General features: G+C 37.7%; 2 protein-coding genes and 2 long non-coding RNA genes across 5 annotated transcripts; 2 read left to right on the top strand and 2 right to left on the bottom strand.

The window, feature by feature from the left end:
* Positions 1–12,847: 12,847 nt before the first annotated feature.
* Positions 12,848–14,999, top strand: LOC149639889 (uncharacterized). Its single transcript, XR_016372310.1, has 3 exons — positions 12,848–13,463; positions 13,683–13,766; positions 14,906–14,999. It is a non-coding gene; the product is annotated as an uncharacterized LOC149639889 (long non-coding RNA).
* Positions 15,000–17,643: 2,644 nt separating this feature from the next.
* On the bottom strand, positions 17,644–18,566 carry LOC149639888 (uncharacterized). Of its 2 annotated transcripts, XR_016372309.1 has the most exons (6): positions 18,498–18,566; positions 18,351–18,434; positions 18,204–18,287; positions 18,057–18,140; positions 17,755–17,838; positions 17,644–17,691 (listed from the first exon to the last, which is right to left on the bottom strand). It is a non-coding gene; the product is annotated as an uncharacterized LOC149639888 (long non-coding RNA). The 2 variants fall into 2 exon arrangements; XR_016372308.1 differs by lacking the exon at positions 17,644–17,691 and having other exon boundaries at positions 17,747–17,838.
* A 29,517-nt stretch (positions 18,567–48,083) lies between these two features.
* LOC149639887 (uncharacterized) lies at positions 48,084–52,667 on the bottom strand. Its single transcript, XM_089850832.1, has 4 exons — positions 52,625–52,667; positions 49,222–49,668; positions 48,777–49,177; positions 48,084–48,698 (listed from the first exon to the last, which is right to left on the bottom strand). The coding sequence occupies exons 1-4, from the start codon at positions 52,665–52,667 to the stop codon at positions 48,084–48,086; spliced, it is 1,506 nt and encodes a 501-aa protein (XP_089706958.1).
* Positions 52,668–52,690: 23 nt separating this feature from the next.
* On the top strand, positions 52,691–55,540 carry LOC149639886 (proliferation marker protein Ki-67-like). Its single transcript, XM_089850831.1, has 5 exons — positions 52,691–52,701; positions 52,772–52,811; positions 54,935–55,032; positions 55,101–55,341; positions 55,404–55,540. Exons 1-5 carry the CDS (start codon positions 52,691–52,693, stop codon positions 55,503–55,505), a joined length of 492 nt encoding a protein of 163 aa, XP_089706957.1. The 3' UTR covers positions 55,506–55,540.
* Positions 55,541–72,089: the final 16,549 nt, after the last annotated feature.

Genomic DNA, 72,089 nt, shown 5'->3' with positions numbered 1-72,089 from the left:
CACTATAACTTTTGCCCAAATCATTTGAGGCTCCAAATTCTAGAAGAAGTCAAAATTGTGGTGCATGGTGCTGGTACCAACATTGAATGACCAAATTAGCTTCGGCAAAGGTTTTAAAGTCATTTATTATTCTTAACGCTTTGAAAAACTATTACCATCTTCAAATTTTTAAAATCATATTCTTCAGATCCAAATAAAAACTTAACAATCTGAGATCAGTTGAAATTTCCTATCACATTATGTTATCACAATTTTTTATGGCTAGCTCTTAAAGAATTTTAGCTTTGACGTTTTTTCTATTTTTTGGCGATTATTCTCTTTGGTGTTGTTATTCCCATCGAGTCCCTTCTTTCTTTTATTACCTCTCCGAGTGACGTTTGTCACGGAGAGGTTATAATTTTGACGTGTCTGTGTGTCTTTGTGTCTGTCTGTTGTTACACCCACGTCACCGTGTTCGCAGTTTGCAAATCCGAGCAAAGGTGTTTTCAATTTCCGGACCGCATTTACAGTTCCCGGAAATCGTATTTCACTTACAGGCTATTACCCCATTGCCTGTCTAACAACTCTGTTCATTTGTCCACCCCACGTGGACACCAGTCTGCACTTACTGGCTTCTAAACACCACCACCTTCTCGTCTTTGTCCATTCCACATGGACACCAGTCTGTACACCTGGCTTCTAACACCACCATCTTCTGGTCTTTTTTTTGACCATCCCACATGGACACCAGTCTGTACACCTGGCTTCTAACACCACCATCTTCTGGTCTTTAATTTTGTCCATCCCACATGGACACCAGTTTGTACACCTGGCTTCTAACACCACCATCATCCTTAAGGTACGCGGCGATCGGCTAGGGTTACGAGAAACTTCTAGCCTTCCAATGGAGGGGTCTTCCTCCAAGGTTCACGCAATTGCGATGTTCTTATCTACAGCTGCGATTCGAATTCTTTATATACTACCTATTTGAGTAAGGCGAAACAACAGTCATATCCTTCAATTCAAACGTCAATATTAGTCAAGTCTCTCAAGGTTGTTTAATTATTCTTTTTTTAAAACGATGTAACGCTCAATAAGGCGAACAACTAACGAAGAAAATATTAAATATTAATTATATTTATTTTAATATTTAAGATCTCTTTTCTCAATTCAAAATTAATACGGAAAGAGTTAAAAAGCAGTCTATTTTTTTCTCTGTGTGTGTCTGTCCGTTGCACACTAGTGCGCTTTGTTTTGATGTGTTAATAAATCCTACAGAACCTTAATATTCACTTTTTCCATAATATAAAGTGAATATGTGGAAGTGTTTTTCGTAATTATGATGCATTTAGTACTTTTGTAGCTTTAAAGCTCTGTTTCATTTTGATATTCCAAGGATGTTTTTTAATATTATTATTTGAAATGGCTGTTTATATATTACTTAAGCTATACTACATCTGTATATAGAATAAGCCTTGATTGAGTTATTTCAAGAAGAAAGCTAAGGCCTGGATTCTGTCGGGTAAATCAAGTTTGATCCGCAATAGGCTTAGTGAACCAAAGTGTAAATAATTGAAACCTGAGGTGGAGTAAACTTTGGGTTTTGATTATCGTGTCTGTAATGAAGGGACATTAACGGTTCAGAGTGAGCCGAAAGTTAAATTCACGTTTAAATAATCAGATTTAGGTTTTACAATAGAAGAAAGCATCATGGTAGCAATTAGATCAGTGAAAGGGCTAATCGTTATCGGGTTAGTGGTATGCATCAGAGAATAGAATTTAACATAGAACTTATATATTGTTTGTAAATAATGATTTCAAACCTAGGATTAGCGGATGATTATATATTTTGACAATGTAGAGAAAACTATTCAATGACTTAAGCCTCGTTAGACAAAACAAAGCGAAAAAATGTTGCTCTAGTATTTCGATATTGAGTCGTATACTAGTCTTTTCCCCGACTCGGAGAGGTAATATTTTGGTTTTCCCATCTTGTTAAAGCTTAGTCAGTTTCTTAATTTGTTTGTGTGCCAGTTTCCTGCAGTGTTGATACACTTTAGTACTGGTTCTGCTTGTTCTTTAAAAATTCCTGCTTTCTCACAAATGTTCTCCCATTTGTAGTTGATATTTTCATCCGAATTCATTGACTATAAAGCAAGCTCTTCTTTTTTTGTGACATACTTTTCATTGTAAAACCTCAATATATGAGAGTAGATTAGTTCAAGGAATTGGAAAGCTTCTTCTGTAGCATATTTTAACCCATTGCGATTTTGATGGTCAGTCCTCTCTCTTAATTTTCTTGGCACTTTATATTGATATTTTTCACGTAATGCATGCCCTATTATTCTAGTAGCTTCAGATTTCTTTGGCTTCAAGAGTTGGTTTATCAAGCTTCTTGGTCCGTTGATTGGGTTTAATTTCAGTATCTGCAGTTTCATCAGTTGCGACTTGATACTTCAAACTATGGAAAAATTGCCATAGAAATGTTTAATTCCCGTTTCTTTTTCAGAAGAATTTAATGCAACCTATTTCGAAAAAAATGAGAATGGATAAATTTTGAAATTCAAAACTAGCAATAGACAAGAAAACAAATCATACACTAGTGTCATCGTCAAGTGATGCCAACTGTTCCAAATTTGATAAAAAAACCGATTTGAAATTTTCCGCAATTTTGTCTTCTCTGGTGTTTATGAACCTATCTTCAAAAATGGTTTTTAGCTCAACATACAGAATGGAATCAATTTGTCACGCATAAGCCCAATTTAGTATGTCTGCTTTTTTGGCATCATCAATAAGAACTTGTATAGAGGCTAATCTAGACTTCGCCTCAATCCACCCTGATTTAAAAATCTCTTTGTATCTAACAATAAGATATATTACTAGTTTTTTTTAAATTTTAATGCAACTAAAAAATTACTTGTGACTAGCTGATTTTTTAGAACTTTCTTGGGTTCCCATTTTCTTTTCCTGTAAATGCATTGTAACGGGGAGCCCGTTACCAGGGTTCACCACCAGATGGAGCAAGTTACACCGATACCAGAGTTTCCCGCTAGACGGCCCAGAAAGCTGAAACTTGGACCTGTCGTCTGCTCGCCCTCGGATTGGCTGATCCCCGGAGGCCCGAGGGGATATAATTCAAAGGTAGCCCGGGAATCGGGGCAGTTGGAGGAGTACCGGGATCAGAAGCAGTTAATAATATTTGTTAGATTAATTGACGTTGTTATTTATTTATTTTTAATGTTTATTTACTAACGGACTGTATATATAAATTAACCCGAAATAATGTTATAATAACTATATTTATTTAATTAATTAAATTACGTAGTCGTGTGATTTCGAGTCTCAATGAGAAGCGCGCGATTTCAAATGGTGCCCCGAGTGAGGACTACCTTTTGAATTTCGCGCCTTTATCTTCCGGTTTTTTGGTGTTTAATACGGACTTTGCGTTTTATACGGACGTCTTTTCACCGAGTGAACCTTTTGGTATACTACTGGACTTGTTGGCTGATGTGCGTCTTTGTGTGTTCCTTCTGCACAACGTGGGATCTGAACATCCTACAGTGAGCCCCTGATCCGGCCTGGGGGGATATTTGAGGGTGTTCCGCAGACGACGGGAACACTCTACTACCACGGCCAACCAGGAATCTACCAACGATAAGTTGATTTTATAAATTTCTTTACTCAGTTTTCGTATACTCTGTATTTTGACCCGATGGGCGTGAGCAAAGGGGCTATGTAAGATTCAATAGTGGGCTCTATCCCGCTCTCGGAACCGCGTGATAAGGCGGGGCCTGAATTTTGGCTTCTTTTTGTCGGCAATTGCCTGCACCCAGTTTCTTTTGGAAGCCATTCTCCGCTGATTACCGCATTGTCTGTATCACAGAATCTTTGAGTTCGCCCAAACAAGAATAAACGTATTCTTGTTTTTTTTTCTGAGTGCCGTATTGAATTATCACCAATTAATTGGTAAGATTCTGTAGTTAACTCTTATTTAGGGGTAGTTTTTTGTTAAAAATTGACGGGGATTTCGTGAACCATTTACCCTAAGCCTCGGTCGCTAAACCGGGCCGAGTCGTTGCGTAGTAGATCAGCCTACTTCCAGGGGCCGCCAACTTGGGCCTTGGTATTTTTGTCACTTAGGCTTTATTAAATTAATCTAATTGGCCTTTATTTTATTTTGGTATTCAAAATGGGGCTTTATTTTATTTGGGACCAATTAATTCTCTCTTATTTTATCCCATTTGCGGTTACGGTGACTTTGGGATATGTGGGCTATTTGATATGCCGGGAAATCGGTGTGACCGTAGGATATGATCGGCACACCCCGTTACATGGATTTAATATACCTCCACCTCGTCAGTGTATTCATCCCCAGCTGCCCATTGGCAAGATTAATCATACCGGACCTCCCATACCCTTGACGTTAAATCCAAACCCTGGCCCAGCGTGTCAGTTGCCTCCTCGTACGGGCTCTTCCGAATTAATGGACCGGTTCCTTAAGGATTGTGAGTTGAAAAGTAATGGCTCTTAAGGCTCAGACCCTTTACATAAGACCAGTCCCAGTAAACCATGCAGTTCGTTTAGTATCTTACGACCTTCCGAGTTAGACGCCATGGATATTCAACGGCGAAAAAACTGGCAAGTCTCGGCTAGGGTTGAAGCCGAGAGAATTCGGGCCAACGTAGGTCATTTTCGTAAGGACCAAGGGAAGGGTGATTTACCTCGGGAGTCACCGAAGAGAGTTACCCCTTTATCACCTTTAAGGGTACCTCCCCCGCCAAATATCCCGGTAATGAGAACCTCGTCCACACTACATCAGAGACAGGTTCTGGCTTCTGCCCACCCTCATGTTTCCTTTGACCAGCCAGGAACTGTCAACCCGCACATCTCCTCAATCCCAAGGAATCAGGGTACCGTATCTAATAATCCAAGTCGACCGAAAAGACGTAATTCTCCCGGGGAATTTCCTCGCCTGGTAACATCTGACAATAGCTCGGGTAGGGGCCCTGTTCTTCTACCACAGCAGGTTCCAGTGGTTAATCCACCGCAAACACCACCTCGGGTGACTCATAGGGTTATGGGTACCAATACCTCATCCCCTGCTGTTCTAGCTCAGCATGTTCCAGTTGTTAATCCGCCGCAAACACCTCCCCGAGTGACTCATAGGGTTATTGGAACAAATACTTCGTTCCCGGCTACTCCAGCTCAGCATGTACCGGTAGTTAATCTTCCTCATACACCACCCCCAGTGACTCATAGGACTAGTGGCACCAGTATGACACCCCCTGCTGCCTCAGCTCAGCCGGTTCCGGTGGTTAATCCGCCACAAACACAACCTCGAGTTATTTATAGGACTATGGGGACCAATCCCTCACCCCCTGCTGCCCTAGCTCAGCATGTTCCGGTGGTTAATCCGCCGCAAACACCACTTCAGGTCACTCATAGGGCTATGGGGACCAGTCCCTCACCCCTTGCTACTCCAGCTCAGCATGTTCCGGTGGTTAACCCGCCACAAACACCACCTCGGGTTATTTATAGGACTATGGGGACCAATCCCTCACCCCCTGCTGCCCTAGCTCAGCATGTCCGGTGGTCAATCAGCCACTAACGCCACCCTAAGTAACCCATAGGGTTATGGGGACCAATCCCTCACCCCTTGCTACTCCAGCTCAGCATGTTCTGGTGGTCAACCCGCCACAAACACCACCTCGGGTTATTTATAGGACTATGGGGACCAATCCCTCACCCCCTGCTGCCCTAGCTCAGCATGTTCCGGTGGTCAATCAGCCACTAACGCCACCCCGAGTAACCCATAGGACTATGGGGACCAATCCCTCACCCCCTGCTGCCCTTGCTCAGCATGTTCCGGTGGTCAATCAGCCACTAACGCCACCCTGAGTAACCCATAGTGACTGGGACTACTATGTCCCCGCCAGGATACCCAATTAACCCGGTACAGATAGTCGCCACCCCCGCCGGCGGCTCACGTTATAACCCTGTTCTGGGACAGTCTATAATGTTGCCCAGCTTCTCGGGTCGGGAGGATCCCAAGCTATATCTACGCCAAATGGAAATGTTTATTCAGTATCATAAATTTGAGGTCCAAGACCTAGAGTTATTTATACCCCTGTCACTCAAAGAGGACGCCCTCAGCTGGTGGGAAACCCTTAGTCGCTATGCTAATCGTCCCGGGGATTGGGGATATTTTCTGCAACAATTCAAGCAAGAATATTTGACCCCCCGAAGGGACCGAGAGATTAGGGTCGCCCTTTATAGTATAAAACAGGTTGCAGGGGAAGATCTACAATCATACCGTAGACGGGTCGTCCAGTTGAATGAAACTTTAGTCAACCCTCTCGACGAACACGAGTTAGTCGAAATTTTAATTACCAATGTTTTACCCGAAATCACCTTGCTGTTACCGGAGGATTTATGTCGGACCATGGCTCAAGTGCAGCGAGAGTTTAAGCGCATCCAGAGCGGTTTACACCGAAAGTATGCCCTGGGTGGAACAGGGGATATACTTCGAGTCCTGGCCCAAGGGTGCGTTTTTCCGGTCCTTCTGGGACCGCGGACAGTAATACCGGACAGACGAGTGGCCCGAATAGACCACCGTTATCCCAGGCTTGCTACCGATGTGGTAGCTTTGGCCATCTTCGTCGGGATTGCCCCAGACCGGCGGGTACACCTCCTCGCCCGACTCACACGAGAAATTTACCAGCGCTTCCACCTGTGGCCCCACAAGGTCCGGCACCAGGTGCGGGAAACGCTTAGGACGCATCCTGGTAGGGTCTCAGGATGTGCGCCGGAACCCACAAGACCTTCTTCACATGAATTCAGTCAGGGGAGATAATATTAATGACAGTCGACTTAAGGGTATAGTTATTAAGATCGCTGGCAAACCATGTATTGCCTTTCTTGATATTGGGCCGGATCATAGTATTGTCGCCTTGGACTTTTTATGTAAACTGGGAGTCATTTCGTTGGTTGTTCCCCAGTCGAAGATGGTCAAAGGGGTACAAAAGGGGGTAATTACGACGTCCGTGGGTTATATTGATTTGGAAATCGATTTGGGGAGGCAAATGGGCACAATACCGGTACTCTTTCACGTTTTCAAAGATATAGAATTCCTGATTATCCTGGGAATGGACGTATTGGACGAGCTGCGAGCTAGCATCGACCATGAACGTAACGAATTCCGGTATTGTGGATATACTCTTCCCCTCATTTATTTGAAAGATCATGCGCCCGGGTTCACTCAGAACCAAGAACTTGACACACGGGCAGTGGATATGTCCCAGTTAAACATGGGTACGCTGACGGAACAAGAAGTGGCAGACATAATGAGAATCTGTCAAGAATTTTCTTCCCTTTTCTCAGGTCGTTCGGGTAGAACTCACCTATTACGACACCGTATCAAGTTAAAACCGGGGACTGTCCCTATCCACCGACAACCTTATAACCATAGCCGTATGGCTAATGAAGAAATAGATAATCAGGTCAGGGAATTGCTGCAACAAGGTCTAATCCGGCCTTCCGATAGTCCGTGGGCGTCACCTACTATAGTGGTGGTAAAGAAGAACACAACCAAGAAACGAATGTGTATAGACGTTACCCGACTGAATAGTGTTACGATAGATGATCCCTACCCGGTGCCACGCATCGAAGATATCATAGATTCTATGGGAAGGCCCAAATATATCACTAAGCTTGACCTAAAGTCCGGATACCGGCAAGTAGAGATGCACCCGGATGATATCGAAAAAACGGCCTTTGTCACAAGGGAGGGAAAATTTGAATGGCTCGTCATGCCGTTCGGGTTAAAGAATGCCCCATCCACATTTTCTCGGTTGATGCATAAAGTTTTGAAGTATGCAAGACGATTTCGGGTCGGTGTATACCTGGATGACATTGTCATCGCTAATGCAAGCTGGGAGGAACACCTGGAAACTCTCCGGTATGTGTTTTCACAGCTGAAACACGCCTGTTTAACGCTTAATTTAAGAAAATCTAGATTTGGAGTTTCTAAGGTTGCGGTACTCGGCTATGTAGTAAGCGCGCAGGGTGTACAGATTGACCCGGGGAAAGTAGACGCAATTAGGAACTTCCCCAGACCAGGAACCATAAAACAGGTTTCATCCTTCTTGGGAATGTGCGGGTTTCACTCCCGGTTTATCCCTCATTTCGCGGATTTGACGGCCTCTCTTAATCGCCTCAAACGTAAACATCAGCGATGGCGGTGGGGAGATGATGAGGAGAAGTCTTACCAGGATTTAATGCAGGCGATAGCTGAAGCAGCTATGCTACAGGCCCCAACCCCGGAGGGGAAATTTATAGTTACCACGGATGCCAGTGGCATCGGTATTGGGGGGATGTTAACCCAGATTCAAGAGGGGGTGAAAGTGCCGTTGGCATATACCAGTCGTCTCTTACGACCCTCAGAATTAAAATATAGTACAGACTGTTAAAAAAGTCTTTGCGCGTTGCGTTTTTCGCACATGTTTTACTATATTTCAAAAACTATTCAAGCTAGCGCTCTGGAATAAAGTGCGTTATAAAAGTTTTGCATTTCTCTTTCATATTTTACCCATTCCAAAGTTGACCTTTGCATACTTATACCGGAAACCGGAAATGTCAAATTTATCAACTTTGAAAATATTGGATTCTCGAGGATATAAATGCGATTTTCGGAATCCTTGGGGTCGATTCGTATTTGAAAAGTGTTCACCAAATTCAATTCGGATGAATAGGTCACGAGTAATCAGCCTTTATTCAAAATCTGGCAAACTTGGTTAGATTGGCGATAATTCATAATCGAGTATCGAATCTTTGTCGTAATAATGCTTGTTAGATGTTATGACACTTTATGCATATATATATGATTGGTCTTTTGGCGCAATACTTTGAAACAAATCAGACGTTCATTAAAGGGATGGTGAAGTGGAAAATAAAGCAATTTTTTTATTAATTCTTCTATAAGACCAATCTGCATCGTGAAACATCCAGGAAATAACACCGAACGATTTTTAAACGACAATTAGTTTGAAATTTCATGGATAATTTTAGATAGGGATCTGCGACCAATCGCGTAGCGCCCCGCCTTTTTATCAACAATTTTCTCTTGGCACGCTCCGTGTTGAATAAATTTATCGCGAGGCTTGAAAAAATTTGCACGATGTGACAATTGTGGCGCGAGACATGGAGTGTGCCACGAAAATTTTGTTAACGAAAAGGCACGGCGTTACGGGATTGGTCGGAGTTCCTTTTTTGAAAATATTCTTAAAATCTTAACCTAATTTGAATATTAAAATCAATGGGAGGTATTTCCTGAATTTTTCATTATGCATACTGGTAGAAGAATCAATAAAAAAATCACTTTATTTTCCACTTCCCACTCCCTTTAAAAGAAAACTCGCGTCTTTTGAAGAGGAGAAGCGGTTTGAAAATTTTGTTATTTGGGCCATGATATCATGATATTTAGAACTCATTTTAATTACGTCTAGGTCTTCAGCCCGATTCATTGCAGCCTAGAGAAAATCTCATTCGTGATGGCGTATGTGCTTCAGGAGATCCCTTCAAATAGACATATTCGACTATTCCAAATAAGAAACAACTTCAGAGGAGAGGGCTTCTATGCTAGGAATGTTCGCTACGCGATTGAGCTTCGCTAAACGGAGCCTGAGGTTGGCTACAGCCTCCCGCGTTTAGCGCAAATGTGAGGCCAGGGATAGATTTAATTTTAGAAGTGGGAATAGAGAATAGAGTAATCTAGGAACGCGTCAAATTCCCGGACCCCCTTCCACGGAAAGGAGGGGTATGAAAGAAGAGGCGTGTCAAAGCGACAAAGGTAAAAAAGAATAACGTATTTTTTGCCGATCCCGTCAGTAACGTCATAAAAACCTAGTTTAAGTGAGCTAATCTGAAATTTTAAACTTTTTATTACGGGTTAGAGGAAGGGGCTCTATACTGGGCTATGAGTCGGACTGAAATAAACGCTAACCGTTCTCGAATCCTGCTTCTAAAAATAAATCTATCTCTATTGAGGCTTAATAATAAAGCCGACCACAACCAAAGCATGGGCAAAGGCGAATTTCACAACTGACGTTCAAAGCTACCGATGGAAAAACCTAAAAATTAAATGAAAAAAATTAATGCCGGTAAGAATGATCAGAACTGAAAATAACAGCTAACAGCTTAAAACGAACCCGAACGGTAAACACTTGAAGTTGGCCTCTCTGCGCTGCTGGTCTGCTACTCCTTTCGTTTATTTTCTATGGCAAAAATACTAACTTTGGGAGGTATTGGGATATTAGGCCATTATGTGTTTTAAGACTTTTATTGTGTAGGAAAGATAACTAGCCTTTTTAAAGAAATTTTGGATAACTATTAATATCATTATTGATAAATAGTTAAAAGTTGAAAAATATTTATGAAATTTGGACGAACATTTAAAAATAACAAGACTTCCTTCGAGTTTCAAATTGAAGAATGCTCGTGTGCTTTATTGAACTATTTTATACAAACAAGACAGTCACTTTCAGCTTGAATTGTTGCGTGATATTTTATTGGACATCCCCTAGCCCTTGAAGGGAGGATGAAGAGGAAATAAAGTGATTTTTTTATTGATTTTACTTCTAATTATAAGACCATTTTGCATAGTGAAACATCCAGGAAATACCGTCTGCGTTCTTGAACTATCTATTACAAACAAGACTGTCACTTTCAGTTTCAATTGTAGCTTAATATTTTACTTAACCTCCCGTAGCCCATAAACACATTTTTAATCTTTTATTAAATGACAGACATAAACGCTAAATCGGGTTCAAGTCGGGCCAATCCAAAGCGTTAATTCCTTCGTTCTCCAAAAATATTGCAACGAGTCGGGACGTATGGGTTGGAAAATTGTCCTGCTGAGCCTGAAACCATACACTAAAACAATGTTTTAAGTTAGTCAAGAATAACTATCAGGTTATTAATATTAATACCGGTCACGACGTGGGCTGGTTACTCATACGGAGAAAAAAATACCAGCGAACAGGGCGCATCTCTATTTTTAATATTACAATGCTTTACCTCCTAATTTCATTAGAGTTTATGTCTGTCCTTTAGAATACGATTAAGAATGTGTTTAATGGGAGGGTGAAATGAGAAATCAAATAATTTTTATCGATTCTTCTACTAATTATAAGAGCATTCTGCATAGTGAAACATCCAGGAAATATATCCGAATGATTCAAATTAGGTTCAGATTTTACGGAATATTTGAAATAATGACCTCCGACCCATCGCGTAACGCCCTGCCTTCCTATTGACAAAATTCTCGTGGCACGCTCCACGCCGAATGAAATTTATCGCGAGATTTAATAAAAGTTGCTTGCGATGTGACTATCGTGGCGCGAGATATAGAGCGTGCAACGGAAATTTTGTTAACAGGAAGGCAGGGCGTTAAGCTATTAGTCAGTGGTGCTTACTTCAAATTATCTTTAAAATCTGAACCTAATTTGAATTTTAAAATCATTCGGAGACTGTATTTCCTGGAAGTTTCAGTGTGCATATAATGGTCTCATAATAAGAAAAATCGATCAAAAAATCACTTTATTTTTCCTCTTCATCCTTCCTTTAACGACTAGGGATAAAAGCAACAATTGAAACTGAAAGTGACTGTGTTTTTTGTAAAAAATAGTTCAATAAAGCACAGGAACATTCATCAATTTGAAACTCAAAGGAAGTCTTGTTATTTAAATATTTTCGTCCAAATTTTATAAAAAAATTTCAACTTTTAACTAAATATTAAAATTTATCCAAAGTTTCTTTAACCAGGGTCGTTTTTTCTTTCCTACACAATAAAAGTCTTAAAAAGTTTAAACACAAATGGCCTAATATCCCAATACCTCCCAAAGTTAGTATTTTTGCCATAGAAAATAAACGAAAGGAGTAGCAGACCAGCAGCGCAGAGAGGCCAACTTCAAGTGTTTACCGTTCGGGTTCGTTTTAAGGTGTTAGCTGTTATTTTCAGTTGTCATCATTCTTACCGGCATTCATTTTTTTCATTTAATTTTTAGGTTTTTCCATCGGTAGCTTTGAACGTCAGTTGTGAAATTCGCCTTTGCCCATGCTTTGGTTGTGGTCGCCTTTATTATTAAGCCTCAATAGAGATAGATTTATTTTTAGAAGCAGGATTCGAGAACGGTTTGCGTTTAATTCAGTCCGACTCATAGCCCAGTATAGAGCCCCTTCCTCCAACCCGTAATAAAAAGTTTAAAATTTCAGATTAGCTCACTTAAAGTAGGTTTTTATGACGTTACTGACGGGATCGGCAAAAATACGTTATTCCTTTTTACCTTTGTCGCTTTGACACGCCTCTTTTTTCATACCCCTCCTTTCCGTGGAAGGGGGTCCGGGAATTTGACGCGTTCCTAGATTACTCTATTCTCTATTCCCACTTCTAAAATTAAATCTATCCCTGGCCTCACATTTGCGCCAAACGCGGGAGGCTATAGCCAACCTCAGGCTCCGTTTAGCGAAGCTCAATCGCGTAGCGAACATTCCTAGCATAGAAGCCCTCTCCTCTGAAGTTGTTTTTTATTTGGAATAGTCGAATATGTCTATTTGAAGGGATCTCGTGAAGCGCATACGCCATCACGAATGAGATTTTCTCTAGGCTGCAATGAATCGGGCTGAAGACCTAGACGTAATTAAAATGAGTTCTAAATATCATGATATCATGGCCCAAATAACAAAATTTTCAAACCGCTTCTCCTCCTCAAAAGACGCGAGTTTTCTCTTAAAGGGAAAGGGAAGTGGAAAATAAAGTGATTTTTTTATTGATTCTTCTACCAGTATGCATAATGAAAAATTCAGGAAATACGGGAGGTCCTAATTTGCAGATAAAATTTTTACAAACTTTTTTTACAAACTTGCAGATACTTCCTGTAACGAACCCCTCGAAAAGTTTGCAAAACAGAAACCTAATTTGCAGATACTTTTTCACTATTTTTACAATATTGCAGATACTTTTTCTTACAAACCATATACTAATTTGCAGATACTTTTTTCACTATTTTTACAAAATTGCAGATACTTTTTTTTACAAACCATATACTAATTTGCAGATACATTTTCAATTTTTTTTTACAAACTTGCAGATACTTTTTTACAAACCAGATTTTCGTCTGCTTACACTTTAAACATGTGATAATGTAATCTCTCAGAGAAGTTAAAGAGCTACATGTTAATTGCCTAACTTTTTTAATACTGTAGAAAGACACTCTAAAGGAAATGATTTTAGGTACCAACTAATTAATTGCGTAACTTTTATTGGAAATAATGTAGAAAGACACAAAAAATTCTTACAATTATTAGTGATTTTCTTTTTTTTTGAAAGTTAAATTTTTTCCCTGACCATTATGAGTAGACTCTTTCGCAGGTATACTTTTAAATTTTCTAAGAACTTGTCCCGAAATGAGTTTTTCCGAGTGAAAACGGTAATAATTAGTGTCAAAAATTAATTAACATTTATTTGTATATATATATTACCATTTTCATAGGATTTAATGGGAAAAAAATCAAGAAATCCATTTTGCAGATACTTTTAAATTTTTACAAACTTCTCCATAAATCAGTTTTCCTCCATGGAAATGGTACTAATTAGTGTCTATAATTAATTAATAATTATTTATAGTTATTGTTTATCGTTTTCATAGGATTTAATGGGAAAAAAACCAAGAAATCGATTTTGCAGATACTTTTAAAACATCTTCAGAAATGAGTTTTCCTCCATGGAAATGGTACTAATTAGTGTCTAAAATTAATTAACAATTATTTATAATTATTGTTTACCATTTTCATAGGATTTAATGGGAAAAAAATCAAAAATCGATTTTGCAAATACTTTTAAATTTTTACAAACTTCTCCATAAATCAGTTTTCCTCCAAGGAAATGGTACTAGTTATTGTATAAAATTAATTAATAATTATATCTAATTATTATTTACCATTTTCATAGGATTTAATTGGAAAAAAATCAAGAAATCGATTTGGCAGATACTTTTAAAACATCTCCAGAAATGAGTTTTCCTCCATGGACATGGTACTAATTAGTGTCTAAAATTAGTTAACAATTATTTGTATATATATTACCATTTTCATAGGATTTAATGGGAAAAAAATCAAGAAATCAATTTTGCAGATACTTTTAAATTTTTACAAACTTCTCCATAAATCAGTTTTCCTCCATGGAAATGGTCCTTGTTAGTGTCTAAAATTAATTAATAATTATTTATAGTTATTGTTTATCGTTTTCATAGGATTTAATGGGAAAAAAATCAAGAAATCGATTTTGCAGATACTTTTAAATTTTTACAAACTTCTCCATAGATCAGTTTTCCTCCATGGACATGGTACTAATTAGTGTCTAAAATTAATTAACAATTATTCGTATATATATTACCATTTTCATAGGATTTAATGGGAAAAAAATCAAGAAATCAATTTTGCAGATACTTTTAAATTTTTACAAACTTCTCCATAAATCAGTTTTCCTCCATGGAAATGGTCCTTGTTAGTGTCTAAAATTAATTAATAATTATTTATAGTTATTGTTTATCGTTTTCATAGGATTTAATGGGAAAAAAATCAAGAAATCGATTTTGCAGATACTTTTAAATTTTTACAAACTTCTCCATAGATCAGTTTTCCTCCATGGACATGGTACTAATTAGTGTCTAAAATTAATTAACAATTATTCGTATATATATTACCATTTTCATAGGATTTAATGGGAAAAAAATCAAGAAATCAATTTTGCAGATACTTTTAAATTTTTACAAACTTCTCCATAAATCAGTTTTCCTCCATGGAAATGGTACTAATTAGTGTTTAAAATTAATTAATAATTATTTATAGTTATTGTTTATCGTTTTCATAGGATTTAATGGGAAAAAAACCGAGAAATCGATTTTGCAGATACTTTTGAAATTTTACAAACATCTCCAGAAATGAGTTTTCATCCAAGGAAATGGTACTAGTTATTGTATAAAATTAATTAATAATTATGTCTAATTATTATTTACCATTTTCATAGGATTTAATGGGAAAAAAATCAAGAAATATATCTACTTTGAGGGTAAAGTAGACACGCATATTAATGCTCGTGTCCCAATACATTTTGTCAAGTGGTAATATATAAGGCCTAGGCCAAATAACAAATTTATAAATTAGATACGAAATTTTACTACTTTTTGCCACTCAGCCACACATACGGAAAAACGTTTTTTTTTAATATTATTTGTTTTATGTTTTAATTTTTGGGTAAATGGTATCATGGTTTTTTAACTGTACTTTAATATTATAATCTTATGTATTTTTATTTATTTTTTGTTATTTTTTTCAAAAAGTTTAGGTTATAATATAAATTGTTACACTAATTCGTGGCTGTGGCTTGAAATTCTTAACTCATTAAGTTAGGTCAATGGCATCATTATGCTCATCAACTTTGTTGAAAAAGGTGTAAATGAGAAATGGCGTAAAACTAAGGAGTAAAATAGCTATAATTAAGAAATAATTATGTAACGGTTGACTATATAAAATATTTCTTATTGAGCTAGGTATTAACCGTATTAATTAGTAATTAACACTGTCATAGCAACCATTCACTTTTAAAACATTTTTCTGTTAGTTGTAAGATAAAATATTTTATAACCCAAAAAATTAAAGATATTAAAAACCACCGAGGAAACATTTACGCGGATGCTTCGAAGTTAATGAAAACAACACCTCGAGTAAAGACCAAGAAAATGTCTTGTGCCACGTTTGTAACACACGAAACGCGCTGCAATTAACTTTTAATAATGACAAGTTGAATGGCTTGCATCAAGACAGTGCACTGTGCAACTACATGAAGATAAAGTAATGTTAACGACATGTGCAGTAACAATTGTCTAGTGAATCGCAATTCCACAGAAATTATTAGATGAAATGTTTGAAAACACGAAAAACGCGCTACAATTAACTTTTAAAAATAAGAAGTTGAATAACTTGCATCTAAACAGTGCACTGTGCAACTACATGAAGACAGAGTAATGTGAACTATGACATGTGCAATAATAATTGTCTAGTGAATCGCAAATCGACAGAAATTATTAGATTAATTTTTTGTGATCAACAATGCACTTATTGATATAGTGCATCATTCGTAAACGCGACTCGCCTTTGTAAAACAGAGTAACATAAACCAGTGGAGTGTACAAAAACGACCACTGTACTTTCGGTTTTATTAGGAAACGCAATGACAGTTACTTAATGAAATCTTGTCTGTGCGTTTTAACATAGATTTGTATGAGATTCGTCGATTATCAAAAATTTTCAAGTTGTAATTGCGTGAAATATCTCACAAAATCCTGAACAGGTCTCAAACGGTACACTTTTTACATAAAGTTATTTAACTGTATTATCTAAAGCTGTTTGGATCACTTGAAGCCACAACAATAATACATTACTTTTTGGGTTTATTGTGAATTTAACTAAAATATTTTTCGGTTGTTATGGCGGTGTTTAATTCATTATGAAGTGCTACTTTTACAAATTGAAAATATTTCAAATTAACTTCATTCAGAGGTGGATTAGGGGAAGTTATGAACGAGCCATAGGGCTCACTGTGGGGGCATTTTATTTACGAGAGAGAGGAAGAGGAACGGCTGGGTGGGTTAAAATTCCTCCCCTCTATCAACGGAGTAAGATTAAGGTCTCTACCTGGTGGATGTTAAGAGAAGTAACACGGGAAATTGAGAAAATGGCCTCCGAAGTTAAGCTTGAAAACTCTTCGCGACCTATTATGAGTATTAACAGCTCTAAAAGTTATGAAGAAGTATCAACTCAATGTAATTTTTATTTAATGGTCAAACAAAATATGAGAAATAAGTCTGTAGGTTGTAACATAGATAAAAAACCGACAAAAAGTAGCGAAAAATCGGAAAAGATAGCTAAGCCTTTGCCGCGCTTTAAATCAGTTTCAACCCAGTGCTTGACTTTAATAAACCCCGTCACAATACCACCAAAGAAATCGGATGTTAAACCTAAACGGAAAGGTATTTACCCTGCTTTGGAACTTAAAATATGGGCCACCAACGCTACTCTAGTTTCAGAGGAAGTCACAAAATAGCTGAGATCATTTTTTAATTGTTCTATTAACTTCTTAAGGGAAAGCCCGCGCCTCCCGACGATTGTTCCAAAACGACTCTTGAACTGAGTAAGCCTTGTACATCATACACTAAAACTAAGCAGACGCTATTTTCAATCCGTTAGGTGGCGATATCGTTACCCTGCTATCCTCGCGAATTCTCTCTCATTTTTGGGGGGGCTAAAAAATAAAGAGTAGCTCTATGTTCCCCCATCGCTTTTATAAAGCATTTGCCCATCCAGAAATTCGGCCTCTTTCGTAACTTCCCCTAATCCACCTCTGCTTCATTGTATAACATTTCTTAAAAATTAAAGCAATTTATCATGTAATTTTTTAATCATTTCCGAAAACAAATAGGCATATGATCCGCAAAATCAATTTTTGGCATTTTTTCCCATTAAATCTTAAGAAAATGGTAAATAATAATTAGATATAATTATTAATTAATTAGTACCACTTCCATGGAGGAAAACTCATTTCTGGAAAAATTGAAAAGTATCTGCAAAATCGATTTCTTGATTTTTTCCCATTAAATCCTAAGAAAATGGTTAATAATAATTAGTAATAATTTTTAATTAATTTTAGACACTAATTAGTACCATTTCCATGGAGGAAAACTCATTTCTGGAGATGTTTTAAAAGTATCTGCAAAATCGATTTCTTGGTTTTTTTCCCATTAAATCCTATGAAAACGATAAACAATAACTATAAATAATTATTAATTAATTTTAGACACTAATTAGTACCATTTCCATGGAGGAAAACTGATTTATGGAGAAGTTTGTAAAAATTTAAAAGTATCTGCAAAATCGATTTCTGATTTTTTTCCCATTAAATATTCTGAAAATGGTAAATAATAATTAGATATAATTATTAATTAATTTTATACAATAACTAGTACCATTTCCTTGGAGGAAAACTCATTTCTGGAGATGTTTTAAAAGTATCTGCAAAATCGATTTCTCGATTTTTTTCCCATTAAATCCTATGAAAATGGTAAATAATAATTAGATATAATTATTAATTAATTTTAGACTCTAATTAGTACCATTTCCTTGGAGGAAAACTCATTTCTGGAGATGTTTTAAAAGTATCTGCAAAATCGATTTCTTGATTTTTTTCCCATTAAATCCTATGAAAATGGTAAATAATAATTATATATAATTATTAATTAATTTTAGACTCTAATTAGTACCATTTTCATGGAGGAAAACTCATTTCTGGAGATGTTTTAAAAGTATCTGCAAAATCGATTTCTTGATTTTTTTCCCATTAAATCCTATGAAAATGGTAAATAATAATTAGATATAATTGTTAATTAATTTTAGACTCTAATTAGTACCATTTTCATGGAGGAAAACTCATTTCTGGAGATGTTTTTAAAAGTATCTGCAAAATCGATTTCTTGATTTGTTTCCCATTAAATCCTATGAAAATGGTAAATAATAATTAGATATAATTATTAATTAAGCGTTCAATTGCCATTCCTGTAGTCGAAGTCCTTGGCGGACCCGCAGCCGCAATGCCCCGTGTGAGATCAGGGAGAAAAGTGCCGACAACATGACGGTCGAAGAAACTTGGTCCGTAGAGTATGGTGCGTCATTCGTTTGAATGATCACCACAAAGGTGCCCATCAGTCCCTGGAAGGCGTCTAAGAGTTATTAATTTTCGTTCCGAACACTTTCACACGGTTCTCGCGAGATTTTTTGACGCGAAAATTTAAAATCACTAGAAGTCACATCTGTGATGGCACGCATGCGAACATACTGTTCTACGTTTGCGCGAGACCGAAGAGTCTTTTGCGGATAAGTTGCTGGAGGGTGATAATTTATGTCTAGTTCAGGACCTCCAGGCTTTGGTTTCTTCCTCATGACTATCTCACGTTTCCATCCTTTACGAAAAGGATTGACAAATCGCATAGGATTTACGGGAATAGGGTTTGTAATCGCGCGCGGTTTTCTTTGAGACTCGAAATCACACGACTACGTAATTTAGTTCATTAAATATATTTTTTATAACATTATTTCGGGTTAATTTATATATACAGTCCGTTAGTAACTAAACATTCAAAATAAACAAATAACAACGTCAATTAATCTAACAAATATTATTAACTGCTTCTGATCCCGGAACTCCTCCAACTGCCCTGATTCCCGGGCTACCTTTGAATTATATCCCCTCGGGCCTCCGGGGATCAGCCAATCCGAGGGCGATCAGACGGCAGTTCCATGGTTCAGCTTTCTGGGCCGTCTAGCGGGGAACTCTGGTATCGGTGTAACTTGCTCCATCTGGTGGTGAACCCGGGTAACGGGCTCCCCGTTACATCCTCCACCTCTGCAAAAAAGAAGCAGCGGCCCCGGGTGAAAGGGGAAACAGCAGCGTAAGGCCGCTGGGAGTATCTGAAAAGAAATATTAGAGAGGGAAGCCCCACCCAACACCAGGGAACCAAATTCAAAAACTCAGATGGACCACAACTAAGGATTCAAGGGGAAAACATATTTATTAGGTCCCGATGGGGACAAGGGAACATGCCCACTTTGGTGAAGGAAACCAAAAAATAGCCAGTGTGGCATACAAATAATCAAAACAAACAAAGAATATTATGTGTGTTAATGTTGTTTTTTTTTGTTGGTCTTAAGTAATCCAAAATAATAATGGTTGCTGAAACCACGTTTTCGGGAAAATTAACTGTTTAAACGTAAAGAGGGAACTTCACTGGGTTCCACTCAAACAATAAAAAAAAGGGAATGTTACAAATATGGTCAATATGACCCAATTATCAAAGAAAACAAATAACTAATCGGAGAATTCGGGAAAACAACGCTTAATCCGAGTACCGGAATAACCTTTGAGAAGTGGACCATAAGGTAGCGGCCACCTCCGCGACCAGTAACGCCTTGGCCTGCGCAATCCGTTTAATTACGGTCAATGCCAGTCCAGGGGACGGTACAGCTGGGGAAGCTCGGGTCAGGGAAAACATCGGCGCCCCTGACTGCGCTAGCAGGCGTTCTACCGGGATACCCTGTAGAAATCTCTTCATAAACTGTGGATCCATGGCCGGGGATAGCGCAAGATATAGACGTGGGAACCGGGCAAGGAATTTGTCAGCCACGTCACGACCGCCGGAGAAATTCAATAATATGACGACGTGTCCGGGAGGGAGTTCCTCACCTAGCATGCGGTAGCATTTTCTAAAGACGTCTTTGTCCTGTCGCCCTTCTCGGCATTGTACGAAGACTGGGTAGTCATAGGTTGCGGCGAGGCGCAGTTGGCGCCGAAACGCCTGACATTGAATCTCCGGGGGACAAAGATCGATGACCCGGGATGCATCCAAGCCAATGGCGCCGATCGCGCGGACCTTGGAAAAGGCCAGGGCATTGATTAAATCTTGTTCCCACCGCACCGAGAACCCCGGAATTTGCTAAGACGGATTGAATGAACTCCTCATTGAGTTCATCCGAAATGGCACCGAAGTGAGATATACATCCTTTAAAACCCTCCGGGAAGCGTTCCGGGACGGCGCGGACGTGCCGGGAAAAATTTTTCAGCTCTGTTCCAGTCCGGGAAGCGTAACATGGGAGTGAACAAAAGATGTCAACGTAGCGTGGAGGTGGCACCACTTCATATTCATTGTTCGTCAAATTATCGTCTATAATCGGGAGGGCTAGGGCCTGCTCCTCCACTGATGGGGTAAGGGAGGCAGTCAAACCCGTTATTTCGGTTGATGTAGTACCTAAAGCTTGAGCGCCTGCCACATCCTCCGTTTCCTCGGTAATCTCAACTACCAATGTTGATATCGTAGCTGACGCTTGGGCGGCGTCCACGTTCTCAATCTCTCCGGTAATCCCTACTACCTCTGGTGGTATAGTCTCCCCGGTAATTTCAGCTACTAATGGTCGAGTTGGCGTGTAGCTCGGGATGTCATCTTCGTCGCTCGACGACGCCTCCATAAGGCCAAAACGTTGGGCCCAATAAGTCTTTGGGCGTGAACTGGCCATGGCCTGAAAAAGGTAAAAAGGTGGACTATAGACAGTTAGTCTCATCACGTTTTAATCGACAGGTCCATGCAAATGGAAATCAAATCTTAGTCCGACTGGTCGTGCTTCACCATAGAGCATGGCGAACAATCTCAAACGGGGGATACGCAAACGGTTGGGGCTTCATGCTGAAGTTGCGCATGCTTAATAGGCGGGCTTGGTCGCGATGGGTACCAAGAAAAGCCGCAATTTGTTTGTACGACCGCAATTTTTCTTTTATCGGTTCTGGTGTGTAATAATATACATCCCCAATTCGACCTCCGGTATCCTTTCTCAAAACTATTTCCCTTTTCCACCCATATCGAAAAGGAGCCATTAACAAATCATACTGATCCACTGTCCCCAACACCGGGTCCTTTTGAATGCCACGATTCCTCCTTCCCTCCCCGGAAGGACCTGCCACCGCTAGGTCTACCCCTTGCTCTTCCTGTTCCTCAACTCGACCCCGGCGTCGGAGATTATATTCCCGCCGTGGTATCGGGGTGGGAACCGAGTCGTTATCTACTGGAATGTTAAGATTCGGGACGGGTACATCCGGTTCTACATCCATCGAGATTGACGAGCTATCGACAACCCCTTCTGCCTGGTTTTGACGAGGCCGGAAGTCATACACTCGAACGGGCCCCGTATCCCAGACATTCTCCTGACCGTCCCGGGAATCTGCCTCGATAAACGATCTTTCGTTCTGTGTAGCAACCAGCTCATGCTCTGGCTCATCTCCTGGGTCTGCATCGTTCTCCAGTTCCTGTATTACCGGCGGGATTTCGAGTTCTGTGGTTTCCTGGGTCTGAAGGACCACAGAGTTCAACAGTAGTTTCAACTGATTGATATGCCAAGTACCGGCTAAAGCACCTGACTTCAAATCCATGATAACATAGGAAACTGGTGATATCTTTTCGACTACCCTATAGGGACCCTCCCAAGCTGGAGCTAACTTAGCTGAGAACTTAGCCGCAGCGTTGGATAAGCTATGTCCTGCTTTCCACACTAATTGCCCCACTTCTAGCTCTCCATCGGAATAGTTCCGGTCATAGAAGCGTTTTTGTTTAGCACTGGCTTGCTCATTCATTTCCTGCGCAAAGTCAATGGACAACTGCCATTCCCGGAGTGGCCCATCCTCATAACCCCTGATCTCTCCTTCGATGTCCTCGGGTATCCCGGCAAAGGTACGCTCATCCCAGGGTAATGTAGGCTCATAACCATGATGTAAATAAATGAGGGATGAACCAGTGGAAGTATGAATGGCACTGTTAATGGCCAACTGAATAAGTGGCAAGCTTTCATCCCACTTCGTATGGACATTCCCGGCATAAATACTCATGAGTTCCCCTATGAACCTATTTGCCCTTTCTGTCATATTTACCTGGGGATGGTATGGAGATGTGAATTTTAATTGGATTTTTAACATTCGGCATAAGCGCTTCCATAACACCGATATGAATTGGGGCCCATTATCCGATAATAAAGGCTGTCATCGTCCCATGACGTGAAACATACTGTAGTAAGATCTTACACAGTATAGGGGCGGTAACACTTCGCGTCGGGAATAGCTCTACATACTTGGTAAAATAATCTACCATTACCACTAAGAACCTATTCTGAGATTTCGATACTGGTAAAGGATCCATAATATCAATCCCAACTAAGTCCCCGGGATGAATTTTATGAGAAGGAATCATTAAACCTGGTTTCTTAGTGTTCCTACTCTTATACCTTTGACAAGTTTCACATCCCCGGACATAGTCTTTAACTAGGGAATACAACTTAGGATGGTAGTATTTAGCTTGCACCCGTTTATAAGTTGCGGTGCGACCTCTATGAACCGAGAGCGGATGGTCATGGTAGGCTTGACATACCCGTGGTACTATCGCAGTTGGAATAACTACCTTTTCCGGTTGAAAACCCTGGGCTATCCGGTATAACATATCCTCCTTTAGTCTATACAATTTTGACGCCTTACCATTTTCTAAGTCCTGTCTAATAGACTGCCAGTACGGATCACTAGCCTGAGCTAACTTAATGTCGGCCTTAGTTGCTACATCTAACGGGAGACCTAATGCTACTGGATTACAAGATACCATATTAACCCGGACTTCCTGGTCTTCAGGACCGGGCGACTGATCTGTGTCGTCCGTTTCTAAAACCTTTGGACTGACTGTGTCCAAATCTGATACCGGGCATCGAGACAAGGCATCGGCAACCACGTTTTCCCTACCGGATTTATGCAAGATTTCGAATGGCATAAATTCTTGTAGCTCTAAGGCCCGCCGCATGAGCCGACTTTTCTTATCCTTCAAGCGCAGTAACCAGCATAACGCCCTGTGATCCGATAAGACAGCAAATTCCCGGCCCTCTATATAGTGGCGAAATTTACGGACGGCGTCTACAACCGCTAATGCTTCCTGTTCTGGAGTACTATATTTTAATTCTCAGGGTCGTAAGAGACGACTGGTATATGCCAACGGCACTTCCACCCCCCCCTTGAATCTGGGTTAACATCCCCACAATACCGATGCCACTGGCATCCGTGGTAACTATAAATTTCCCCTCCGTGGTTGGGGCCTGTAGCATAGCTGCTTCAGCTATCGCCTGCTTTAAAGCCTGGTAAAACTTCTCCTCATCATCTCCCCACCGCCATCGCTGATGTTTACGTTTGAGGCGATTAAGAGGGGCCGTCAGATCCGCGAAATGAGGGATAAACCGGGAGTGAAACCCGCACATTCCCAAGAAGGATGAAATCAGTTTTATGGTTCGTGGTCTGGGGAAGTTCCTAATTGCGTCTACTTTCTCCGGGTCAATCTGTACACCCTGCGCGCTTACTACATAGCCGAGTACCGCAACCTTAGAAACTCCAAAACTCGATTTTCTTAAAACAGCGTTAAACCGGCGTGTTTCAGCTGTGAAAACACATACCGGAGAGCTTCCAGGTGTTCCTCGCAGCTTGCATTAGCGATGACAATGTCATCCAGGTATACACCGACCCCAAATCGTCTTGCATACTTCAAAACTTTCTGCATCAACCGAGAAAATGTGGATGGGGCATTCTTTAACCCGAACGGCATTACGAGCCATTCAAATTTTCCCTCCCTGGTGACAAAGGCCATTTTTTCGATATCATCCGGGTGCATCTCTACCTGCCAGTATCCGGACTTTAGGTCAAGCTTAGTGATATATCTGGGCCTTCCCATAGAATCTATGATATCTTCGATGCGTGGCACCGGGTAGGGATCATCTATCGTAACACTATTCAGTCGGGTAACGTCTATACACATTCGTTTCTTGGTTGTGTTCTTCTTTCCCACCACTATAGTAGGTGACGCCCACGGACTATCGGAAGGACGGATTAAACCCTGTTGCAGCAATTCCCTGACCTGATTTTCTATTTCTTCATTAGCCATACGGCTATGGTTATAAGGTTGTCGGTGGATAGGGACAGTCCCCGGTTTTAACTTGATACGGTGTCGTAATAGGTGAGTTCTACCCGAACGACCGGAGAAAAGGGAGGAAAATTCTTGACAGATTCTCATTAAGTCTTCCACTTCTTGTTCCGTCAGCGTACCCATGTTTAACTGGGACATATCCACTGTCCCTGTGTCAAGTTCGTGGTTCTGAGTGAACCCGGGCGCATGATCTTATAAATAAATGAGGGGAAGAGTATATCCACAATACCGGAATTCGTTACGTTCATGGTCGATGCTAGCTCGCAGCTCGTCCAATAGATCCATTCTCAGGATAATTGGGAATTCTATATCTTTCAAAACGTGAAAGCGTGCCGGTATTGTGCCCATTTGCCTCCCCAAATCGATTTCCAAATCAATATAACCAACGGACGTCGTAATTACCCCCTTTTGTACCCCCTTGACCATCTTCGACTGGGGAACAACCAACGAAATGACTCCCAGTTTATGTAAAAGGTCCCAGGCGACGATACTATGATCCGCCCCACTATCAAGAAAGGCAATACATGGTTTGCAAGCGATCTGAATAACTATACCCTTAAGTCGACTCTCATTAATATTATCCCCCCTGACTGAATTCATGTGAAGAAGGTCTTGTGGGTTCCGGCGCACATCCTGAGACCCTACCAGGATGAGTCCTAAGCGTTTCCCGCACCTGGTGGGGCCACAGGTGGAAGCGCTGGTAAATTTCTCGTGTGAGTCGGGCGACGAGGTGTACCCGCGGGTCTGGGGCAATCCCGACGAAGATGGCCAAAGCTACCACATCGATAGCAAGCCTGAGATAACGGTGGTCTATTCGGGCCACTCGTCTGTCCGGTATTACTGCCCGCGGTCTCAGAAGGACCGGAAAAACGTACCCTTGGGCCAGGACTCGAAGTATATCCCCCTGTTCCACCCTGGGCATACTTTCAAAAATTACCCTAGACTCACAAACGTTAATAGACCATATATATACGAACTATCCTGATAGAATAATAGAAGTCCTAGTCACGACGTGTGGCGTCTCCGATCATGATCTAACATGGGTCGTCACAAGGAAGGCCTGTCACAAAATACTAAAAATTGTGAGGTACACCAGAAACTACATGGCCATGAATATGGACCTGTTTACTAGACAATTGCAAAGTGCACTCAACTCGGCGATAGCGCACATAGGGGACCTTGAGCAAGGAGCAAAGAGAATTGACCAACCAATTAGATGTGCTTGCCCCACTGAGACGGAAATATGTCCCAAACAGAAAGGCCCCATGGATGAATCCATTTAATAAACACCAGATGCCTATATGAGATAAACATAAAACTAAAAGTCGGCAACGGGAACAAAGACAACAATACATGGATATGTATCGAACCCAAAGGAACCTGGTGACTAAATTCATACACGAGGCCAAAGCCAACTATTTTCACAATCAGCTATACCGAGACAGATCAGCAAAATCCATTTGGACTACGCTCAAGCCGTACCTAAAGCACAAACCTACCAATCTAATAAAGAACACAAATCTTAACAAAATTCGTATATACTTACCCTGAAGAGAAGCAGTCTTTATACAGACAACAATCAGAATTTAGATCCAAACATGCTACAACGACGAGTATCTTTAACCTATACGAAACCGTGCTTGAACACCTAAGCAGTGAGATGTACGTCATCCTAGTGTTTATAGATCTGTCGAATGCCTTTTATACCGTTCAAATTGACACTCTTATTAAAGATCAAGAAAAGAGGAATTGTAGGAACCGAATTGGCCTGGTTCAAGTCTTATCTAACAAACAGACAACAAACACTATATATCAATGTGACTTGCTCAGCAACTCGTAATATTAAACACGGGGTGCCCCAGGGCAGTGTCCTGGGTCCATAGCTGTTCAATACGTATACAGCCAAAGTGCATAAATGTTTTAGGAGCTCCTAATCCTAAGCTAATAAATATGGGGACGACACAGCTCTTATTGTAATAAAGTAAAGAATTGAAGTAAGCCCTCTCAGACACCGAAAAAGATCTAACTTATAACAACCCTCAGGGAGAGAGGTCTTATTCTAAAGGAGGGGAAGACAAACTACCTGACTTTGTCACCTAATCAAGAATTGAAAAATACGGCTCAAGAAATAAATACAATTTTTTCGGGTTCCATTAAGAGAGCGAAAGCATACAAATATCATGGATGGTGGATAGATGGAACGCTAAATGAACAGAAAGACTGGGACAGATACCTCAGCAATTCGCGATGGCAACAGCTGCACAGGAGACGACTGGCTTAACACCAGCGTCTCTTATGTTTGGCCGAGAAATTAGAACGGCTACAAGTTTGATTGACGAGAAAGACCCAGATCAATTCTTAGATACAGAAGTAGAGAAAATCTATGGGGTGAAGGTAGTTAAACAGGTAATCAAAGCCCTGGCACAAAACCGACTAAAAGACTATTATGACCAGCATCGTAGAAAATTCGAATTTAATTATGGTGATATCGTTTTACTGAAAACATATTACCAATCTAGTGCTGGCAATAATTATTCCGCAAAGTTTGATTAAAGATACGACGGTCCATACCGAATTGCGGAAAAGCTTCCGCCACACACGTATAGGTTAGAAACAATGGGTACGTTCAGTAACGAAAATCCCAACAGGGCTCCCACCAAAATCTTAAAAAAAGTAGGGAAATAGGAGATTTTGTAGGCTAGAAATAGGGTGAAATAGGCACCGAATTTTTTAAACTAGGGACCAAATAGGAACCAAAATGGGATCTTTATTTTAACTTAAATTTTCACAAAATGACAAAGTCAGATATTTGTAAAAATATTTTATCATAAAACTAACTTAGTTTTTGTTTATTACATTACAACGTTTTATCTATCACAATTCTATCACACTTAATAATCAGTCTTTTTTTTCGTTTTTCAACGAAATAAGAAATATAAATGTGTAAATTGGACTTTGGGTTGAATATTATAAGCTGATGGCACATTAAACTAGGAATATGGTGATTTAGGGACCAAATCACAATAGGGGCCTCAAAAAAAATAGGGGTTTTTAGGTATTTTATGGACATGGTGGGAGTCCTGTCTCAAGGAAATCGCTGTTTTTTTATGTTTGGTTGATGGGCTCTAGACGTCATAGTGACGTCAAATGTTGTTGAACGGGTAAAGAGAATATTGACGTCAGCGCTGTTTTGGAAATAAGTGCAAAATCATCTCTTCATTAATTACTGAGCTAGCAAATGACGAAATTATTGAAGAAAATATAGTCAATTTGAATAGTAAAAGTACTTTTGTAAACAAACAAGTCCAGTTATTGCAGAAATGGGATTATTTGAATTTAAGTTTAAGCCTTTGTCAAGGCCGGTTAGAATCAAGGGCCATATTGAGAGTATTGTTCCAAAATATAACTTGACTAACTTTAGGAGCCATTTTAGAATAAGTCAAGTCTCTCTTGAAGTATGGTGAATTACTCTTTCAATTATGGAATTATGAAAAACCATTATTTTATGTTAAATACATCTGTTTTTTTTTCAGATTTTAAGTCAGTTTTGGCAATAGGCCATTGACAGAAAAATCAATGGTTACAATATCAGCTAAAAAGAGGGTTATGTTATCATTCTTGATTTTAGCGACTCCTGAATCAATAGTGATCGCTTTGACTTATCAAAAGGAAACGCTTACTACGTTTTCCTTGAGTTTGTTCGATTGATAGCCAAGCAGAGGGGAGAGTGGCCTACACATCGGGCAATGACAGAAACTATGCACATCTGTGAAAAGACAAATGGATTTCAAAATGTAATAGGGGTAGTAGATGGTTGAAACATCGATATTACAGATCCAGTCGAAAATAAGCCTTCCTATTACAACCATAAGAAAAGGACATTTGTTACAAGGTAAGACATAATTTCGTATAGTATATTATACAGCCACAATAAATATATAAACCACATCTACAGGAACCCCTGTAACAAAATAGACGTTGGCACGACTGCGTCCGGGCGACGCAACCCCGACAAACGCAAAAGGGTCGGTGAACATGCAGTTTGACCGTCGAAATGTCCTAGCCATGAAACGGTTCGCCAGACTCTTGCCCGACAGTATTTTGCCAACTCCGAAAACGTAACATTACCGCCCCAAAAACATAGTTTTCCGACTGTATTCTGTACCACTTGCCAACAGATTAGAATTTTAATGGAGTCTAAACCGACGATTAATGGTATTCCTATCCGACAGCTAACGGTCGTCCGCCCGACTGTTAATGATCGTCTTGCCCGACTGTTAATGATCGTCTTGCCCGACTGTTAATGATCGTCTTGCTCGACTGTTAAGTGTAATCTCGCCCGAATGTTAATGGTCGTATCGTCGGTCTTATCGGTTGACTCGCCCGACGTTTAAAGGTCTTCTCGCCCGACTCTGACTATTCTTTTTGCCATACTGTAAATATCCTCTTTGCCCGCCTGAAAATGGTCCTCTTATCCTACTGAAAACTATTGCCTTACCTGTCTCGTTATCATCCTGCGGGCAGCGAAGTTAATTTTTCCTTAGGTCCCAAAAATTGTGAATTTTACACATATATAGATTTCAAGATCAGTAAAATATTTATTCCAAGGTCACTTTAGCATTTCACATATTGTCATATCACATCTTTTAACATTAAGGTATCACTAAATGACCGTTTTTTGATCATGTGGGAAAAAAATTGGAGGAAAATGAATTTTATGCAAATGCAATATTTTGTTAGGACCAATGAATTAGAATACTAAATCTCATGTAAAATATAGATTAGGAACATTATTTACATGAAATACAAATAGTTTTGAGGAGTAACAATGACTTAAATATTTTGTTTTCACCAAATAACTTGAAAACTTGTTTTACTATACAAACATTTAAGTTTGAAAACACTTCAACTTATAGTTAAGGGATAAATAAAAGACGAAAATACTTTCATATTATGCAGCTCAAAAGCTTTAAAGGGAGAGTTAATTCTGACATAAAGTGATATATAACAGAGTCCATGTTCCAAAAAACGCCAATTCCCAAAAACAGATATTTCACTAATGAATAAAGGAATTTATAAAAACCACTTTTTGCCAGATGGGTCTATAATCCCTTAAGATACTTGAAAAAATTGTATTAAAAATACTCGTCTGAAATGATAAAGTGAAGTCTCTATATACTTAATCAGTTATAGAATCTTCACTGTCGAAACGCCTGCTTTCACCATTGGACGTTTGGCACGTTTCATAGTTCAAACCCGCATCTATATTCCCTTTATCTTCAGGGTTTTCTTCTTCATTACTGTTTTCGTCGTCATCAATTCGTTCATCTGCGTCAACACTATCACCAACTTGGGAAATTATCTTATTTTCTTTCTTTCTTCGATCCAGCCGACCCCCATCGCGGTCAGACTTATGTTTAAGCCATTTTTTAATGACAAATTCAACATCATATTCCGTAGGTCTTCTTAACTTGGGGTTTGCCATTACTGCAGCTACAAGTATATAAATTATCTATCTCTCTGGATAAAAACAGGAATGTGATAAATACACTCCAACAATAAATAATTAATTTAAACTAAACTTACCGAAACCTTTCCGTTAATTTTATATTGTGTTTCAAAGTTTCAAAATTTGACTTAAAAAGTCAAATTTTAAAAGTTTGAAAAACTATATAAAATTAACAGACAGATTTTGGTAAGTTTTGTTATTGATTTGTTGTTATTTTAACAATCTTAATCGATTTAAAAATGGTTCTGATGTTATTTCTTTCTCCCTTTATGATGAATAGTTGTTGAAGATTTATGCACTGAACTAGCACATAATACTAACCATTGATTACATCCCTTAAAATTAATTTTGAATAGCCAATTTTTCCATTGGATCCCATCCAGTTCATTTTCAAATCTAAACCATGCTTGAACGTTTTCGCCAAGGCCCTCCTTATAATATCATCCGGATACTTTCCACCCCAAGTTCTCATCAAGGCAATCTTCAAATAATAATAATAATAATCTAAGCTTGGTCTAGGAAGGGATATCCACACTAAGTCAACTCGCGACTTATTTACAGGTGGGTCCTTTTACAATGCATAGAGGGGTGGTGGCTAGCCCCTATGCCACAGCTAACCTACAGCGCCCTATACTAACTATTAGTCCAGTGGCGGCGCTACATTAAGGCTAAGTAGGCTATAGCCTACCTGACAATTAGACAGGGGCCCCAAAATTGAGGAGAAGGGGCCCAAAAAACCTCAAAAAATGAAGAATGAAAGGGAAAAGTTGGGTATTAAAATATCTCCAAGGTTAATCTGCTGTGTAAAATAGTAAACATTGGTAAAATTCAGTTTCTAGAGGCGATCCATCGCCTCCCTCCCCCACACTGCAAAGGCAGCTCCATCCACAGTCAGTCGATGAGTCGACATTAGAGGGAAGTTTTTATTAGCATTGACCAGCCATAGGGTAAATCGAAGCCTCCGAGATATCTAGGCCCGTGCATGTCGATTTTTACGTGGGGAAACATCCAGTTTCATAGAGGAACTATTTTTACCCTTTGTGTGTACGAGGTGGCGCTTTAATGACCGTTGCGACCGGGGTCTTCCACAGGGTTGGCAAAAATTGAGTTTTTTTTAAAAAAAACAAAAGTTGTGTTTTTTATTGTTTAAAACACGATTTGTTGTTTTAAACTGTTTTTTAAACAAGTAGAAAAAAAACAGTAAAAAACACAAAAAAAACCTAGTTTTAAACATGTTTAAAATCACTCTTGCAGAACTAATAGCCTATATATTATACATCGCGGCTCTCCATTTAAGCCACTACTCCCGCTAGCGCAAGGCGCTTATTTTCACAGCCTGCTTGATTAAACAAAATGGTCTTGGTTCGGACCAAGACAGAGAAAACAAACGATGAGAGTGACGTTTATCAATTGACTGAAGATCCGATATTGCGATTTTTCTTTATTTATATTAATTTATTCCTTAATCACAATTTAATTCAATCAATTTATTTAATTGTTAATCGATTTATTCCCTCCAAATTAATTGAAAAATAACATATTTGATCTTTTTCAAGAACAAATTAGATTTTCCGAAATTATTTTATGATATTAATTATTTTGAAGGGAGTGCGTGTTAAGCGATCAATACAGAATATGTGAAATATTCTACTGACTGTTTAAAAAGAGCAAGAGCTCCTTAAATTTAGAATTTCATGGTGTAAGAAATTGTCCGTGTGGAATTAGAACCAGGGACCACTTGAACCCAAAGCGAGTATCATACAGCTTGACCAACGGACCACGAAAACGTATTGAGAAGAAAAACACGAAAAGACGAAATCAAGAGCTCCTAAAATTTAGAATTTGAAGGTGTAAGAAAGGGTCCTTGCCAGGGTTGCCAAAAATGTAGTAAAAAAAAGTTGTGTTTTTATTGTTTAAAACACGATTTAAAATTAGATTTTCCGAAAAATTTTATCATGAAATTAATTATTTAAAAGGGAGTACGTGTTGAGGGATCAAATTTGAATATTTGAAATGTTCTACTGACTGTTTAAAAAGAGCGCAAGAGATCTTTTTAAAACGAAAGTGTATTTTTTTAATAGCGCATACAAAATGAGGGTGATGGGTAAAATTGTTCATTTAACCCCAAATGTCCAAATGCTTGATTTCTTTTGTGGCCACTATTAAGGAATTTTCGCTTCCATACTGCAGAGTTTCTTGGTCAGAACTCATACATATGAAACTTCACCACCCCTTTCTACTTTGTAGGCGCTTCATGTTTTCCGTTTACGGATTAAGCGTATTATTTTAGCACTGTCAAGGGCCTGGCTTTAAATATTACGCGTAATCACTTTAGAACAGTAAAATGTACCAACAGTGTAGAAAAACGTTGTTCCTTTACCTTAGGTAGACGACAAAATAAGTTATTCTTAATCAAATTATTGAATATCAGTCTTCAATACAGATTGGTAACGGATAAATCAACTGGTAAGGTTTCCAAACAATTAAACACTCATAAGAAACAGTCAAATAATTGCAAGGTTTTGACTGAAGCTTATTATTTCTATTATTATTCTATTATTTTCGCTCATTTTCAAATAAAACGAGGTAAAAATATTCGAAATACCTCTCCATAAAAAACATGTTTTAAACTGTTTGTTTAAAACGTTTTAAACAAATTAATGTTTTTTTTTTCATGGCTGTTTAAAACAAGTTTTAAACAAAAGTTTAAAACAAATTGTTTAAAACTTGCCAACCCTGGTCTTCCATAAATTAGCGATGACATTTTAGGGGCCAATTATAAAACTTTTATGAAAGAGAAAGGTTTCACCTTTAAATTAACGTAATTTTTTAGGGCTATTCACTTTTTATTAAATCTATTGGTTAGATTGTATAGACAAAAAAAGTAATTATGAGATTTTAACATCGTTGTTCTTTTAGTAAAACAAAACTTCTTGAAGTTGCTAATTCACAGTTTTCATATATACCATTAGAGGATTTTTTACCCATTGAAAACCTTTCATTTTTTAACCTTAGCATTTTTATCCTTTACTTCTTTGGAATGATTGTTTAATGAAGGTCTTCGGAAATTTTTAAAAACATTTTTTATCTATCCGCGACCTCGGCTTCACCGCTCTACGTCTATACCTTGCCCTAGTATTGTAGCAGTCAACGGGGTCATGAGGCTGAACTTGTTTATTTTACGGTGCTAAAATCGCCACCAAGCGGGAAAACACGGCGAACTAAATTAGTCCAAAAAATATTCTCGCTTCGCTATATGCATGGGCCTAGATATCTCGGAGGCTCCGGGTAAATGTTCAAAGTTGTATATAAGAACAGAATTTTATAGAATTTCAGTCTGAACAAGCATAGTCTCTTACTCTTTGCAACGAAATTCTCTCATAGTCTAAACGCTATGCCTGTCCAGTGAATAGAAGTACCAGAAAATAGTTATTTGGTTCTCAAACGAGTAAACAAAAACGGACAAGACAATCAGACATTGAGAAACAAGAAAAAACAATGAGCAGTTTCTTTAAAAAAAGCAAAACTGATTTAAAACTATGAGGTAAACATTAAAAATTATATATATATATATATTTTTTTTTTCAAATAAACTTGTGATAGAAGGGGGTGGAAAACTGAAAAACACTACTAGGGGCCCTAAAACTACATTCAGCCTACACTGGAAAAAATTCAGGCGCCGCCACTGACTATTACCGTTAACCTCTGCAAGTTTTGATGGAAAGGAGAAACCGGGTTAGTAATAATCAATTTTACTTATTTCATGTCACAACCGTTTTTGAGTATTTATTGGGAAAGGACACACTTACGGCTCTATCTCTTTCTTCTTCACTTTGAAGGAGTTCTTCAATTTGTTCTAGCACTTGTATATCTGGAATTGGCAACTTTAAACGATTTGATGTAGTCGATGACGTTGTATTTAATCCGAAATTTTACGAAAGAGTTTTTGACATTTGAGCAAACTTGGAATTTAAGTCGATAAGCATAAGAATTACAGTTTTTAGAAATTTTTCTGTAATCCAAAATTTTTAATAAACCAAAAAAAAATATTTATAAAATCAATGAAGTAAAAACTGTTCTCATTTTTACCTTGAGACATTAAATTTCCAGTTAAACTACAAGCTGTGTCGTCAATATTCATTGTACTGTGATAAAAAATTGGAATAGGCGGCTGTAACTTGGCATTTTGTGAGTTATATTGCTTAAATTTTACTCAGACTTCATTTGAGTGGATGTACTTTCTGGGTTACTAGTCGATCCACTAAAACCATATTTTTGGGTTGATTCGCTATCTAAACCTCGAGTTGGTCCGCCTGATGCACCTTTACTAGTTGAACCGCTAGGTAATCCTTTAAAAGTTGTTCTGCCGTTACGGAGTAATTCGCTTTCGCTTTCACTAGATGATAGGCTTTCACATTTGCGAGACGATCCATTTAGACTTTTGCGAGATGAACCGATATTATCTTTGCGAGTTTATTCCGTTATATCTTTGCGAGTTGATTCGGTTATATCTTTGCGAGTTGATTCGGTTATATCTTTGCGAGTTGATTCGGTTATATCTTTGCGAGTTGATTCGGTTATATCTTTGCGAGTTCATCCGGTTATATCTTTGCGAGTTCATCCGGTTATATTTTTGCGAGTTCATCCGGTTATATTTTTGCGAGTTGATCCGGTTATATTTTTGCGAGTTGATCCGGTTATATCTTTGCGAGTTGATCCGGTTATATCTTTGCAAGTTGATCCGGTTATATCTTTGCGAGTTGATCCGGTTATATCTTTGCAAGTTGATCCGGTTATATCTTTGGAAATTGATCCGGGAGGGTATTGGAATTGTCTAAACAAGATGAGCAAGCTGATATGTCTTACTCCACATCTGTGACATTTTTCACGTTTTGGGGATCAATGTTTGGGGGCCCTTACCTCCGAAACTAAGCGTTGTAGACCCCATGTTCTTTGACACTTTTCACTCAGTTTAACCCAAAGAACACACCCTTTTATTTATGACATGCTTATCTGAAACACCCTGTATATACAGACTAAAATCCATAAATCTGTGTTTTTTATAATAGATCAGTATAAAGAAAATATTCAAAAAGTCCAAATGATCTTGCCAATGTTCGATGCGATTAGTGTATTGTACCAATGAATGTAGCGTGTAAATGATTTTAAATTTTAATCATAAGATATCAACAAAAAAAAACGAGAACCTATTCTTAAAGATCTCTGTTGAGATCTTTAGGTAGGGCTCGGCGATAATGATCAATTAACCATTAAGTCTGCGATTCTTTGTGGATAATCCCAAACATTTATTAATTTTAATCTTGTTTTTTTCGTTTAATTTCTATCACCAATTACAAGTCTTTACGAATAATTAGATAACTCAAATACGTTGATGAATAAGCAACCTATTATTCCACAGACCGCGCGCGGGTTAACTAGGTCATTATCAGTTTTCATGATTTCTTGTTTATTATTCAGAAGAGTACGTCATCTTGCATTAATGATTATTGCAACCCAAGAATGAAATAATATTTTTGGAAACTATTAGAATTCAAGAAAAAATTGGCAGTATTTTGTTCTTCGCTTTGAAAATTTTATTCAAACTTTAATATTATTTGTGCAATGATTAAATTTTAACATGTTTTGGATTACTTTATATTTGTATCCTTATCTCTCCACCAACGTTTAAGACACATCATTGCGGAAATTGTTTCAGCTTCTAGGCTTCCTCTCTTTGGTGTAATTAAATCTGTCCCTGCAGATACTATTCTTTATGCAGGGATGGAAGTCGTCGGTATTGCATTTTAATCTCAAGCCATTTTAATACAGACGGATAATTTAATTTATTTGCCTGCAAATGAATTGAGACTAATATATCAAATTTTTATTTATATTAGAACAACCGCAAATTAGAGACCCATAGTTGCAAAACCTGTTTTCCATTACGAAGCCACAGACACGGCTAGCTTCATTCAAACAGCTTTGCATTCTGACCTTCCACCATTGTAGAATATCTGTTTTGGGTGGCAGGAGATCCACTTTAAAATATAGAATAAGCTCCGTGCTACGAGTCAATCTAACTGGTAGTTAGGATAGAATGCGTAAGCTTCCTTATTATTATCAGAAGCAAGTGAAACAACAATTTGACTGCTTTCGTAAAATATATTGAATACGTTTACAATCATAGACTTGATGGATTTGCCCATGGTTTTACTGTAGTTCTTTAGAACGAAATCCACGTTGGGTCCAAGGCTGAGCACAAATTAAAAATAAATAATTGGCTGATCACCAGCTACTCAAAGCTGAGGCATTGTGTGTGAGCTTGATTTAAGCTGATTATTAATACCATTGTTTCTTTAAAGATGTGGTTGAAGTAGATTGATCCCCCTTACAATTGTAATTGAAACCTATTAATATAGAATTTTGATAAACATCATTATATGGCTATCACTAAAGTGTTCTTACTAATTGCTATCCAAAATGAGTCGATATTCGAAGCCAGGGTTAAATTTTAGGATGGGCCGCGGTAGGGCACGTTTTTGGACGAACCCACCTTATTTTCGATGCCTGTGCTAAGTCTAAACGCAAGATCTCTAACTAACAAAAATATGCGTCAAGATGACGCATACTCTGCTTCATAGAAGAAATAAAATTTTAAATTTTTCTACTTCGAAGCAAACGACTCATCATTTTGACCAAGATTGTTCAGTTAAAATCGTGTTATAAGCCTTGGCATACTCAGCGGGAACTAGGTTTGATTGGTATTATAATCTTGTCCAAAAAAGAAAAATAAAAATTTTGTACTTTTTATTTAAGAAATAGATTAAACAAGGGAAGAGACTTTGTCACTGAGCTTTTTAAATATAAGCGCAAGTGCGACTAAAAAACTAGTCATTTTACACAAAGCCTTCTTCATTACGCCATTTTTAAACTTTTCACGCTAATTTAAAACCCTTCAATATAATACTGACACAATGCAACCAAAAATAATAGAATTTGCGACTAAAAATATAACATTGTAAACATACTGTGGTTGTGGAAGTGGCGTTGTATGTCATCTTCTAAGTTTTGCAACTTTAGTCTTTTTTCATTGGTTATGTAGTTACGAAACTGTGGTGTAAGTATAATTCCACTTTTTCCTTGCTTTAAGAGGCCTTATTCAAGGTTTTTTTACATCTTCATAATTGATTTTACAACCACCAAGTGTTATCTGAAATATTTATGGTCCTTGTTTCTTAATAGTCTAAGAGTTCTAAGCACTTTCAAAAGCGAATATTTTAATTTAGTAAAGCAAGAAATAAATAAATATTCTACAACTTCCTAATCGTCAAAATTAACTCGAAATCGCTATGGTATAAAACTTTTATGACACCAATTTCAGGAGGTCATTAAATTTAACCCATATTACTAAACTTTCATTTTCAACGTTTAAAAGTAAATTTATTGTAGATTTAATTGTTGCATCTCATTGCACGGCTTTGAGGAATGATAATATTTGTTTTCTATATTAAATATTAAAATTTGATATGATTAAAATGAAAAAAAAATACTTGTTTGCATTGGTTGTTTCATATATTCTACCAAAGAGTACAGTATTTCTAGGTCTCCAACAAAATAATACGCAAAAAAAGTCAGTTTCTAGGCTTAGTAAGATATTAAAACAATATCTTGTAAATTGTATGATTTAAGAGCAGCGACAAAACGTTTAAATAAGTTTACTATCATTAATTTGCTTTCTACATGATGTACCATTCTGTTGGTCTCCCGGTGGCTCGAAATATGTTAATTCGGTGCGTATGAACACATAAAAGATGGAAGCAACAGAAAGAGAAAATCTTTGCTTTTTGAAATACTTACACTGACCTTGAGTTTCGAGTTCAGGGACATAAGATAAAAAATCAAAAACTCAAAAACAACTTGCTCTGTAGGCCACATAAAAGAATCGCTTAACCGTAACATGAGGGATGAAGTTTTGAATTCAGAAACACATCTGCGATGTACAAAAAATTAAGAAAAATATTATCAAATAAGGGACACCTTCATAAAATAAACATTAGTAAATTAACGTAGTTTTCTATTGGCGAACTGAAAATAAAAGTGTAATAGGGACCTTGCAGTACTATCTCATGCTAACATATACTATTGAAAAACATTGAGCTAAAATACAAAAAATTGCTTTCAATATTAAAAAATTAAAACAATGACACAATGCCATAAAGGTGGGGGAGATCACAGTTTGGCTTTCCAATAAACAATAGGTTTTCGACCTCCGTCTTATGAAGAACTTTACTCAAAATTTCGTTAAAAGAGCTGTGTTTCTATCTCTTTGGGATGATACAATTTATGATTCGAAGATTAAATAATGATGAGCACAAACCGATATATCAGTCATGTAACTGAGGTTTTTCATATCAGTAAAATAGTGGTTTAAATTGAAAGGATATCAGCTCAAGCGTACAAAATTGGACATTGGTAAAACTATGTATCGCCAGCACTAAGATTAACCATCTTAGGACGGCAATTTAACCCGAAGTTGTTTTAAATATTATATAAAATTTAATGTCTCACCATTCATATTAAGCTCATACTGCTGAACTCTATTGTGACTCAAATGTCTGGAACTGTTAGAAGGGTCTGGCAGCTTATTTCCAGAAGGTAAAAAATTGTTTACAGTTCCTCACAGATTTTTAAATTCAATCACAATTATGATTATAGTTGTAAAACGAAACTGGAAAGTTAATGGAAAAATACGAAGTCAAATAATTCACTTGTCACACGTTCAACTACTACCCGAAGTACATTCATGAAAAGTGTATAAATCCATCTATTTTTTTGTGATGCGAACGATAATCTCTTGCCAAATTTAGACAGAACCTCGGAAAACAAAGTTCCACCTGACACGAAGTTCTTAATTCATCATAGGGAGAAAACGCGTAATGTTACTAATTCTTTAAAGTATACTTTGGTATGTTGATGGCATAAAAATGTATTACGACATAAAATAAAAACAAAATTATTGTCATTACATAGGGTTTGGCTGATTTAAAGACTGTTTAAAGACATTCAGCTACATATTCGCTTGTTCAGATCATAAGTTACCATTAACAAGAATTGACCTAAGCTCTCCTATTAAAGAATATCCAGCGGTTTTGCTGTATGTGGTCGGTGCAAATTAACGCTCTTTCAGTAGGAAATACGAGGAAGAAAGGACGTACGAACATGGGTTGAATGCCAAGATAGAGGTGGAGTTTTTTACCCAACTAAGGAGGCCTTATATTTTTTACTCTATTATATAAGCACGTTGCTGAATGTTATAAAAATTATAATATTGAGAAAAGGCTCGAAAAGGTTGCAGAAACTGTAAAACATGATTTTGAAGTGATATAAATTTGGAACACGGTTTGCGAGGGCATGTCTGTTAGTACGAAAAAACTCGTTGTTTAAACACAGTTTACAATATTTGATTTGCACGATTAAAAATGGACATTTAAATAACTGAGAGAGGAGTTTAAGAGAAAACCCGGCCGATGTATGTAAAATCAAAAGCTAATTCCAAAGATAAACTAAGGGAAAAAACTTTAGACATGCTGGTTCTTTTGATAAGTGACGTTCGATACTAACACAGATCTAAAGCTAGTTCCGAAACCATAGCCTGTAACGATTTAACATTACTCTAAATAGGCCACACTATTTACGAAGTGTTATATATTATGGCCTAAACAGCTTTTTCTTATGTAAGCAAGATCCAGTTCTCGGCATGATAGAACATCATTTTTGGAGGGTTGAATACCAATCTCGAGGTTTACCTCACTACCACATGCTATTGTGGGCCAAGGACGCTCCAAAGATCGGAACTTCTTCGACCGGGACTATTTTCGATTACGTGCAAAAACACGTTACGTGTTCGATGCCAAGCGCATCCGTAAGTCCGGAACTGCACCGGCTGGTAAAAAAATTCCAAACTCACAAATGCACCTCCAGTTGTTATAAGAAGGTGAAAAGTTCTAAAAAAGGATTGAAAGTGTGTCGTTACGGTTTCCCTCGTAACGTAAAAAACCTTGCTACTATGAATTCTGTTAGATTAGTTACTCGTCACCGTAAAATGAAAAAGGTGCAGAAACGACTGTACGACTTGCCGAGAAAACAGCACGAAGTTGATTACAATCCCACGCTACTTTTGGCTTCCAAAGCCAACATGGATTTGCAACTTGTCGCTGACAAATCGGAAATAGTGGCAAACTATGTCACGGCTTACGTGACAAAGGGAGACCGGGCTGACATGGACCAAACTTTTGCCGAGTTAGGGAACGAAAGTTTGTCCAAAAATTATTTGCCTATAGATTGAAATCTTTGACGAGCAAGCAAATCGGAATTTATGAAGCTCTCGATATGATGCTGGGCCAAGACCTTTACAACAAGTCCGAGAGCACTAAATTTATTAACACTAACTTAAAAGAAAACCGAACGAGAGTTTTGAAAGGTTACAAGGAACTCGCGCGTTTGAGGGAAACTGACCCCGAAAGCACGGACACTTGCCAAAAAGGGTTCGTCGACGACAAATATCCGAATCGTCCTGACAGCTTGGAAATTACCAGTTACCTGGCTACGCTCTCCTGTTTAACCGTGTTCAGTACCATCTCTACTAAGATGACTTTACCCGCCGATCGTGGACTCACACAGCTTTTGCTGTGTGAGAAGAGACCAAATTCGATTTTTCCCTCCGTCTCGTCTCAGGAATAGCCTGGGAAGAGACCAAATTCGATTCATGAGCTGGATTTGGGCAACTTTTTTTGTAATCTTTACTGGTTACATTTGACTACGCAAAAGTTGTCTAAATTTGTGTGGAGTCGAGGCGTCCCACAACACAACATCGACCATGGTTCGAGACCAAATGCAGGATATTTATGTCCGAAATCCGGAAAATTTGGTCCCGGACCTTTCATTAAACCAGGTCGAATGATGATGTGGAGCTTCATGAATCGTTGTCGAGAGGGATCAACTTTAACTTCATTGCATTGTTATATGTGTCCACACAACTGACTATTGCAATGAAGGAGAAGTTCTGGCGCCAACAACCAGACCTGGACGAGAAGACCAAGTCCCACAGTGGCTCGAATGTAACTTCCTTTGGGAGGTAAAGGGTCAACGAAGAATTTTACGAGACATGGCCCGTAAAAGCTGACAAGTCCAGCCCCACCGCATAAGGTTCTACGTACCCTGCACCAGTTAGAACACGTTCTCTTCAGTGGGGCTCTAATTGCAATCTTGACTTCGATGTCCTTCTTAAACTTAACAATTTCACCACATCAGCGTGGTCCTCCTCAGCGCTGGATACATTTTGGACACAAGAAGCGTCGAAAACAACCCAACCTTGTCGAGATGCCGAAGATCTTCGAGAACCGATGGAGAGTTTCACCTAAAAGGTCGTTTTCTAACAATCCTCAACCACCCGGCCTGTCTTTCATCAAAATTCATCCGGCATTGCGGCGTGAAAAGAGACCAAATTCGATTGTTCTGACCACACAGCGTGTAAAGCCTACATTTTGAGATCAAGAAGTGCCAAAAACAACCTGTTTTGGATCTAGAAACTAGATATACTAGTATATCACGTAGATGTTTCAAGGATGACGACTTAAAACTTTCCTTGTTTTGAGGAAAATATTTTATTGGAAGCGGGTCGGATTTAATTAATTATGCACGTAGATGTTTCAAGGATGACGACTTAAAACTTTCCTTGTTTTGAGGAAAATATTTTATTGGAAGCGGGTAGGGTTTAATTAACTATTCACGTAGATGTTTCAAGGATAGCGACTTTAAAGGCTTAACAATTTTGTTGTTTTGATGAAAATAAACTGAGTGTTTTTCAAGATTGTCCATGGCTCAATGGGTAAAGGCAGGGTTTACTATGGTGATACCTAAAAGGTGACAGGTTCAAATCCTGGCCAAGACTATACAGTTAGCCACAAATTCAAGATGGCGGCCATCTTAATGTTTTCGCCAGAAATTCAAGATGGCGGCCATCTTAATGTTTTCGCCAGAAATTCAAGATGGCGGCTCTCTTTAATTTCTCGCTTGCCCTCAGTAGTGTGGACTGTACAGTTAGCCACAAATTCAAGATGGCGGCTTTCTTTAATTTCTGGCTAGCCCTATGAAACTTTTTTAATGTATACATTTCCATGTCAAAATACAACTATTAAAATAATACAGCCATATCTTAGAAATAATTTATTTTAAAACTTATATATTTTAATCACTAACAAAAATAATATATTAAATAACTAAAAAAATAACATAAAAAAATAAAATATAAAATTAATCAAAAATAAAAGCAACAGCATCCTTGTGTTGAGACTTAACCTAATTTTTGTACAGAAACATTTAGTCAAAAATTTACACTTTTTAAAACGAATAATAGTACCAATTGAGAATTACCTGTTAATCACATGACCACTCGTAACAGGGGCATATGTCTTTTACACGGTACTTAAATTCACCGCAAAGTGAACAAAAGTTCCGTGTGCCGAGCAGATGCCGCTGGTCGCTACGCGTGGCAAAACTGATATATTGTTTACATTGCACGAGAACGCATTTTCTAAAATAATTACAGTCGCGCGTCGTGCAATAGTAATTTAATTGACCATAGTCGGGCATATCCTTTAATGTCCCCTCGCAATGTGGGCAATAAAGATGCCCGTTACGGGGCATGAGGGCAGAGCCTTGCTTCTTAATAACGTCCACAAAGCTCTCGACGGTGGCCCTAAATTATCACCAAAGTTTTTAAAAAATAAGTACAAATATATTTAAATCAAATATATTACTTACATTTTTTTTGAGAATAAAAGCGCTTCAAAGACGGGTTAGAATTCCTAATAAAAAATTTCACCATAATTGTATTATTGCAACTACTCTATGTACAATTTAAACTGGAACTTGTATATAATTACGCAAAGTTAATTATAACCCTATTCTAATATACTACAGAATAGATTAACAGCCTTAATATTAAAAAACATCTAATTCGGGTAATTAGCAAAACTAAGGACCAGTTTGATATTGTAATTCTTGAGCTCACTGTTTGTCTTTATCCGCCGGCCGTTTTAAATCTTCACCGTCGCTTGACCATTCAATAATTTTAAATCAACGTTACTAAAAAGGGTAACGCGTCGCTGTCAGTCAGTCCTTGCATAATGTCTGATAATGTTAGACACCAGGTGGTATTACAATATAGGCGAGCTACGCCCGCTATATACATGGCTTTCTTTAAATACCATCTAGCTAAGGACTGTCGAAAGTGAGTGTTTTCTTTAGGGCACGGTCTATTTATCCTCGTGAGTTGCAGCAAGCATAGTTTAAAACACATGTCTAAGACACGTCTATAGAACGTTTCTTCGTGAAAACAATATCCCCCGTAATACCAACAACGCGCCGCAAATTTCACCGAAGCGTGATGTATGGGCCCATACGGACACTCTATTTTAGAAAAGGTTTGCGGAGGAACTATCCACGCTGTAAATCTACTCATTCGGACCGAGCTATTGTTTTGGGGGTTGTTAATAGTCGTAAAAAATTGGGTTACGCTGACAAAAACGCGAGCTTGGAAAAGGTGTTTAGAAATGAACCGCAATGCAAACTGGACATGGGGTTTTTCCAGGATTCTGTGTTGGCGAAATAGTCTCAACCAGCATAAATCCTCCAGAGCATTGAAGGTATAATCAACTGCCATATCGTATTGTATTTCGTAGCTTTCTATTCTATTGCGTTCTTTTCGCTCCTGTATGCAAAATGGGTTTGAAAACCAAAATTTGTTCGCGTTGGGGCTGAACCACCAGCTAGTAAAGATACCATCGTTTTCGACTTTAAAAAAACATATGGTCCGTGTAATTGGAACAACCTCTAACGAGAGCGTGGAGTAAGTTCGCGTCAGGTCTATAATGGTGATTATAGACGTCTTGAATCGTAAACACTAAGAAAGAAGCATTGTATGCCCCTGTCATTTTACGCCAAATGTTCCTTTTCTGCGCGTCCGTTAAAGTATTTTTATCCCAAACATCTCTAAATAAATCATCCCAAGTAAAATCCTTTAAATCAGGATTGTCATAGAGCTTTCTATTCACCCTCCATATCATAGAGCGACCGCAAGGAATTAAACTAGACATTACTTACAAGTGTTTAAGAGCTTGTAAAGCGACAGAAAGCGTCTAGAAAATTTTCGAATGAAGAAAGTATGGAGACTCTGGTCTTTAAATACTCCAAAAAATTGATATTATTTATGCCCCCCAAAAATACATTTTTATTTATTGTGGAGTTGATACTAAAAATTATAAAGGATAATGCCATACCTGCCTATATATAAAATACCCCTATAGTTTAATATTAATATACAATTATTTAGATTTATATCATATTAAAAAACCATTTTTCTCCCTCCCAAAATAATTACTTTTAACCTTCATTAAAATTTTTTCTTTATATAATGCGATCTTATGTGAATTATTCAAATTAAATTATTTAGAACACGCCCAAACAAGCTTTTGCATACGAATAATATTTGTCCCCTCGGGCTTCTATCAAAGTAACTCCTTTTTAACCTTTTATATAACACGATCTCTTTGAATTATTTGCATACGAAAAAATCTTAGACCTCGGAGAGATTTCTAATTTTATGCCTAATTAACTTTTTCCTATTTATTAAATTTTAAAATCTTGAAAGTATTGGCTTATTCAAATTTAATTATTCGAAACACGCCCAAACAAGCTTCTGCATACAAAAAAACTAGGACCTTGAGTTAAATAGAGATTTCTAACTTTATAAATATATATGTAAAAGTCAATTATGAATTTATAGCGGAAAGTTTAACATCTTCTCCTCCCATTATACAAGGTGTTTTTTCGCTTGCCATAAATTAAAATGTGTGAGTTAATACTCGAAAACATGAGAAACACACGAAACAGTGTTACAATTAATTTGTCATATAGGACAGGTCAAGAATTTTCTCTATTATAGTCGCTTTGTTTTTTTTCACCTTTCAACCACAAATACATTAGATTTTTTCTTTTGCGTTACCTTAGAGTAATATTTCAAAGTACATAACTTGTCAAAAATGATTGGCTAGTTTATTTTAATATTTATCTACGCTTCTAGTCAGGTTTCTTATTTGTTTGGAAGAGTAACGGTTGCTTATTTCGGTATATTTATAAACATAATCTCTAGAAGGACTATAATTAAGTCACAATGAATTATCCTATAATATGTTTTACTTAGAGGCATGTATACTTATTACAGACTCTAAAGATAGCTCTAGTATAAAAATAGAAAAGGAAACCGATTTATTTAACACGTTAATTTTACAGCTTAAAAAATAAGCCACTAAGTAACAGTTTTTTAAGACACCCTCCACTCTCTACAGCATATTCAATTTAGTCACAATTAAGGAATGCTAAAATTACTATTTACGGGGGGATCCTGCTGTGCCTTACGCATTCTTGACGCAGATTAAATGTTTTGAGTTTTCGGAATGTGGAGCAGGATCTTCCCTTAAAGATCGTACTAATTGGCTAATATATGAGTTCCGCCTGACAAAAGGATGAAAATATTAGTTTCCAAGTCTTATTTGTCGTTGTTAAAGCTAAAAAAATGTATAAAGATTTATTCTGTATCTAGTTTAAAACTCTAGTCTCGTTAAAATTGGTAAAACGCTTCCGGAAATATCTTTCACTGAAGCCGCGAAGAATGACCTTCTTTTTTTTAGAATCTCTTTTTTTTGCCCCTGGCTATATTGAGGCGAGTAAAACTCGCGCAAATCCAATTTTCTCTCTCTCTTAACGGCTAAATGGAAAATCTAGGTATTTAGAAATGAATTCTTTTGTATAAATATATGGACACTTTAAAAACACAAATAACGCCTTTGTTTGGCTACTCATTTGTTTATTTTGTATTTAATTTTTGTACAAGACGTAAGAGTAAATATCTTTTGTTTTTTAAAATGTGTGTCTGTTTTTTCATTAACTTTTGGCTTTGAAGGGAAAAAGTTTGATTTGGCTCAAAATCAAGTTTTTTTGCCGGCGAATAATAAAAGGCCATAAATTGCTGGCGGGAAAATTTAAACAGCGACGGTCTGTACGTGTTCGAGTTAAGGCAAACGTAGTTAAATTGGTTACCCGTATTAATGGCGTAGTCAGGGTAAATGGTCTGATCTACGTACAATTAATTAAACAGTAACACCCTGTATACGAATCCAGGTTAATCCGAGCTTGTTTATTTGTACACCGGGATTTGAACTCGCTACCTCTTCGTTTACAGCATGAGAAAACCTTGCTTTTCGTCAACTAACCACTGACAACGTTTATTTTCGCTAAGCCAACGGGGACACCCTAGTTAAAACATCATCCTTGGAACATCTACATGGGTAAGTAATCAAACAGTAGCAGGTACATAAGTAATCCACCCATTATTGGTCCAATCAAAGGGGGGTAAATCTATACTTGGACGACACTTGGTTGGACCAGACATAATTGGGTTTGTTTTGACTAGTTCGGAAACCCTTCAATGGGTGACATCTATTTAAAGTACAGTTTAAGGCATAAAATAACAGGGTGAAAGGCAGGGATTGAACTTGTTTCGGGTTTTTTTTTCTTTGGCTACAACCTCTACATCGATAAGCCTAGACTGATCCGGGCTAGTTTCGATTTGTTCAATGGGTAAATTCCCTTAATAGTTACTAAAATAGCCCGCTAGAAGCCATGGCTCGTATAATTATATAATTAATATATTTTAGTTTTGGTTTGAGTCTGAGTCTGGAGGATGACGTTATAGTCACCCAGGTTGAAAGCACCCTCTACGTCTAGGGCTGCTCCGGACTTGTTTTAATTGATTATATGGGTATATTACCTTATTAGTTACTAAAATAATCCGCTAGAAGGAGGGGCTGGTTGTAAGTTTTTTAAATTTGGTACCCTTTACTAGTAGGGCTGGTTCGAACTTGTTCATGACCATTGAACGGGTCACAGCTATTAATGGTTACTAAAATAGTCCACTAGAAGGCGGGGCTGGAGAGAAGTTTTTTAAATATGGCGCCAATAATTTCATATTAGTTTGAGTTGGAAGGATGACGTCATGGATAACCCGGTTGAAAGCACCCTCTACCAGTAGGGCTGGTAGTCCGAGCTTGTTTGGGGGGTTATTAAATAGGTCATTTCCCCTTAATAACACGCTGGAAGGTAGGACTAGAGGTAAGCTGTTTTAAAGTCCGGGCTGGTTTGGGTTTATTAAAGAGGTACCGCCCATTACTAGCACCCTAGCAGGCAGGGTAAGATTGGGGGATGACGCCAAGGTTGAATATAGCTTGTTTTTGTTTTGATTAAGAAGATGACGTCATGGGTGTTGAAAATAACACAAGGTAGGAACTCGTGGTAGTCTGGAGCTATTAAAAGGGGGTAAAACCCCCTTAATAGCATGGTGGAAGGCAGGGTAAGTCAGGTAGGATTTTTTATGGTCCAATCTTTGGTTGGAGGGTTAATCCGGGCTTGTTTAGGGAAAAATGGGTTAAACACCCCCGTTAATATTCATCGACGGCGACATAGCACGGTGGAAGGCAGGGTATGTCAGGTAAGATTTTCTCATACAATAACGTAATCTTTGGTCTTAAATTTAAACGGGGCTCTTGCAAAAAGAACTACACCCTCCGAGCGTTAAGCCGGGCTTGTTTGGGGAAAAATGGGTAAAAACCCTCTGAATAGTCTTAGCAGGGTGGAAGGCAGGTAAGATTTTCTTGTTAAATAACACAATTTTTGGTTGGAAGTTTGGTTTGAAGATTGGTGGATGGGGAGAGGGCGGCCATCTTGGGGTGGCGGCCCTCTTGGATCCATGTCTATCTGTATAGTCCCTACTACTTTTATCTTCAATGGTGTTTTGATTAAGGTACCGAATACATAGGTGAATGTGCTTACAAATCCGGACAAGAACACGTAAATTGGTGAATACACGTGTTGCACGCAACACATATGGAGTTGCATTTTTCACACATTTCTCGCTGCTTAGTAACTATGTACTTCAGATCGTCATTAGCGTCCGTTTCATTGTCTTTCAAGGTGGCTTCGCTCGCGATGGACCAAGAGCATTGCGAGATTGGTTTTACGAGAGACAAAGGCAAATCCATGGCGTGTTTGTGTCTTTTGAAGTTCGCCATGGACTTCCACGTTATTTTCCCCTTTTCAATCTTTATAAGGCGTTGTACTGTTTGGTCACGGTCATAGTTAAATAACGTGGAATGGCACTTGTCAACTCGTTTGTTCTGCTTGCCTTCCAAGTAATTATGCTTTAGAACTTTGTGGAAAGCTTCCAAGAACATATTTGTGTTGATCTGGCTTCCTTTGCGATAGCAAGCAGCCCATTCTTCTTTACAAGAAACCCATTCGTTATAGAAATATTTTCCAAACTCAACAGTTTTTTCGTTTTCTTCCATTTCCGAGAGACAGTTTTTAAGCATGAGTTCAAATTTTTCCGGATGCAACTCGTCCATAAGTATGGCTATTCCTTTAAATAAGTAAGAAGCTACTTCCTTGTCCCCAATTATAGATATTTTTTGCGAATGTCATTTGCCATTGCAAAGCAACTTTTTTGGTTCCCCTCCATTTACTTTCTTCCAACTTGAAAAATACTGAGGAGCCTTGTCAGACATGATGACTTTAGGTACAATTATCCCCGCAGATTTTCTTATTTCTTCGAAAAATATGCTTAGGACTTCTCCATCCTCTCTATTTGAAATCAACCAGGCCACTGGTATACCTTCACGAAACTCATCAACAACAAGAACTGTCACCAATTTAAAACTATAAGCGTTTGTGCCATGAGTTGCATCAAAACATATGTTTTTCCCAAACTCTTGCAGCAAACTACTTTGAAACTGAGTCATTATTCCTAGGGCAAAATCTGGGGGCTTTAAATCCACGTAGTGCATGGTGTCTGCTGGTATGAAGTTCTTCTCGTCGTGTTGTTTCTTATAGATTAAAATGGTGCCGTCATTCTTTTCCAAATACTCTTGAACGTAAGCCTCAACGCTTAAATGATCCTCAGTGTGGCACTCTCTGTAATATTTAGACCGTAAGCTTTGCCGATGTTATTGATATCTTTCGGAAGAGTTAAATGCTCTCTCTGTATGTCCTTCATATTACATCGTAAATCGTCCAAAATTCTTTTCTTTGAAACTCCATTAGTAAGTTTTCCCGCTATCATTTCCCTCGCAGGTTTTGGGATTTGGATGTGGCAAAGCTGAAGTTCGTGGTCGTAATGATTACTGCAAACCTCCGCGTTTACTTTCATAACGCGAATAGCAGCTGTGCAGTGTCCATTTATTTTGCAAGTGCCCATGGATTTCGGTTGTCGTTGATTTTGACTATTAGGTTCATAGTGTCCGGTTCTATTGCAATACCAATATTCAGGAGTGCCAATTTTAGTTGGTTTACCAGTTTTACGAAGTAAATATTGCGTGTGTTGCGTTTTTTCAAATTCCACTTTCCAAGACAAAAAAGCTAGATAGGAACGTCACAATTTAACTACTTATCAAATTATGTTATTAATATCTAATATTCGACTAGGTATATTTGGAGATGATTGCAGTTTCTTGCCCCATAAATTAGAAAGAAAACATCATTAGGTCAAGGTTGCACAAGGAAAAGATGGCTGAACGTTCCGGGACCCTTGGATTAATTGCCCTTAAAGGGGTGAAGTGGAAAATCAAGTGATTTTTTTATCAATTCTTCTACCAATTAATTACAAGACCAGTCTGCATAATGAAACATTCTGCAAATACTTCCGAATGATTTTCAAATTCAAATTAGGTTCAGATGTCAGGAATAAGTTTTAATTTTCACCGCCGACCAATCGCGTAACGCCTTGCCTTTTTATTAACAAAATTCTCGTGGCATGATCCATGTCCCGCGTCACGATTGTCACGATTATCAAATCTCGTGATAAATTTCATTCAACACGGAACGTGACACGAGAATTTTGTTAAGAGGAAGGCAGGGCGTTACGCGATTGGTCGTAGGTCCTTATTTAAAATTATCCTTAAAATCTGAACTTTACTTGAATTTTAAAATCATTCGGTGCTGGTATTTCCTGAATGTTTCACTATGCAGACTGGTCTTGTAATTAGTAGAAGAATCGATAAAAAATCACTGGAATTTTTACTTCACCCTCCCTTTAATCGAAATTTTCAAAGGGAATTTGAATTCATGAGTGTAAATCATGAAATTCATAGCATTAAGAGCGCAAACCGATTGCCCCCACCCCTACCAAAAAAAATGATTGTCTACCATTGGGTCGAATCCCATTGGATCGAATGTCTCGTTCGACCGAATCCCATTAGACCGAATACCGCAATTTGGGCGGTTTTCCAATCATGAATTTTCCTTTCAATCCTATTTTTCCTATGATTTTCCTATTAAACTTCGTGTTATTGCAGAAAATACTAAACCAAACGTAACCTAATATAACAGTAATGTTTTGGAAAAAGGCATATTTTTGGAGAAGTCAATGAAGCTAAATTTCAATATTTTGGAAAAGACGTAACATTGTTAAATGATTTATAAATTATTACTAACCTAATTTAACCAAACCTAACCTAACATAGAAGTAATGTTTTGGAAAAGGCATATTATTTGAGAAGTCAATGAAGCTAAACATCAATATTTTGGAAAAGGCGTAACATTGTTAAATGAATTATAAAATATTACTAACCTAACCTAACCTAACCAAACCAAACCAAACCTAACCTAACATAACAGTAATGTTTTGGAAAAGGCATATTATTTGAGAAGTCAATGAAGCTAAATTTCAATATTTTGGAAAAGGCGTAACATTGTTAAATGATTTATAAAATATTACTAAGCTAACCTAACCTAACCTAACCTAAACTAACCTAACCAAACCTAACCAAACCTAACCTAACCTAATCTTACCTAACCTAACCTAACCTAACCTAACCTAACCTAACCTAACCTAACCCAACCTAACCTAACCTAACCTAACCAAACCAAACCTAACCAAACCAAACCAAACCTAATCTAACCAAACCAAACCTAACCTAACCTAACCTAACCTAACCTAACCTAACCTAACCTAACCAAACCTAACCTAACCTAACCTAACCTAACCAAACCTAACCTAACCTAACCTAACCTGACCAAACCTAACCTGACCTGACCAAACCTAACCTGACCTAACCTGACCTAACCAAACCTAACCAAACCTAACCAAACCTAACCTAAACTAACCTAAACTAACCTAACCTAACCTAACCTAACCTGACCAAACCTAACCTAACCTAACCTAACCTGACCAAACCTAACCTAACCTGACCAAACCTAACCTAACCTAACCTAAAAATAAAATTGATTTTCTTATTAAACTTCTTGATACTGCAGCAAATAATATGTGTTCACCTATAACATTCTTCAATAAATTTCAGAAAATAACTTCCATTTTTGGAAATTGTCTAACCCTAACCTAACCATACCTAACGTAATCTAACCTTACCATTAAGAGATCTCCCTCCCAAGTACTGACGGCGCTCGATGCTGCTTAACTTCTTCGATCATCCAAATCACTTTATCCATTGCGCTACTGGAGCCCTGCAACTCAAGGAAAACGCTATGATTTTATATGTGTAAACCCATCCCATTCAGTCGAAAGCTCTTCCATTTAAATATTCCCATTCAGTAGAAAATCGCTCTTTGGGCTATAAATTGTTTTAAATTTGGCTACAATTTTAGAAATTTGAATTCGATCCAACGGGACTCTATCCAATAGGATATTACCAAAAAAATAGACCAATATCAAAATGTAGGTGAAAACTTAAAACGGTGCTGCGGCAAACTGATAGGGACATGGATTTGGTACAGTGGACTGTTACACAACCTGACCTATAACCTTGCCTACCTGTGATCAGTTTGTGGTCACATCCCCAAATAGGCAATAAAACATCAAATTTAAAATAAAACATAAAATCTAAAATATAACCTGTAATCTAACGTAACTATTCCTGGAACATTTATTACACGTATTACTATTTACCTCCATAATTTTCAAAATCCAATTTTTCGTTTTTAAATTCGAATTGTCAAATGAATTTTTAATTTAGAAATGGTTTTGAAAGACAAGCTACAGTTAGCTTCTTTGCATTTAATGCTAAATTATTTTTCTTCCATTATCGTTTAAAACTACAATTAAAACCTATAGTTAATTCCTGTGAACTAGTTTGCTAAGAGAGAAACGACGATTAACATAAGAATAACCCGATTTCCCGCCAAAAACCTTTATCGTCTGCCTGAATCTATAGGAACCGAGTGAACAGCCCCTCAGTAAATCAGTAGAGAGACACACTGCACACCCCTTTCAAAACCATAAAGTTTATATGGATTAAGGATAATGGTACATGTCCAATTTAGCAATAGAACAACGCGCAAGAGACAGCTAGGTACAGACTCTCAACATTTAGCAATATTATTACACTTAAGGCATCTTTCATTACCAATCCAGTAAAGATACTCCATGGAAAAAAGGTAAGAGAAAAACGGCTAATAACGCTCTGTAATTACTTCCCGCAAAGACCTTCACTTGACAATTTTACAGTAACACCCCCTATATCGCCATATGCCCGCGTCTGACCAACGTAAAAGCACTACTATATTAAGATAAATCGACCAATCATAAAAGAGGCGGTTGAACCCGCCTCCAAAAAAGAGTCGCACATTTAGTCGCAAGTCCGATACATTTATATTAATTATATGCAGTCGACATTTTGGCGATTGTGCCTGCAATTGGCTATTATTAAGATCCAATGGTGGAACCCGGGGGTTCGACGTCATAAACCAAAACGGCGGGGTACACGGCGGGCTTATTTAAATTAATTAAAATAATTTAAGCGATTTCAAAATTTTTTAGACTTCGATTTCATGTTTTGGAAGGTATATAAAATATGTTTACGGAGAGAAAAAGATAAGTTGGAATTTTCCTTTAAGTATAAGTAGTGGCAAAAAAAAGTGTCGTAAGGGAAAAATATATATGAAAAAAAAACAACTAAATATCTATATATAAAAAGCAGCTACAAATCACGTGAATAAATATAATTTTCCACGTGTTTTTTATTCATTGAAATTAATTAATATTCTTTTTTAGGACCTTTTCATTACTATTACCATAAATTATCCAGAATGGTCTCCTTTATTATTACTCCATAGTGGCGTATGTGTTTTTGGCGCAAAATTTTCAATACCACGTAGCTTTAAGACGATTTCTTATTGGTTGGTCCCCTAGCGTCGCGTACTATAGTCCATTTAACATTTGAAATTTTCGCTACGCTATGGAGTATTCGAGTTTCGACATTCTAAGCTTAGGTTTTAACGGTTTTTTCGCGATATAGAAGACCGCGGGTAAAGAATTTTAATCGCGGTTAATTTAGGTTAATGTCGCGTATTAAATGTATATGAAGTTATTATCGCAATCCTCCGTGATTTGAGCATCGTTACGAGTAAGTATTAATTTTAAGTATTTCTTTTTTGCGCGAATCAACAAGTAAGTCGAGTTAGGCTTAAGCAAGTAGTCCACTAAGCCTTGCCACGGATGTGTATTGTAGAAGGAGTAGAGACTAGGCCTCTAGGGCCTAGACATAAGCGTACTAGTGCTCCACGCACAATTTTCGCGCATACCGAGCTAATGTAAACAATCTCTGACGTCACGTGTTTTAAAGAAGGCGTCCGTTTTCTTCTTTCCGGGCTTAATTCATTGAATATTTTCCATATTATAATTAATATAAATAGAAATAATAGTAAAAATAAAAATTTAAATAAGATTTGCAAACGTTGAGAAACTCCCGTCACTCGGAAGTCGATACACAAAAGACCGAGGCTTAACCCTCCTGAACGTTCGTAGCTCGCGGCCATCTTTATTGTTTACATTGGCTCGCCTAGGTTTGGAGGGAGGGTCAAAATTCATACCCCGTTTTTGTGGACAAATAAGGTCAAGCTCTTTTCAATACACATCCGTGGTTAACGTAACGTCACGTATCCAAATAGGGCCGTATTTTCATCGTTTGAAAAATCGCGCGTCCATTTAATTTTCCTAGCGTCTCCCGATCGTCTGCTATATCAAAAATAAAAAAATTGGCCTTCACATTGATAAATCCAGTGCCTTTGCTTCAAGCATTTGTTTTGGTATTTTGTTTGGGTGGTTCGAGTCATATAAAAATGGAAATTGTTTAACTAGTTCGATCAAAGCCTCATTGAAAAGTTAACTTTCATCTTCCGCCACTGCTAAGCCTTGTCCATCACCAGTACTTTCACAGCTGGTTTGAATCAAATTGTTCGGCACATTTTAAAAGAATTTATACAATTAAAAACCAAATTTTAAACTGACGCTTTATAATCTTAAATTTTTAAATCGCCTTGTTTATGTACTCACAAATTGAACGCTCCTACATTACGCAGATCTCTATTTGAAACTTGACATTATTTAAATTACGAACAGAACGCCATCTGAACGCGTTTCTTAAACGATGCTATTAGACTTAGGCAATGGGCGCCCTCTTTCGGATGATTTAGGAACTTAAAACGGTAACGAAACCGTTACGCAAGTGGACTACTCGCTTTAGGAGGGCAGCGTTTTGTACAAGAGAGAGAGATAGAGCGGGATAATTTTTTTTTTCGACCCGGGCCGTCCGTTTTCCGTTTAAAATTTAGGCGCGGATTGTATTTTTCTATGTGGGCTTATTTTCCCTAATTTAATTTAATATTGAAGCTAATTTTGCCGCTGTACGGAAAAATTGGGAAAATTAAACGAACTGGTGTTGATGGGACCAAATTAACTCTCATGGCCCAGTTATGTTTGTTTGGAAGGTATGTTAAGAGTTAATTTTTTTTTGTAGTCGCGTAAATAGTCGATGTAATATCTGATAATTAATCAGGGATCACTCTTGCGATATTCATATACAATTACCAAATGTTTCTAAAAAACATTGCGCTATCGTTGTGGGAGATGATGGGAGGGTTTCTGTAAATGCCTATAATAGAAAATTGATTAATGGCGTAGAAGTTAATGGCCGGACTGATATCAATCACAAGGATATCATGACTGTGTCTGATAGATCTTTTCGTTTTGAATACCCACCCAACTCTGTTTTTAGAACATGCACACCTAGTACTCCGGTAAGGTTTCAAATAAGGTTTGCCCCGACAGCATTTATATATGTAATTAAACAAAATTTCAGCCCCGTACTAGTTCTTATCTTTTGGAACCATCTTTGGAAACCCCTAAGGATACTTCTACTCCTAAAGCCCCAGCTTCCGCGTTTCGTACACCGCGTCCTTAAGCCATAGCATTAAAACCAAGTAGAATATCGAGAGTATCTTCACCAGCTGTAAAAGTGGGAGGTAAAAGCAATCAAAATAAAAAGCGTCAATCCGAATCCCCTAAGCCTGAAACTCCCGCAACTGGAAGTAAAAAACGGAAGATAATCAAATCCCCAAAATCCGTTAGACAAGTAAATTCAAGAAGAAAGAATGTTTCATTTGGACCTTACTTTAGTCCTGAACGTTTTGACTTGAATCTTCCCGCCAATACGCCTGTCATAAAGGGAACCACGCCTAGACGAGTCTCTAAACCGCCCAAATATTTTGGTTCACCCATGGTTGATTCATCTGGAAGAGTTCATCAGGCTAAAAGGAAACAAAGTTTTAACGTTACTCCAATACTGGAAGAAAGGGTAACTAAGTCACCAGCCTCTGCTAATAGAAGGAAAACTTTGTCACCTGGAATGAAGAACTCACCTTCTCCAGAAACCCCATCGCCGACGCCCAAGAGGAACTCTTTGCCTTTACAAGTTTTCCCTGATAAGAGTATTTTTTCTCTTGGATCAAGTTCAATTAATCTGTACTTAAGTAGTAGCTCTCCAGAAACCCCATCGCCCAAGAGGAAGTCTTTGCCTTTACAAGTTTCCTCTGATAAGAGCATTTTTTCTCTTGGATAAAGTTCAGTGAATCTGTACTTAAGTAGTAGCTCTCCAGAAACCCCATCGCCCAAGAGGAACTCTTTGCCTTTACAAGTTTTCCTTGATAAGAGTATTTGTTCTCTTGGATCAAGTTCAATGAATCTGTACTTAAGTAGTAGCTCAGATGTTTCTACAGCCAGTACACCAAGATCTAGAAAAAGTACTCCCAGCCCTGTTAAGAAGGGTTCGAAGACTCCCAGCCCTGTTAAGAAGGTTTCAAAGACTCCCAGCCCTGTTAAGAAGGTTTCAACGACTCCAAGCCCTGTTAAGAAGGTTTCAAAGACTCCCGGCCCTGTTAAGAAGGTTTCAAAGACTCCCGGCCCTGTTAAGAAGGTTTCAAAGACTCCCAGCCCTGTTAAGAAGGTTTCAAAGACTACCAGCCCGGCCAAGAAGGTTTCAAAGACTCCCAGCCCGGCCAAGAAGGTTTCAAAGACTCCCAGCCCGGCTAAGAAGGTTTCAAAGACTCCGAGCCCGGCCAAGAAGGTTTCAAAGACTCCCAGCCCGGCCAAGAAGGTTTCAAAGACTCCCAGCCCGGCCAAGAAGGTTTCAACGACTCCCAGCCCGGCCAAGAAGGTTTCAACAACTCCCAGCCCGGCCAAGAAGGTTTCAACAACTCCCAGCCCGGCCAAGAAGGTTTAAAAAACTCCCAACCCGGCCAAGAAGGGCTCAGGGACTCCCAGCCCGGCCAAGAAGGATTTGAGGACACCAAGTCCAGTTAAAATGAATCCAAAGACTCCAAGGTCAAGCAACAAAGCTCAAAGTTCAGCTAAAACGACTCCTGGAAGGAAAACTACACCAAAGAAAGTTTCCCCAACCCGTACAAAAATTTTAGGCTGTAATTCATCTGAATACGCGCTTTTTTATCGCTACCACGCTGTAATAGGTATATTTTAAGGCTACATTTTCTGCAGCTCGAAAAACGCGAAAATTTAACAAAAATTTCAAAACTGCAAATTGTCTGCCGTTTCTACATTTTCTGTTTATTATCTGTTAATTGTCTGTACTAGCAGAAATATGCAGCGCGATTCTGCAAACGCGATGCAAAAGTAGAAATACCAGCTGCTAGTTTAAAACTGTAATTTGACCACAGTTATAGACATGTTACAGATCTGCAAAAGTGATGGGAAAGTAGAAATCCAACTGCAATTTGACTATATTTATTGACATGTTACAGGTTTGCAAAAGTGATGAAAAAGTAGAAATACCAGCTGCTAGTTTAAAACTGCAACTTGACCACATTTATAGATATGATGGAAAAGTAGAAATCCAGATGCCAATTTAAAACTGTAATTTTACCTCATTTATAGACATGTTACTGGTCTGCAAAACTTATGGAAAAGTAGATATTCAGCTGCCAATTTAAAACTGCAATTTTACCACATTTATAGAAATGTAACAGGTCTACAAAAGTGATGGAAAAGCAGAAATCCAGCTGCCAATTTAAAACTGTAATTTGACCACATTCATAGACATGTAACAGGTCTACAAAAGTGATGGAAAAGCAGAAATCCAGCTGCCAATTTAAAACTGCAATTTGACTATATTTATTGACATGTTACAGGTTTGCAAAAGTGATGAAAAAGTAGAAATACCAGCTGCTAGTTTAAAACTGCAACTTGACCACATTTATAGACATGTTACAGGCCTGCAAATGTGATGGAAAAGTAGAAATCCAGATGCCAATTTAAAACTGTAATTTTACCTCCTTTATAGACATGTTACAGGTCTGCAAAACTTATGGAAAAGTAGATATTCAGCTGCCAATTTAAAACTGCAATTTTACCACATTTATAGACATGTAACAGGTCTACAAAAGTGATGTAAAAGCAGAAATCCAGCTGCCAATTTAAAACTGTAATTTGACCACATTTATAGACATGTAACAGGTCTACAAAAGTGATGGAAAAGCAGAAATCCAGCTGCCAATTTAAAACTGTAATTTGACCATTTTTATAGACATGTTAAAGGTGTGCAAAAGTGATAGAAAAGTAGAAATACCAGATGCTAGTTTAAAACTGTAATTTGACTACATGTATAGACATGTTACAAGTCTGAAAAAGTGATGGAAAAGTAGAAATTCAGCCGCCAATTTAAAACTGTAATTTGACCATATTTATAGACATGTTACAAGTCTGAAAAAGTGATGGAAAAGTAGAAATCCAGCTGCCTATTTAAAACTGTAACTATTCCACATTTATAGACATATTGCAGGTAGAATTTCCTACTTTTGAATACCTGCAATATCTCTCTAAATGTGGTTAAATTACAGTATTAAGTTGGTAGCTGAATTTCTACTTTTCCATCACTTTTGCAGGCCTGTAACATGTCTATAAAAGTGGTCAATTTAGGTCAAATTAAAGTTTTAAATTGGCAGCTGAGTAGTGAACCACCTAAAATATGGAGTGGAAATTAGGTCATTTAATTGGGTCGCCAGCCTTCTACCGCGCTAGACTCGCGCGTGTATACTCGCGTGAGTCTAGCGGGGGGGAGCACTGGTTTTTTATCCGGGGGGGTTTCTCTGAGTTCGTTTATTGGTCGAGAGTGGGGGTCGCTAATTGATTAGGTCTTTTTTAATTGGTTAAAGGGTTAAGGGGCGTGAACTTCTTTAGTCGTGACGTAATCGCCAGATAGAGTTTGTCTGATAAGAGAGTGCTCTCTTTATCTCGGTTATTCGCCTTGAAGAGAGCAGTGACTTCTAATGGAGATCTTTTTACACAGTATGCGTTATATAGTGACGTATCAACGATTCAAAATCTGTTAACGTCTCGAATTTCACTTGAGACGATTTTCTTTACTCCTACATATTATCCGTTACTCGGTCATTGCGCTAGAAAGATATTACAATCAGAAAATTGACTAAACAAGATGTCGCGAATACGTTTAATGGTATTGACAGCGCTGTGTTGAAGAGAATCCCTATTTATCATATATAATAACGTAAATAAAGGCCTTTGTCGGCAATAGGACAAGTTAGTTATAAATTGTCGATAACAAAATTTAGCCCTATGGTTATAAATGAACAAGTTGGATAAAATAAAGAGATATGGTTGAAGACTTGGAAAAATAAAAGATGAAATTTAATATCACTGTATATGTACAGATATAATGATGAAAAAATAAAGGCGTTCATCGGCGATGGGAAAATTTTATAAATTGTTTATAACTAAGTTTAATCTTGACCCAAGGTTTCACTCGAACTAGTTGGATAAAACTAAAGAGAAGCAGATATGGTTGAAGGTTTAAAAAATTAATATTATTGAATCCATACCCCCACAGTAGCGATAATAAGTAATATGACTCCGCTTAAGTGTAATCAGAAAGAGCTATTCATACCCTTACATTAAAGGATATTAATCTTTGACTTAAAGCTAGAAAAGACAACGCTCATTTAGTATAAAAGATCAGACTTAAAGAACGAGATTCATTCGTACCGAAAAAATACTTTACTAACAATTTGCGATAACACATTTCTATAAAAAGGTGAGTACTTTGTACTTTTCAAATGGACTGGAAAATTTAGTAAAAGGGAAATAGTTATTTTATACAGCGAATCAAAGTAAGAGACCGAAATGAAAGAAGAAAATATAATAGAATCCCCGAGAAAAAAACAAAAAATAGAAGACGTTAAAGTAACGTCTTTACAAGATATCGCTATAAATAATTTGATGCATGTTTTTAAATATAAGTTTCATAATGAAAGATATTTTAATTTTAACGATGTAAAAAATTTCATACCGAAAACCTTTTGGGGACACATAGAATCAGTCTTTTTTAAAGCCGCCGAAGTAGATAAACATCGAGCACCTGGAACTTTCGAAGATTTGGATATAAGTATATCAAAATCGTCTATAGAGAGAGAAATAGTTTTCGACGAATCCAGTCCCTTAACGTTCGAAGAATTTGAACTAGTGCATCGCAACCGGATAGAAACGCCACCATTTATCTTATCAAATGAACAAAATCATTTACATTACCAATATTACGTAAAAATATGCTATTGTGGTTGCCCGCAAAATTATAGACGAATATGTCCCGCTTGCTATTTTCATCATAGTTTAAACGATTGTTTAAACGCTAAATATGAACAAGTAACTGATCAGTATCAGGTTAATAGTAAAGACGTGCTACGCAATTTTATCTGGAACTTTAATAAAAGCTGGTGTTCCAACTGCATTTTACAACCATTATTCTCATTAAAAGATGCTGACGATTGCGAACAAACTACTGATTGGCATAGTCCCTCAAATAATTATCCCTTCGAACACGGTTTTATCGGGGAAGACATTAACCGTAACACTGTTCCAAGACCTACAATAGAAGATGCGTTCTAACAGTTAATCACATACAGGCTCCACTCCAACATGGTGCTATTTAAATATCTTAACAATGGATTCATTTTTACGGTTTGAGCCTCGTAACCAGAAAAGGTTCCATTGAGGAGAAGGAAAAGGCCTGGGTTTTATTATTGGTTAGTAGCGCCCATGCCTTTTCCTTTTCCCATACGGTTCTATAATCATCTCTTCGAAAACGGTTTTATCGGGGAAGATATTAATCGTAACAGTGTTCCAAGATCTAAATAGAAGGTGAGTTCTAACGGTTAAAATATATAAAAGCACGGCATTAACGGATGAAATTCATTCGTGTCGAAATAACGATACTATCAACTATAGTTTTTAAGATTGGTGAGTACTAAATATTTATCATTGGATCATTAAATTTCTGGGAAAATTGGTATTCATTTGCTTTCGGAAAGAAATATAGATTTGAAGTGCTTTCCCGCTAAAAAATGTCGGACACTTCATGGTCAGACGATGAGGTTAAACCAGTCGATTTAGCTACTAAATGTCGACCAGAGCTATATTATACGATAGATAAAACATCAAACCGTGTATCTAGGAAATATAGATGCGTTACAACCGAATATAACGTTAAATTCCGCAACTTAGAAGAACTTAAATTAATAAATATTCACGATCAACTTTCTCAAATTTTGAATTCTCTCATAACTCATGTTACGCGAAATGCTGAAGAATATAATTTAATAAGATTCGCCCTGAGCTCTGACGCTTTAGAGAACCCTATCAATTTAAGATTCATGGCTATAAATGAATTAATTTCTGATCGGTTACTAGCTAGTATTGAAAAGGTGGCGCAGTCTAAGCGTAATCTTATACTTGAGGGTACCCTAAAAATTGATGTTATTCTTCTAAAATGTAAAGTTCCAATGGCAAGTACCTTCCTTATCTAGTTTTTGGGCTTATATGTTAAAAATATTTAAGCCATCACGACCCGTCCGCAACCACAAATGAAAAAACGGACCACTAAACATCGGGTCACGTTTTCCCACCTTGTTAAAGTGAGAGTGATACCGTACGAAGATCGAGTCAACTACGAGTTCATAGACGATATTAGAGAACGTTTTAAAAATGGAGAACGGGTTAGAATATCGCCTCCGCTTAGAAACACCGATGACCATTTTACTGGCTGGCCCAAGCAGCTCGGGGAAAACAACGTGGGTAATAAATTTACTCAAATATAAAGACATTATCATGGACAAACCTCCTGATAGAATAGTCTATTGTTATAGTGTTTATCAGGACATTTTTGATGAACTGAAACTCTTTTTACCTATTGAATTCCACGAAGGACTAATTCCTAATGATCCTGATTTTTTTGATAAACGAATAAATAATCTTTTAATCCTAGACGATGTAGCTAACACCTGTACCAAACAGGAGTTTATAAGTAATCTTTTTTGTGTCGGGAGTCATCATTTATCTTTAAGCATCTTGCTGCTGTCTCAAAATGTCTTTAACCCAGGTAAATATTCTAGAAATATATCATTGAACTGTTCTTATATCGTTATGTTTAAAAATCCTAGGGATAATAACCAGGTTCGCTATTTAAGTCGTCAGCTTTTTCCTACAGACACCAAACGCCTAACGGAAGCGTACGAAGAGTGTACCGAAAAAGCGTATTCTTATATCTTAATAGATCTAAAACAAAGTACCGATAATAGTTTAAGACTTAGGTCCAATATATTCCCCAATGAAGGACCGATGGTAATCTACGTTAGAAAATAATAATCCATAAAATATAAATCTCAATTTATTTAACCTCATATCGAGACATGCCTTTACCCGTGTCGGTTAGGAACCAATTACCCTTTTTAAATCTCTTGCGTAAAAGCGGTGTGAAACAAAGAAAACTTTTAATATCAAAGTGTACGCGACCCCAATTGGATTGTATAAGCGGTATATGTTATAATTTGAAGAACGGCGGTATTCCATTGATTCGGCATTGAATCGTCATAAAAAGAAAAGACTTCAACGTTACAAAAACGTAATAAGGTATTTATCCAAGAGAGGTTTAAGCGACAAAAAGAGGCGACAGGTGTTAATTAAACAGGTAGGAGGATTCTGGCCGGCGTTTCTTTCAATGTTAATACCGACAATAGCTTCGGTCTTTACTAGATAATGAAAAAGTGCGTTTTAGTACCAGCGGCTTTACTGACGGACAATCAAAAGGAAGTTAACAGTTTAGACAACGCCATTAAAGAGGTACTGAGAAAACCTGGTTCTGCCGAGGAAAAATTGAAGGAGTACCTTTTAACTCTTCAAAAATATTTATCTTTAACTCTTCAAAAATATTTATCTTTAACTCTTCAAAAATATTTATCTTTAAAGAGTTTAGCGGAGCCACCAAGCGTTACTATCTTGCCACCTACAACAAATCCGTCTTTTCCAGCACCCGGAGTGTCGAGTAAAATACAGCCTCTAAGTCCTTCATCATAGTCTTGGATTCCTCCATCGTGGCCTACCCCTATCCAGAATATACCTATTAATATCTCTACCCCCTCCCAAAATGTCCCTACTAATATCGCTACCCCTTCCCAAAGTATCCCTTTTAATATCTCCTCGAGTCTGACTACCCCACAGCCTATAATGAGTAGTACAGCAATGGGTCAAACACCGGCGATGTCGTTTACTACGCCAGCGTCTCTCTCTCGAACGACCAGTATGCCTATTTTAACACCCATGGGACCCGTGGTACCGAAACAGCCCGGGACGTTTCAAACGCCGAGTATGCCAGTTTTAACACCCATGGTACCGAATCAGCCCGTGGCGTCTCAACAGGCCTTATCAACGAAGGGCGCTTCTGGTTCAAAGTTCCGGAAACTTAACCCTAACGATGAGACTTCGCCGAAAAAAAGACTCGCGAAAATTCCATCTACGAAATCAAAACCGTACCCTACACAAGCCAAAATAAAAAAAGATCGCGAGCTAGCTTGAAAGAGCTTCAAAAGCCCGAATCTAAGATCGAATGGGTAACTTATAGAAAGGCAAAAAAATAACCTTAATAATGATTATTACATTTTATATAAAAGCATCTAACTCATTATATTGAAAAACACGTATCTGATTATATAACAGCATGTATCTGAGTATATAAAAAAGCATGTATCTGATTATATATAAAAGCATGATAATTACAATTTATATAAAAAATTATAACCGAATAATAAATATTTTTATTCTCGCATTCAATACAAATGTATCTGATTATTAAACATTACAACTTTAGTATTTTATTGATTACATTTTTCATATCTATGTCTTAACAAGTGCAGGCAGATATTCCATAAAGATAAGGCGTCATTAATTTCCGTTTTATTTTCATACATTTTCAGAACTCTATGAAACGAATTTCCCAGACATCTTTGAATAAGAAAGAATATACAATGAGGTCCGCAACAAAGGGAGAACATATCTTGATTTAATTTATCGTTATAGATCCATCTGGACGCGTATTTGGACAGGTTAATTTTATACGTATCCGGGCTCTGCCCGTAACTGCAAAAAAAATTACCTTCGCCATTTTCAACGGAAATGCCTACCCAATGAAGTCCAGGATCCTCGGCTCTCTCCGTGTTCAGAACAAAACAAAATTTCTTCTTTCTAGGTTTCCTGGGAAGCATGTCTCTAGGAAAGTACCTAGGTAGTAGGGTTTTGTCCTCTGATCGCATGATAATATTTGATTTATTTGTAACGTATTCATATCACTTTAGATAGTTCGTATTCGTAAAACGTTCCTTTCATTATTTCGTTATTTTTGTCTTTAACAACGTATACTGGAGGATTACGGTGCAAAACCTTATCAATAATAAAGATCTCTTTTGTAAAGTAGCCTTTATATCCCTTTGAAAAGGTTTTTTCAAATTTACTCAACCTTACAAAATCACCTTCTTTTAGCTTTGGTTTTGTCCCAGGTTTAATGGTACCGAAAAGACGGTACCACACCTTATGCTCATTTTGTAGGTTAACATTGACTGGCGCGATACCCGTTGAGCGGTGTATCGAGTGATTGTAAGCCTTAACTATTTTTGGTAACGCACCCAGATAGCTACGAGTATCCGCGCTAGTCATGAATTTGTGTATTTTCTCTTGAACTGTTCTGTTAAATCTCTCGCAGATCGCAATTTTTTTATTCCCGTAAGCTACGTAGTGATGAATACCTTTCTCTTTAAAATATTGCTGTACTGGTTTAGCTAAAAATTCAGAGCCTGCGTCCGTATTTATATTCGTGGGTACAACATCTTTATGTATTATTTTGAAAGCTCTTATAACTTCCGCGGAAGTATAACGTAGGCGTATTTACTCAAAACATCTATATTTCTTAACAAATATTTCATACCCTTGTTGTATCTGGAAAGTTTATCTAAAACTATTAAATCAGCCTGATGAGTTTCATCCATAGATGTCACTGTAATTTTGTTGCGAGGAAACTTTAATCGACGATAACGATGAATAGTATAGGTGGGTTGTTTTAATAGAAAACTCTCAACTTCTTTCCTCGAAGACTGAGGAACTCCTTTCATTAATTTATCCAATCCGGAAAAAGAGGAGGGATTTTCGGGGTCGTAGTACGCGTTTGAGAGAGACATTTTTTCTAAACAAGAACGAAAATGATATCTGATAATATAACGTAGTTGTAGGGTATTATATAAGAGGGAGAGGTACAATTTTCTGGAATATTTTCTAAATAAGGAAAAAAATTGATATATAACGTAGGTATAGGAAACGCAACAATAAGAGTAATTTATATTTTATTCGGTTACTTAAAAATTAACAATACATTGTTTTTAGACCGACAAAATTTCCAAGAATATATTTTAAATAGATACATCATTAAACACTGGATCATTTAGGACATTAGCTTCGGTAGTTGTTGTTCTCTGGCGAATATCTCCTGGTCCCTTGGCACCGTTTATCGAGTAATTTCGATATTAAATTCATTTTGCTCTTCTCCGAGGTAACGCATTCCAACGATTTCAAATCCTCTCGGAATATTTTCAGACGCCTTAGAGTAATCCATGACCCAATACACGCGAGATAAGAGTGATATATATTTTTTAACCGTACATTAGTTCAGTTTTTAGACCGACAAAGTTTCCGAGAATATCGTTAAATAAAATTGAGACGTCGTCTTCGTAATCTCCGTATTCCTCGACAAAGGATTCTAGAATTCTTTCCTAGTTAAGCAACGGAATAGCTCTAATTAGGTTTTTCTCCACTCTCTCGCTCCAATTAGTATCCGTGGGTAAACAAGTGATATCGTGGGTGATTTCGTTATGACAGCTGATATTTTCGCACGAATCAGTGAAATTAAATAAAATATTGGTCAAACTGTCCAAGATAATCTTCATCATTATTTCTCTGGCCTCTTCTTTTCGCTTTAATTCGCTACCAATGAAATTTTTCAAGTTCTTTAACCTTAACCAACTGTCCTTATTTAATGAAAATTCTTTCGATGTTGAGAATAGAATATTATATCTATTATTCGATCCTCTAATATATTGACGAATATCAACTATTTTTCCTCTCTGACATACGAAGCATTCTAGTTTAACTCTCTGAGTACCGTCAACTAACCAAGTCAGAAATCGTCCCGTTATTCCGTTAAAGAAAGCGTCAATATCCGCTTCAAAAGTCCATATACTATTCCAAATACAACTGTCGAAAGACGCTTCGGTTTTAGTATCGAGTCGTTTGACATTGAAGACGGGAAGAATTCCGCTTCCAACGTAAATGTTTTGCTTCTCCGATAGGTAGTGTACTTGATTCATCTCTAACCGGTTATGAGAGAATGCTTCTTAAATCAGAGGTTATATAGAGCCTTTTTACTCGGGATTAAATAACACCGAGCGATCCCTAGTTATCATGATAGAATTTTCGAATTCGGAATAAATTATGCACGTGACATTGTGTGGTAAATTGTTTTTAAATTTCATATTGATACGTAGATTTCCTTGTCGGGGCAAAGAAAGATGACTAGCCCCAGCATTTTCATCCGGGCTTAAATCTAGGGCAATACAAAGCGTAACCTTTTTTGTACTCTTCGTACGTGATAAAATTTCTATTGTTTTTTCTGTATGTATTTAAAGAGGTGAACAACGACATGTACCCTCGAGTGTATAGATTGTTTTCGTAATCAGGCGTAAAGGCTTCCGAAGGATAGGTATCAGCACCGACGTTGACGGATAGGTAATTAAGATCAAAAGTTTCAAAATTAAAGGGGTTTAAAGAATGATTACCATTAAAGGCTGAGGATCGAACTAGACCTATAATTACTCTTTGAGGTATTTTACCTAAGAAGACGTTTTCTCGATTAACGTCGTTCATTCCAGCTGGAATTGAAAAGGTTTTCACGACTGTTTGATTCAAAGGATAGATGGCGCTGGTTTGCTCTAATACCGTAGCGTGGGCTAACATTATTTCGGGATTTATTTTTAGTCTTTTAACGTACAATGAGGCATTATCGATAACCACTTTATATTTCTTATCAGCGGCTTCTTTCGATATTACGCAAAACTCTGGTTTGGATCGAATAAGCCTAAATCTAACGTCTACATTGTTCAATAGGAAACGATTTAAGCGACAAATATCAACGTGTAACGGGGCGTATAAATCTATCGTACTCGATACCTTGGCTCTCCCGGCTCTTCTTAATATCCCATTGGTAGTAAGATTATTATTGGCTGCCACCCAGGCGGAATCGGGATCGATCGGATTATCCTTATAATATAAGCCTAGATTTAGTTGGCTTTCTTTAGCATCTGTACCGTAATTTAATAAATTCTCGAGATAAGCGATATAAGGGGCTCCTTGGTTAGGGGACTGAACGCTCGTGTTTCCTAAAAAGACGTCTATTTGGGAAAAGAGGGCGGCGTGTAAAAGATTATCCGGAGCTGGTACGGTGGTGCCGTCCGAATGGAGCACCCTGACCTTCAGCCTTAACCTAGTTTTAGAAAGGTCGATATAATGTTCGCTCGTGCCAGGGACAAAAAATTCCAAAGGTCCACTATCCGTTACGGAGCTTAAAGGTTGATAACTTTCGTCGCTACTAGTTATAATGTTAGCGTTCAAAGGGGGTGTCGCGAATAGGTCTAATTCCCCCATCATGCCTTCGAATTGGGCCATCTTATTTTACGATAAAAAATCGGCCTTTGATCTCCTTTCTTCTTTCGAATCTTCTGACGTTTTCGTCGAATACCAGACCCGTACTGAGAATTAGCCAGACTATCACCCGCTTTATGAATTAAATTTGAGCCCGCTATTTTTAGATTCCTTTTGAACGCTCTCTTGGGTTCTTCCCCAGCGCTCAAATCTTGAATAAACCTTCCACCAAGTCCTAAAGCTTCTTTACCCACGCTCTTAGCTATCGGTTTCGCTAGAGGAGTTAATATTCTCATCAAAGCTCTAAAAATGCCTCCTAATCCAAATTATTTCTGCATTAATACACCTGGTGGAGATCCAAGGAACTGATCCTGATAATAGGACACGTACCTATTAGGTCGAGACATGTCGTCTAAAGTGAATTTTGATAATGATGCGATCCGATATAAAGGATATAGGAGCGTCGGCTTCGTCTCTAATATCAATTTTGATAGTTTCAATTTCGTTGGATCTTATAGGATAATAGTCTATAGTATCGTATGTGACAATTTTCTCCGACGTATCGTATTTAGTGGGAATGACGCGTAGAAGAGGTTTGAAACCAGAGCCTATAAACTGGGGGTATATCAGATCAGTGTAAACGTATAAATATTGACTGACTAAATCCGGTTTGAAGTTGGCGTTTGCAAACCCTAATAGACGATTAGTTTGGTCACCGAATCCTACATAGAACCTAATTTGTTACGAACGCCTCTAAAAAGCACGGCGCACTCCTTATCAGTCATTATTCGAACGGTACCGTTATCGTTTAACGAGAAATTAAACCGAGATTGATGAGCTTCGGGTATCGCTCTATTCATAGCTTCCAATAGGGCGTCGACACTATAGGGTCCCTCAGGGATCTTTACCGTTACCATACGATTTTGAAGTTTTAAAAAATTTTTCAATTTTATCTCGATATAATTATTGGTGTAGTTTATCGTAATATTTCTAGCTTGTTGAGACAATGGAATGGGACAAATGTATTCCCCAGTAATGTACTCGTCCGTTTCGAATCCTAAAACCTGAGCCAGAGGGCCAGGAGCTAGCCTGGCCTGGTGACCGGCATCGACTGATAACTTAACTCTCTTGATAGGAGGCCCAGTCGGTACTGACATATCTATAACCTGTATTTTCACGGGAAAATTCTGTTTTTCAAGCTGAACGGTTAAGTCACGCACCAGTTTATTCTGCATTGAAAAAAATACGGCGTTTCCATTTTTATCTTTCGAACCTTCGTACTTTTGCGGTATTAACTCTACTCTTCTAACGTCCCAGCCATCATTCGTTAAATATCGTTCAGGTACCTGTATTTCGAAAGAGTTACAGGTATTATCTATTACGGTTGAAATTTTCGGTGTTAATATTTCCGATAAACCAATTTCCCATTCGTTTGAAAGAATAATTGGTTTACCTAATTTCACCGTGAAAGACGATTGTGAATTATCGGGATATTCATCAGTTTTATCACTTAACAGAGTAACGAAAAAAGAATTGACCGACATAATTGATATTTTATTTAAAAATGAATGAGGATTTACACGTTATTCAATTTTATTTAGAAATAAAAGGTTGAACTCGATGTGATGGTTAGAGCGGGATTCGATCTCGCGACCTATTGATTGGCGAAGAAACGCGCTAACCACTACACCGAGAGCAACCTTAATCACTTCCTACGTTTTAGAGAAGATTACATTAACATATACTTGGAAATAAAACGGGTAAATGTTCATGATAAAAACTATTGGGAGTACCGAATTTACTCATTTGTTCCTGTATATATTTTATAAAGTCATTTCCGTAAAATTCGGCTTTTTTTCTAAACACAATGGCGCCGGTGAATCCGTTTCCGGGGCTTTAACTCTTGTTTGATTTATACCGTGACCCAATCGGGTAAATAAAAGTCCGTCATCTAAATCCTCCAAAATAATGGTACTTCTAGGTAATATGAATCGTTTCAAAATTTCCACCTGATTCTGGTACTCGATATCTTTTACTTGAGGCTCTCTATCTTTAAACATCGGGCATTTCTTCGTAACACGAGCGATTTTCCCACTTTCAGATACTCGGTGTTCGAAACATATTGTATACATAGCGCATTGATCTAAAAGATACGCGACCATATATTGGAAATCCTCGCGCCCTTTGAATCGTTGATACATCACTATATAACGCATTTTGTAAGATCTCCCTCGGAAGTCACTGCTCTCTTCAAGGCGATCGTCGAATAACCGAGATAAAGAGAGATCGCTTTCTTGTCAAACAAACTCTTATTTAAGTCTGGCGATTACGTCACGACTAAAGACAAGTACAGGCACGTCCTAAAAACCGTTTAACCATATAGAGGGAAAATTTTTAAAATTATTTCCAAATTTTTGGATTCATTATCACAGAATTTAATCATGATGTAATCAGTACATTGTTTTTAACATTTTATTTCAAAATTTGATTTGTTTTTTACACCATTGACATATTCGTGTGTTTATATATGTGTCAGGAAATAGTGAATATGGTAAAAGTAAAGGATAGAGACCAAAAAGCGCAACTACTGGGTTCATCGTCAACATTCCCAAAATAATTCCTACAGGTACAGTTATAGGAAGTAGAATAATATATGTTCCAGCTATAAAAGAATATTCGATTCCAACCTGTATAACCCGCAATATACAACATCTATTATTACAATATTCTTTAGTCTTGGATTTGTTTGTACTTGAAACGTATTTCTCCGTTACTGACACATCTCTCCCAGACTCGTCGTTAGAACAATTTATAGGTATGTTACATGTTGAAAACCCTTTAACAAACGGACATTCCGGGGAATATTTTCGATGCTCCTCATTCTCCATTAGAAGTCACTGCTCTCTTCAAGGCGAATAACCGAGATAAAGAGAGTACTCTCATATCAGACAAACTCTATCTGGCGATTACGTCACGACTAAAGAAGTTCACGCCCTTAACCAATTAACAAAGACCTAATCAATTGGCGACCCCCACTATCGACCAATAAACGAAGTCAGAAAAACCCACCCGGATAAAAACCCGATTTTCCCCGCGCTAGACTCACGCGAGTATACACGCGCGAGTCTAGCGCGCTAGAAGGCTTGCGGCACACTTAAATGACCAAATTAACACTCTATATTTCGGTGGGTTCACTACTACTATAGGACCCTTCCATACACCCTTCTTCTTCCATGATGTGACGTAGATTTTGTATAGGGGTTCCTTCCGATTTTTTCGTCAAATTCGCGGGAATGAAAAATAATTTTCAAAATCAGCCACGACCGATATCCTAAGCCGGTCGTGGTCTAGAGGCGACCTCTGAGATAACGCTCCCAATCGGTTGGGAATCAAACTAAAACAGGCGGTTAGGCGAGAGAGGAAGGACTGAGGGGAAAAAATAAGTAAGAGAATTTCCAGAACCCCCAGCTCTCTCAGACACAAGAGGTAAATTCGCGCTTAGTAAAAATCACGAAGAGCTGTCGTGAGAAATCTTTGAAGGAGGGAAAAGTGTTCAATGCCGGGTTACTTTGCAGCGAATGCGCTCGGCCTCTGTTTAGGCTGTACAATTATTACAACACTTGAGATGAGTCGGATGGCTGACCAAATCGGACATACATACATTTCAACCGTAACAAAGAATCTTGGGCCCTTAGAGAGAGATAATGTCCTTATGGTTTTAATTATAATTGAACCAAAGTTTCTATATTCAAACTCCACTGAAAAATCACGAAAACTCAGCTTCGATATATCAATAATTTTGTTTTGTCGAGCTTGTTCGGCCGTTTGATGTCATCACTATGACGTGAGGAAACAAGTTGGGAAAACCAAAATATTACCTCTCCGAGTCGTGGAAAAGACTAGGATACGATTCAATATCGAAATACTAGACCAACATTTTTAACTTTGTTTTATATCATTGAATATTTTTCTCTACACTGTCAAAATATATAATCATCCGCCAATCCTAGGTTTCAAATCATTGCTTACAAAGAATATATAAGTTCTATGTTAAATTTTTGCCTTATACAACGTTTAATTCAGAATAAAATCTGTAAGACACGATTTCCATTAGAACATACCTTTACGAGAAGATCTTGTTTCCTTTCTAACGAAAAACTGAACTTCCCTATCAGTTTTTCAAGGTTATAGAACTGAAAGGGTTTCTTTTACCTTAGCGTTAATCTCGGTAATTTTAAAGTTCACTTTCAAATCATAAATCTTCATTTAATCTCTAGTCTCCCTAATTAAAACAACATGAAATGTCCTGAACGTATCTCTAATTTTCATTACTACCAATTTATGCAAAACTACTAATGGCTAATTCGAACCAAAAAAACCCACTCGTACGTCTAAAGCAAGGTTCTGGGAAAACCCACTTATGTTTAGTAAGTCGATTGAATTAATTATA

Source organism: Phalangium opilio, unplaced genomic scaffold, assembly GCF_054372755.1.
Source record: "Phalangium opilio isolate 3A_F unplaced genomic scaffold, DU_Popi_V2 ptg000094l_1, whole genome shotgun sequence".
Classification (NCBI taxonomy): Eukaryota; Metazoa; Arthropoda; class Arachnida; order Opiliones; family Phalangiidae; genus Phalangium; species Phalangium opilio.
The sequence above is the reverse complement of the archived record's forward strand: the minus strand, read 5'-3'. Positions and strand labels throughout refer to the sequence as shown.

What these genes read in the sequence shown, in the direction of transcription:
- LOC149639887 (XM_089850832.1), bottom strand. Translation starts at nt 52,667, where the DNA reads ATGAAAGATGCCTTAAGTGTAATAATATTGCTAAATGTTGAGA. An exon ending in CGGTCTAAATATTACAGAGA is followed by an intron (nt 49,178 to 49,221) that starts GTGCCACACTGA and finishes CTTACGTTCAAG; the next exon opens with AGTATTTGGAAAAGAATGAC. An exon ending in ATTTTTCAAGTTGGAAGAAA is followed by an intron (nt 48,699 to 48,776) that starts GTAAATGGAGGG and finishes ATTGGGGACAAG; the next exon opens with GAAGTAGCTTCTTACTTATT.
- LOC149639886 (XM_089850831.1), top strand. An exon ending in TATGCCCGCGTCTGACCAAC is followed by an intron (nt 52,812 to 54,934) that starts GTAAAAGCACTA and finishes TTAATATTGAAG; the next exon opens with CTAATTTTGCCGCTGTACGG. An exon ending in CAGTTATGTTTGTTTGGAAG is followed by an intron (nt 55,033 to 55,100) that starts GTATGTTAAGAG and finishes ATAATTAATCAG; the next exon opens with GGATCACTCTTGCGATATTC.